The sequence below is a fragment of the Equus quagga genome, chromosome 1, assembly GCF_021613505.1.
Source record: "Equus quagga isolate Etosha38 chromosome 1, UCLA_HA_Equagga_1.0, whole genome shotgun sequence".
NCBI classification, from domain to species: domain Eukaryota; kingdom Metazoa; phylum Chordata; class Mammalia; order Perissodactyla; family Equidae; genus Equus; species Equus quagga.
Window position 1 is genome coordinate 59560053 of NC_060267.1, and position 72089 is coordinate 59632141.

A 72089-nucleotide genomic window follows, 5' to 3' on the forward strand; every position below is an offset into this window, starting at 1 on the left:
TTGCATGAGGACAAGAGCACAGGAGAGAGCAGAGCGAAAAGAGGGAAGTGGGCCCCGGGTCGTCCTGTAGAGCAGCGCAGCCCGCGTGCCTTGGGCTGTCTCTTCTGGCCTCAGACGCCAGTGTAACAGGACCATCCAACTAAAACCTTTTCTCTGATGCTGAAGATTTTAGCAAGATGCATAAAGCTTTTAAAATATCAAGCTTCCTCCTATGGGCTGGAAATCCCAACGTGAAGGAAGACAAACAAGCAAAACAACTCGGACACCGAACAACCTGCTCAGCCTCGGTTTCCAATGTAACCAACCCGCAAAAGGAGAAGTTTTCCTTTAAATTGTCTGTTTAAAATTTGGTTGGAAAGTAAAGTGGCCTTTCACTACGTATCTGAAATCCTGGTGGTCAATTTTTCTTTTTTTTTTTTTTTTAATGATTTTTATTTTTTCCCTTTTTCTCCCCAAAGCCCCCCGGTACATAGTTGTACATTCTTTGTTGTGGGTCCTTCTAGTTGTGGCATGCGGGACGCTGCCCCAGCGTGGCCCGATGAGCAGTGCCATGTCCGCGCCCAGGATTCGAACCAACGAAACACTGGGCCGCCTGCAGCGGAGCGCGCGAACCTAACCACTCGGCCACGGGGCCAGCCCCTCAATTTCTCTTTTTTTATAAACAATTTAGAGCATGAACTCTTCTCAGTTAAACTAAAAATATCCCATAAAACTATAAAGCCACTGCCTTAAAATGACTTAAACAAGGATAATTATGGCTATTAAAAACATCGTAAATTCCATTTGGTTGAGAGTAGCTAATAAAACAAAACCCACAAGCAAGGTGTGACAACAGCTTTGATAAAAATCAGCAGCAAGGATAAACACGCCGATGAAGTCTCACGGTCATCCAGGCCAGATGCACGTAGGCCAAGCTGTTCCCTTGTACCTACAGTTGTGATACAGCGTCTGCCTGTCCCACGAGTCAGACCCCAAGGTGTAGCCAACCACACAGGGGCTCTGGAGGTCTCAGCACTTTCCAAGTCCGTGTTACTCGGATGTTGAAGCCTGCAGTGAACCTGCAGGGACAGAAGCTGGCCCCCAGTATCCCTGTTACAGTCCAGGAAGGTGAAGTCACCTGACTCTTCCTGTGGGAACTCTGTCCCCTTAGAGGTGAGCAGTGGCGAGAGACCAATGAGGAACGTTAGAGTTATGGCCTACTCAAACTGAATCTGGACTGTAAATATGCGTGGAGGAGGAGCCTTTAGCAAGCCCTATGGGCCATGACCACAGACATTTAACACCTGTGGGACGAGTCAGACTGTTATTAAGCCTCAGTATTTTCAAACGGATGGTGAACCAGCTTTGAACTTGGTGGTTCCTGCAGCCCCCGTGCATGTCCTCGAGTTTGGTGAAAGGGATTAATTAAAGCATCAGCCCCAGTTGCCTTGTGAAACTTGGGATTTTCCACCAGAAGATTCGGTAATGCACTTTGAGGCCTATTTGCAAGAGCTGGTGAAGTGGAGGAATGCAAATGTTTCACTAGTGGGGGCGTCAATTCCGCTCCAAAGTGGGTTTCATGCCATCACCAGGAACGTTATTAGAGAGCCCGAGAATAACTTAGGGACATTTGGTTGCAGCCCATTTCATCAGAAATGAACGTGAGTGAGAATTAAAGGTGAAGAATGAGTTGATCATTTTATCAAAAAATTCGTAATGCCACAATATCTAAATTTAACATTTATTGCCCATAGTTCAAAGTCCTATGATAGCTCTTTCATTGAGCTAGCAGTTGTTTGAGAAGATTGTCCTGGTTGTCATGAGACAGGCTGGGCAACAGACACATACGGAGATAAAAATTTCAAGAAACTATTTTGTTGACTCTTTTATTTTCTCCTAATGTAGCTGAGTAAATTTCTACAGGCAATGGAGCTCTCTAGGAGTAAGTGGCAGTTCTTATATTAAAAACAATACAATGCATGGGCTGGCCCCATGGTGTGGTAATTAAGGTTGGTGCGCTCCACTTTGGTGGCCCGGGTTCATAGGTTCAGATCCCGGGTGTGGACCTACACCACTCATCAGTCATGCTGTGGTGGCAACCCACATATAAATTACAGGAAGACTGGCAACAGATGTTAGCTCAGGGCTAATCCCCCAGCAAAGAAAAAAAACCCCAACGCCCCCCCAGCCCTGCCACAATACAGTGCAGAGTTAGAATTATGGAGGACTTTGTGGTAGAAACTGTTAATTGCTCCCCAATATCTGGTTGCCCTTTCTTCCACAATCAAAGAATCCCCAGTTTTTAACTAGGTCACATGGTTGCCCAGAATTAAGGCTGTATTTCTCAGCACCTCCTGCAATTAACTATGGCCACATGACTAAGTTATAGCTAATGGGCTGCAGCAGAATTGTAGCATGACAGCTTCTAGAAACCTTTCTTAAAGGACACCTGACATATGCCCTTTGCTCCCTGTATTAGTTAGAATTCTCCAGAGAAACAGAACCAACAGGATACATAGACATCAAAGGCGATTTATTATGAGGAATTGGCTCCCACGATTATGGAGGCGAGGAAGCCCCACAATCTGCTGTCTGCAGATCCTGGAGACGCAGGAAAGCCGGTGATATAATTCAGTCTGAGTCCAAAGGCCTGAGGACCAGGGGAGCCAATAGCATCAGTCCTAGTCTGAGGCAGAAGATGAGAGGAGATGTCCCAGCGAACTCCTCCTTCCTCCATCTTTTGTTCTATTCAGGCCCTCAGCAGAATGGATGATGCCCACCCACTTTGGGGAGGTCAATTTACTTTACTGAGTTCACAGATTCAAATGTCAATCTCATTCAGAAATACCCTTACAGACACACCTAGAAATAATGTTTAATCTGGGCAGCCCACGGCCAGTCAAGTCGACACATAATCTCAACCATCATGCTCCCCTTCGTCTCTGTCACTCTTTCCATCCCACTGCTTGTAATGTGGTGAGAGAGCTGGAGCTCTAGCTGCCTTCTTGGACTATGAGGATAAGGACCACACCAGTGGGATGGTAAAGCAGCAAGCCAGAAGGAGTTTGAGTTCCTGGAGACTTAGAGGAATAGAGATTCTACAACATCCCTGGATTACTTACCTTCCAGACCTTTACACAAGACAGAGAAATATACCACTGTCTTAAGTCAGCAGTGTTACCATGGAGGTCTGCCTTTTAGTTAAACCTAATCCTTAGTGATACACACCCTTTTCCTTATGTTTACTTGAGCCTTTGTGGTCCTTAGTCAATGGGTCTGTAGTCATTTCATCTTAGTGGTAAAAGGCCAAAGCTTGGTCCCTAGGATCACAAACTCAACACGTTGAGAACGGTGTCTTTCTGTCTACAGCAAGGAATGGAGACGGTCCAATGAATGCCAACGACTTCAATTCTCCAGCTGCTTCAGTTGGTTCCCAAGATAGTAGCCATGAGCTCCATGAGGCAATGCGACTTCATCTGTACTCCGCAGAGAGCATCGCTAATCCAAAAAATGCACCTATCCTTCCCTTAAAGATGTCAGCTCTCTCCTGAAAACCTTGCTGCTAAGGGAAAAAAAATTAGGTGAAAAAATTTTCCACTGATTTTAATGGGAAAAATTATGATGCATTTCCTCCCGATCCAAGATACCCTAAACAGTACTCATAGGTAGAAAAATATATTAACTGAACAATGAAAAGAAGTTTATGCAACAAACAGCAATTAGAAAGTAAATAAGTTGAGTCTGTAGGTAAAATGTAAAGAAGTTTACAGCACTTACCGAAGGAGGAAGGAAGGAGGAAGAAAGACTTGGTAGTGGGGGGGCTGGCGGAGAAGGGGTTCTTTGGAAGGCATGGCCTTCTTTCCGCACCGTTCAACCATTTCTCAACATTTAGGGGGTTCACGGTGATCTTGCATCCAAACTTCACTACAAATAAAGTTATATCACAGAAAATACGTTGAGGGCACAATAAAAGTAAATACGTGAGTCGTTCAAAAGGTGTAAAACCAGTGCGTGCGCACAGCCCACTGACGAGTCACGGGACATGCTTCCTCCTCCTTCCTCCACTGCGCAGTGTGCTTTGGGTTCATCCCCACGCGGCAGCCACTCCTCTTCCTTCCATGTGATGTTCTCCGACTAGAAACTGCTGTGCCGAGTAATAAGCTGGTGACTGTGTCTTTGCCTGAAACCATAAAGTCAAAATATTACTTCTTGCAGCATATGGCATTGGGTGAAAACATGGTCATACTGAAAAAAAAAGAAGCCACTGTCTGAAAAGCGTGGAACCGTTCAAAGCCTTAACGGCAGCAGGTCATTACCGAACGTCTGTGTGCGGGCTGCGGGTGTAGCTGAGGGGCGGGGGCAGGAAGAGGCAGCACCCAGGCCTCCTTACAGGGTCTCACTGGGTAACAGTGAGCGGAGTCCTTCCGGCCGCGGGGGAGCCCGGACTGCAGACAAGCCTCCGCACACCCCGCCTCCTGGGCAGGGCCCAGGGCCCAAACTCCCTCCTGTGTTCTCCTTCAGCCGGATTTGAGGGACTCGGGTGTGTCTGGGCTGAAAGTGTTAGAGCTTCCACCAAGCTGCTGCGGATGTCCCCAGTGGGCGTTCGCTTGTGACTCTTAAAGAAACAGGCCTGAGGCCCGCTCTGACGGCCAGAGTCAGCTGAAGGGCTGACTCCGTTCAGGGAGGAATCGAGTCGCGTTGGGCAGTGAACACCCCCTGGGAGAAAGAACAGGGCGCTTCACCTGTGCCCGCTGCTGTGTCCCCGGTTCTTCTGAAATCTCCTGCACGCCGCGTCTGTTCTTATTCCCCTGGGCCCGCTGGAAGCCCAGCTAGGGGCAGCCAGGGCCAAAGGGCACGGGCTTCGGGGCTGGCCAGAAGGGCACTCGGCTCCCCCACTTCCTCCCCTGACCACATTCAAGTCTTCCCTCCCCTCCCGCCACCTCCCGCAACCTTCCTCCGCCCTCGCGTCCTCCTCGGATGGCATCACGCACGTTCTCTCTTAGCTGACGTCACCAGGCGCGAGCGTTCATCCGCATCTCATCGGGAAGACTTTCCAGGGCTGGACTTGAACCCTGGAGCGCTCCCGGCACGTGTCTGTCCCTCCAGCGGTTCGGGGACTCTAGGAGACTCTTTCTCTGGCTCTCGCGCTGGCTCCCTGCCGCTGGCGCTCTCCCGGCCGTCGTCACCGTCCCGTCGTCACCGTCCCGGGAGGAGGGCCGGCCCGCAGTCGGCCTGTGGACTGCGGCGTGAGCGCCCGCGAGCTACGAGTCCTCCAACGGGCCCCGTGCTGCCAAGGCTAGTGAAGCCTGAGCGTCCGCTGCTCAGGGACAGAGAGGAGTCAGCTCGACCCGGAGGCCAGAGAGACCCCGGCTCCTCCGGGCCGTGACCTGGGGCCCCCGCCCTGCCCTGCGGCCCGCGGACTGCCCAACCTGACCGTAGGTACCACGCTGGCCGCTCTGCTGCCCCAGGACTCTGATGCTGGTCGCCGGGATCTCCTCCGGCACAGGGAGGAACTCCCACCCCAGCTCCATCCTCGGGCCGGTGACTGAGCCGGGGCGCTGCCCGCGCCCGTGGAGCCTCAGCGGCGGCTTGTTTTAGGAGAAGAGCAGCGGGACTGGGGCTGGGTCGGGAAGCGCCACGGCTTCTGCACAATAAACTGCCATTTTTTCGGAATCCTCCTCACCCCTTCCTCTCATCTGCAACCTGTCAGATTTTTTTATATGCTAATCTTTGATTCCTCTAGAATTTCTCTCGGTGTTTGGCGAGGGCCTTAGGGAGCCCAGACCCAGAACGCGAGCCTGGTTGAGAACGTGGAGAGACGCAGGTCGCTGGAACTCGCTGTCGTGGGAAACAGCGGCCACTCGCCGCCGGGGCAGAGGGCTCGCGGGCAGCAGCGGCGGCCGCAGGAGGCAGCCCGGAGGAGCCGGCGCCCGTTCTCCTCCCGCTCGGCTCTCCCCCAGCGCCCCCGCGGGCACCACCGGCGGGCAGCCGGCCGGCCGAGAGAGACGCGCTCGGCGTCCCAGCCCAGCATCGCCGAGCGAGCGCAGGACGGCTCCGAAGCTGAGACAGTAGCCTAGGGATCCGCACGTGGACCCTCACATATTAAATGACGTATGTATTTGAGCCTGTTTCTAGACTCTGTTCCAATGACCTATTTCTCCACCAACACTAACTTCATTTTATTACTGTACTTTTGTACATTTTGGCATCTGGTAGGACTAGTTCCTCCTTGGTTTTCCCCCCAAAATTCCTGGCTATTCTGACACGTGTTTCTATATTATTATATTATATGTAATATATAGCTATATTTCTATGTGAATTAGAATTAACTTCTCAGTGACTGGAATCTCATTGAATTTCTATGTTAATTTAGGGGACTTGAGAAGTTTACACTAATGAGATTTCTTATCCAACTTTTATCTTTCAATTTATCCAAATATGTCTTTGAGTTCTCTCAATAGAGTATTATGCTTTTATTCACGTAAGTATTGTGGATTCTTAACTTTATTCTTAGGTATTTCCCCTCCAATTCATTGCTAATATATAAATTCTATTTTCCCTCATTATATTTTCTCCTGGTTACTATTTGTATGAAAAACTTGATTTTTGCATGTTAATTTCATAACCAGCTTCTTTGTTGAATTCTACTTTTTTTTTTTTTTTGAGGAAGATTAGCCCTGAGCTAACTCTGCCAATCCTCCTCTTTTTGCTGAGGAAGACTGGCCCTGAGCTAACATCCATGCCCATCTTCCTCTACTTTATATGTGGGACGCCTACCACAGCACGGCTTTTGCCAAGCGGTGCCATGTCCACACCCGAGATCCAAACCGCGAACTCTGGGCCTCCGAGAAGTGGAAACTGCGCACTTAACCGCTGCACCACCGGGCCGGCCCCCAAGTTCTATTTTTTCTTTAATTGCTTTTCAATTGATTTTCCTGTTTTGTCCAGGTATAAAATTAACGGTATATGTTATCAGTAATAATAAATTATTCCCTCCTGTCTTCTATTTTCACTATTTTCTTTCTGTTCTCTGATTCAATGGCTGCTATTGTAATGGGTTGATCTCACTCTTCATTCGCCCGGTGCAGACGTTTTTGTTAGAGACATAGATTTAATTTTCTTAAAGAATAACACACGCTTTCCTATTTTATTAGAAGTTTTGTAAAGTCCATAAATTGATTTTTAACTTTTCAAATAACTTTGAGGAATCTATTGAAATGATCACGTTTTTCCTCCCTTGACCTATGAATATGGTGAATTATTCCAGTAAATATTCTTAAATTGTTTCACTTTTACATTTTTGAAATAAATCCACCTGGGTATGGTTTATTATTCTTTTAATGTGTTGCTGAATTCTATTATGTACATATATACACAGACACACACACACATTCACACGAGCAAGGTGGGGCTCTGGTTTTCTCCATTGTACCTTCTCTGTCCTGTTTCTCATGTTTCGCCATCAGTGTTATGCTGGATTGGTTGACGAAATTTGGAATATATCTTTCTCACTGTATGCTCTGAAATAACTTAAACAGTGTTAAAGGCTTTCATTCCCCAAATATTTAATAACATTCATCTCTCTGGGCCTGGAACATCTTAAGATGGTAACTGGAAATTTCTCAATTTCTTCTTAGGTAATCGGTGTTTTTAGGAGGTCTATCTCTTTAATGGTTAATTGGGTAATTTATTTTTTCTTAGAAAATAATTTTTTCCCTAAATTCTCAATTTTTTTCTGAGAGTGGCGAAAACTATTCTTATAGAATTTCTCATTTTCTTGGCAACAGCGGTATGCACCATTTTTGAGTTGGGTGGTGCCTCTGGATTGGGGCAGTCCTGGGGGATGGAGAGGAAGGGCGGGCTGAGCAGGTGGAGCCCTCCCCGCTCCAATCTCTCCCACCTCCATTCCGCCCTGGCCGCTGCCCCGCTTCCACGGAAGCAGACCCACTTTACATTTGGAGTTTCAGCTTAAAGATTTCATTGGGAATTCGGTCACTAGAATAAAAGCCTGAAAAATCACTGACCAAGAACTGTGAAGTTGAAATAATACATTTGTTTGAATACGTATAATAACATGAGAGTATGCCTGGCCCCCGAAGGAGTTTATCCATTCTGATCATTTTCATTTGGGGGATTTTAGGAATGGGTTCCTATATGGTATAGCGCCATAGCAATAATTGTTCAGAAAGACTGATGACCTAGGTCAATGAGAAAGTTCCCATCTTGTCTCTTCTTGCTGTTAATGCATCTTGTTCTTTTTGAAAGCATGGGCCAGGAGAAGGGTGACTGACTTTGAAAGGCAAGGAATGTGAAGTTGGAGGGTGGGAGCAGAGGTAGCCACTGTTCCTAGAGAAAACAAATCATGCAATTTCTCACTTAACAATTACCTCAGGATCATGTAATTTGTAATAGAAAAGGACATGGCCATCATTACTCAGGGGGAAAGGAAGTGAGTAGAGGACAGCCAACACGAAGGGGCCCTTTTTCAACTGTTTCTCTGCACCAGACTGATGTCAGGCACCCTGGGGAAATACAATTAGCTTAGCAGTGTCATCATTATTCCCAAGGTATTTTCAGAAATATCACATTCTTTCATTGCTGGAATAGACTAGATGATGCTCTCGACATAGTTTAGTACCTGCCAGCTGGGTAGTGCTGGGCGCTCTGGGCACAGGACGAAGGACTGGGGCTGTCTAGGCTGGAGGGAAACAGACTCAGGGACCAGAAGAACTATCGTCACACGTCAGAAGGAGACAGATTAGACGCATTTCATGTAAAGGCATGAAGCTGGATCAGGACTGGGAGCAGCTCCTGGAGAGGATATTTTAGCACAAGGCAAGGAAGAATTCGCTAGTAGGGCTGAATGCGACAGCTCGAATCTAGAAGTACTGAGTTCTTTGTCACTGGAGGTGTCCAAGCAGATGCTGGCGACTGGGGCCAGGGGCCGTGGAGAGGAACTCCATGTACCATGTAGGTAGGATTGAACGAGCAGACCTCTGAAGCCATCGTCAGAAACGATGCTCCTGCATGGCTGGGCAAGTGTCTGAAGTTCGCTTGAGTGGCCGCTAGATGTCACTCCTGTGTATTTGCAATAGCAAGATTCTTTACCAGTGCAAAGTGGAACTGGGGAACACGACTAAGAAAAGACAGTGGAATTTTATTAACTAAATGTGCATCCTTATCTTATGCAATTCATTTTTAATAAGTATAAGAAAACTTAAATATCACTTGAAGCAAAAATTTCCAAGATCTATTCTCAAAATTGGATTCACTTTCTAAATTCTCTTTTTAAATGTCTTCCAATGTTCTCAAAATTTAATATGTTGCCATAAAACTGCTTCTATCCATCCACTTCCATCTCTGAATCGTTCACCTGTCTTCTGTGTCTGTTGTTCTAGAGAGGAACTATGTCTTGCTCTTTTCTAGATGGCACATAGCACCGTGCAGCCTTCATAATACTACTGCTAATAATTACCGTTTACAAAGCACTCATTTCTAGTATCTTATCTAATCCAAGTAAAATCGAGTGGTTAGGTTTTAAAATATGAAGAAACAGCTGAGAGGAGCTGAGCAACCTGCCAAGGCCGTAGGTAAGAACTGCTTCCCAGTTCTCATTGTGCTGAACTATGGGGGTTCAGGAAACGCTGCAGACTTTCCATCTCCGGGGCGTTCACAGTGTGCTCTACCATAGAGCAGGCTCTGAGAGTTCTGGAGCAGAGAAACCTGTCATGCCGCAGCCCCAAAGTCTTCAAATGTGTTTAACCCTTTCTTCCTCCCTTCCTCCCTACTTCCTCTCTCCTTCCTCCCTCCCTCCCACCCTCTTTCCTCCCTCCTTCCTTCCTCCCTCCTTCCTTCCTTCCATCCTCCTTCCTTCTTCCTTCCTTCCTCCCTCCCTCCTTCCTTCCTCCCCAGTCCCTTCCTTTTTTCCCTTCCTTGCCTTCCTTTCTTTCTTACCGTCTATGTATCTACCTACCTATCATCTATTTTTTTTCAGAATGTGAGTTATTATCTCTCAGAATACTAGTATTTTTATTGTGAATTGCTATAAGTGAAAAATATCAAATTCAAGCTCTGTACACCTTCTTGAATTTAATTTAATTTACCGGGAGCATTTCATAATCTGCAGTGCAAGAGGAAAAAATCCCCTCAATTTTCTCACAGCTAGAAAGAAATTCAGTTTATCAAAATAGATTATTCCCACCCAAAAGCTCTCTATGTGGAGAACTCATCTTTGTCTCTTCTTAGCACTTCAGGCAAACTGAATCTAGTAGACGAAAGCCCCAAGTGAAAGTTCCACTTCCTCCTTGTACCTCTGACTCTCCTGGTGAATGCAGGAGGGGCGGCAACGTGGCTGGGAGAGCCATCCCCTCCCCTGCAGTAACTCCGCAGCTTAGACACTAAGGGCCATCTGGCTTGCTCTAATGTGCCTGTCTCCTTGGTTTAGCATGTGTTCAGGACGCCTTCATACGTTCAGTTAGAGTATTTACTGCCTGGCATCTGTTAAAGCTGTTACACATATAGTCAAAACTTAGGAGATACACTCTGAAAAGTTAAATATTCCCCGAAAAGGGACTTATGGGCGAGAGACCATTCCAGTTATCTTGACTTGGCTTTTGAATGGCAGCCATGACTGGAAGTCCTATGTTACATGTCAATGAGAACCACAGACGACCCCCTACATCACTGGCTGAAGTATTTCTGAGCCACCAGGTTCCTCACAGCGGCCTTCACATACTTGTCCTCAGGGTATAGATGATGGGGTTGAGCATGGGGGCCAGCACTCCATAGACGAGGGGGATGAGCTCATCGGAGAGGTCCTCTTTGTCTGCCCTCACAAGGCCCTTAGACTTGGGCTTCCTGTACATGAAGAGCTTGGTCACACAGAAGATGACCATGACTGTGAGGTGGGAAGAGCAGGTGGAGAAGGCCTTTTGCCTCCCCTCAGCTGAGGAGATCTGCAGGATGGTAGCAATGATGAACACATAAGAGACAAAAATGAACAGAACTGGGACCCCCAGGAAGATCACATTTATTACCCCCATGCTGATCACGTTGATGGAGTTGTCATCACAGGCCAACTTCAGGATAGCCAGGATCTCACAAGTGAAGTGGTCGATGACATTGTTCCCACAGAAGGCCAGCTGAATTGTCAAGGATGTGTGTACCACAGAAGCAGCACCACCAATGTCCCAGGAGCTGACAGCCGTGGGCACGTACGCAGCGATCAAATGCCATCAAGCCCAGCAGCACACACTCTGTGGCTCCCCTGGCAAGGGAGAGAAACATCTGCATGGCACAGCCTAAGAGGGAGATGGTTGCCTAGGGGAGTCAGGAGGCCAACCAGGACCAGACGGGTGCAAGAGGTGGTGTAGCAGATGCCCAGGAAGGAGAGGCTCCCCAGGAAGAAGTACATGGGCGTGTGCAGGTGGGAGTCAGGGGTGGTCACCAGCATGAGGACCCCGTTGCCCAGCAGGACCACCAGGTACATCAGCAGGATGAGCACAATGAACATTTTCTCCAGCGTTGGGTGGGCTGAGAGGCCCAGGAGAATGAACCCCACCACCGGGGAGGTCCAGCTGGCTTCTTCCATGTGATACCCCTTCTGTCATCAGCAAAGTACAAAAGCAGCACGTCAGGTTTTCCTGAGAGGAGTCCCAGGCATCCGGTATGTGGTCAAGTCCGTGCTGCATAACAGCAAAGCATATGTGCGTAAGAGAAAAATAACCGAGGGAGGCAACAGGGGAGTCCTCAGCTCCTAGATGGGAGGAGGTCAGAGCTGGAACAGAGCTTACAAGGGAGCGGCACTGGGTGAGGACCTCAAATATTCCAGCCATGTGCGAGGAATTCTCCAACGCTGCTGCATCCTCTCGTGGCCCATAAAAGCAACTGAGGCCTAGGGAGGGGAAGTGGCCCATCTGAGCCTTCTGAGCCAGCCGGTGCCAGAGACAGGACTTGAACCCAGCAGAGCTAATCTCCGGTCAGGAAGGGCTTTCCCTCTGCATTATGATGAATGGCTGGACGATGCTGTGAACTATTTCTCTTTAATGTAAATGGATAGAAATTTCATTTAATCTTTCTTAGATTCTCAGGCAAACCCCCAAACTTAGAACTATCAAATTTTCAAGCCTCTTTAAACTTTGATTACATTTGGAAGGGGCTTGTATAAAAGTGTTAATCCACATCCAGACAGACACGCCTGGGCGAAGGCTCAGCCATCAGGAGGATTACTGCTTCAGACTGTCCACCATCCGCGACACAGACCTGACTGTCGTCTGCCTTGGGATTTGCTTATTTTAGATACAGATTGATGGCAATACATGGGGTGGTTCCCACAAGGGGAAGAACTTTATGAAGTCAACACTTCATGAGGTGACTGAGCCCACATGATGGCATGACAACTGGGCAGCTCACTGACCAGTCAGCTCAGTTATTAATAACCACACTGCCTACACTTGTCAGATACTAGGGTTTAGGACAGTGACTTCTAATCCCATTCCGTTAGCATACTGGTGAAATTCTTAGCCAGGGGTGACCAAGGAATGTTCTTCCTCTGTCCTTTTAAGTTATTATTATATTCTCGTGTAATATTCTGGCTCTCTGATGCCATTCTTGTGTTCCACACAGGCAGCTAGCTTATAGGAAGGCCTGTATGCCCTTGTGTGGCGGATTTCTGGTCTCCCAGCTGCAATTGCCCAGACTCTAAACTCAGAAACCTCATTGATGGTATTTCTATAGCTCCTTCTTAACTGCAATGGTGTGTGTGTGTAGAAGTGGGTGGACGATGGGAGATGAGTGGTTAGTATTAATGAGCATCTACTCTGTGCCACAGTCTTTGGAACACACTATGGAGAAGATATTGTCACTCAAGTTTTATAGATGAAGCAACCAAAGCTCAGAGACGCTCAAGATTTTGCTACGTGGGGTTGAATGCAGAGCTGGGGTTGGGTGGCAGGCCCCAGCTCAGAGTTCCTTCCACCAGGCAGCTGTCTCACTCTCTTGGTGCAGAGTTTTGAAAGAGTCCGTCTCTCCAAACCCACTCTCCATATCCTCTGATGTCTCGTTGTCCAGCATGCTCCCTTCTCAGTCAGAGGGTTTATGTCAGACGTGTCGTCAGGCAGTGCAGCTCCCGCCTGAGTTGAACCCAGGGTTTCTCAACCTCGGCACCACTGACATTTTGGTCTGGAGAATCCTTTGTTGGAGTGGGCTGTCCTGTGCACTGCAGGATGTTTAACAGCATCCCTGGCCTCTGCCCACCAGTTGCCAGTATCGTCTGCTCCCCGAGTTGTGACAACTAAAAAGCTCTCCTGACATTGCCAAATGTTTCCGGAGGAGAGGGAAGTGCAGGACTGTGGCCAGCAGAGAACTAATCCCGGAGAGGTCTCCTTGTCTGCAGTCAGAGGCCTCACCGTACTTCCTGCGAAGCCTCCAGCCCTTCTCCCAGCCCGCAGCCCATGGGGGACGTTTGCTCAGTGCAGGCCCCGCTGGGTGCCCAACTTGCCTCACCTTCCTCCCACTGGCTCTCCCAGCCCCTCCAGAAACTCAAAAGTAAACACCACAGTCAGTGTCACAAACAAGATTCAACAGTGACAAGGACAGGCTGTGGCCGCAGAGGCCGAGGAAAGTGGCTTCTGTTAGAGCAGCCATCCTGTCCACTCCTGTCAGACAAATCCTTGCCCACAGAAGCTCCTGCCCACAAACAATGCGTGTGGGCCTGAGTGATGCCCAGGACTTGACCTGTGTGAGAGCTGCATCCACGCAGGTCTTCGGGCCTGTCGTGCAAAAGTTGCCGAATGAAAGCTGGTTCAATTGGAATGAAGTGAACAGCTAGGAAGACCTTGCACACTGAGACCAGAGCTGTGGGGCGTGCCCCGCCCGTGACATGGATATTCTGTGTAGCTTGAGCAAGTCCCTTCTCCTCCCAAGGCCTCAGCTTCCCCACATGCGTCATGAGAAGGCTGAATCAGGGGCTTCCCAGGGCCTCCCAGTTCTGTCGTGGACTGCCCGGTGCTGTGCTCGGCAGGCAGGGAGCGGTCCTTGGTGAAGGCGACTGCCCACTCCTTTGTGGGGGCGGGTGTGTGTTAAGGGGAGATCTGAGTGCTTGGTTTCCCATCAAGAAATGGTCAGCAGGAAACAGAGCTGTGTCAGGCTCTGGAGGGACTGGGGATGGAGGCAAACAAAGAGCTCTGACACCCACAACCCGATGAGAGGAGGGCGGGGAGGCCGGCAGGGAGAGCGAGGAGGAAGGAAGCTTTGACCTCTGCGGCTGCATCCTGCAGGTGTGGTCCCTCCACATGTCCCAGGGACCTGGTATTGCTGTGGTCTCGTCCCTACATCCCTACCTGTCCCGGGAGCCAGCAGGAAAGTGAGAAATGGGAGGCAGTGCAGTGTGGCCAAAAGAGCTGCATAGCCTCTCATACAGCCTTTCTGGAGAGCCTTGGCCTAGAAAAAGGAGAAACCTGAAAAACCTGCATACCTGTCGCCTCAGCAAACCCCCCTCCGGGAAATAAGCCCGGAGAACCAATGAGAGCGGAGGGCCAACATCTCTCAACAAAGGCGTCCGTCACAGCAAAATTTGTGAGTCAAGGTAGGGAACAAAATAACCGTCCACCAACAGACGCCTAAGGAAATTATGCCACTTCATGTAAGGGAATATTAGGCAGACGTTAAAGTCAAGTTTCTATTTTTACACTGTAATATTATTACATTACAATGATAAATTAATAGAGAATGCAAAATTGTATATACTGTTATGATCTCAATCAGGTAAATGACATGTGTGGATAAAAGTGACTGGAAAAACTATAGCAAGATCAATAGGGGGAGGGCTCCTCTTTGAACCTCTTCAGCATCACCAAATTTTCCATTCATACAGTGGGCGCAAGTTACTCTGCATTCAGGGGAAGAATCTCAGCATTATAAAAGGAAAGTGAGGAAAAAGGAAAGAAGTAGCCACAGACTGGGAGTCAGTTGAACAGGGTGCAGGTCTCTGCTCGCCTGTCCGCTCACCCTCTGACTCCGAGGAAGGCCCTTTCCTCTGAGGGTCTCTGCAGGTTGGGGTGGGAATCCTGCCCACCTCCCTCCCAGCTCCGGCTACATAAGAAGATGGAGTGGCAAGGGCAGGGCAGGGGCTGGACAGTGGCGAGCCCGGAGAGCGCGAAGGACTGCCTGGCCTTCCTCTCGGCAGCTCCTCCCTGCTCCAGAGCTGGCTGCGGGAAGGATTCCTGGAGCAATTTAAAGTCTGGAACGTCAAGTGTGCCCAGGGTGCAGGCCCTCAGCATATCTAGGGGGTCCAGGGACCACACCTCCCTGTCCCAGTCAGAGGCCCTGACTGGGTCACGGCCAACTGGACGTGGAAAGGAGGGCGAAGCAGAGGCTGGCTTCCTCCTGAGCTTTTCCCAGGTCTCAGAGAAGCCAGCACTCGCATCAGGGACAGAGCAAACGTCCCCAAGTTGAAGTCCTAGACATTCGGAATGGCGGGGGGGCGGAGGTTGCTAGGACAGATGCTTAACAAAAAACCAGCAGCAGAATTAGCTACATTCATTGAGCTGCCCCCACGTGCTGGCCACTGTGACAAACACTTTACACACATTATATAAATTCCATAAAATCCAGTGATACGTGTGTAGTGAGTATCTACTTCTAGTTTTCCCTGGAGATTGTATTATTATCCCCATTTTTTTATCTGAAGGAACAGACCTTAAAAGTTAAGCAATTCACCAAAGACCACATGTCTTGTGAATGGCAGAGCTGGGATTTCAATGTCAATACAGCTGAGTCTCTTTATCATCATTGATAGCAGCAGCATCATCATCACCATGATTAGTGAGTATCACTTGTACTTGAAACAGAATTTAAAAGATATAGAAGAATATATAACAAAAATTAAGTCTTTGTCTCGAGTCACCCAGTAATTCTCCCTCAAGGCAATTTCTTGTATTTTTTTTAGAGGTATTCTAGGCATATACTAATAAGTATTTTGAAGACAAATTTAGCACAAGCACACTGTTTTAATATCTTGATTTGTCACTTAACAGTATACATTGGAGAGAGAAGATCCAAGATGGCGCCGTGAGTAGTCCTCTTTGTCTCTCCCCCTTCGAGTCTACAATTATTTGGACACTTATCGCTTGACAAAGGATATCCAGACAGCATCTCAGGACGTCTGAGAGACCCACGCGACTATACATCGGAAGGCGGATGGACTTTCCTCCGGGAGGATGTGGAAATAGGTGAAAACTCTCCGACCCCGACGAGCAGCCTAGTACCCGCAAGCGGCTTTCTTCCAACAGACGCCCCCAGAGGATCTACACACATCTAGGGCAGGAGCGAGCACACAACAGAGGAGCGACGGTGGAAACAGGTGACCAGAACCCTACCTAAACCCCCCGCAATTACTCCTAAACGCAGAGGGAAACTTTGGAGTTGCACACCTGAGCCCGCGGGGAGAGTCTCTCCCCGCCATTGGCAGGGAGTCCCCGCCGGGTGTTCGCGGCACCCGGAGGGTCCCAGAGAGAGTCGCTGAGGGTATGGAGGTCTCCCAGCTGCCATTGCCCGCCCCGTGGGACTAGGGATTGCCGGAGATCTCGGAGAGGACCGGGGTTGGGGGAAGTTTCAAAGGCCGGCTCTGCGACCCGGATGGGAAGCGCTGGAGTTCCGCCCGGGCAGCAGACAAAACTCTCTGTCTGCCATTAGCAGAGGGGCCACGCCGAGCATTCACGGCTCTGGGAGAGGCCCAGAGAGAATCCCAGAGGGCGGGGTGACCCCCAGCTGCCGTTGCCCGCCCCGTGGGTCTCGGGATAGCCGGAGATCTCGGAGAGGACTGGGGCTGGGGGGAGTTCCAGAGACCCAGCTTCGTAGCCTAGGGGGAAACCCTACAGGCTCGCAGCAGCCTTAGGGAAAGCCTCTGCACAGCACCAGTAGAAGGCACCCAGCCATCAGCCACAAAGCTGGAAGACCCCAGGGCAAAAGCAGCATAGCTAGGTGAACTAACCACAGACTGTAGAAGATGCCAATAGCTCTCCTATGACCCATAGAGGACAAGTGAGATTTTGTGGGCGCCGACAGCAACAGAGCGACAAATATAAGTGATCCCACCCCTGGCCGCTGGAAAAGCCCATAACACCGTTGCAGACCCCAAGGAGAGAGCACATCTAGGTGGGCTGCAACAGTAGGCACCAGCAGCCTGAAGCCCCCCTGTGACGGCCCCCACAGCAGAGGAGGGAATCCAAAGGGCCACTGTGGCTACGAGGAGGGGCCCAGGCCCAGTTAGCAACTGCGGACAGGGTTCCTGGTTGGTGCAGTATAAACAGCTGCTCCCCCACCGCAGCAGCTGAAACAAGTGAAAGGAGCAACTAAACTCTATCTCCATGCGGAGGCACAAATCAACAACATCAAGCAATAGGAAAAAATACATTAAATCTCCAGAACAGAAAGAAAGTAACAAATACACAGAAAACAATCCCAAAGAAAATGAGATATATAACCTAAATGATGATGACTTCAAAACAGCCATCATTAAAATTCTCAATGAGTTAAGAGAGAGTTCTGACCGTCAACTCAACGAGTTCAGGAGCTATGTCACAAAAGAGTTTGATACGATAAAGAAGAACCAAACAGAAATATTGGAAATGAAGAACACAATAGAGAAGATTAAGAAAAATCTAGATGCTCTGAACAGTAGGGCCGATAATATGGAGGAAAGAATTAGCAATTTGGAAGATGGCAATATAGAATTGCTGCAGGCAGAGGAGGAGAGAGAAGCAAGACTAAAAAGAAATGAAGAAACTCTCCGAGAATTATCAGACACAATTAGGAGATGCAACGTAAGGATTGTAGGTATACCAGAGGGAGAAGAGAAGGAGAAAGGGGCAGAAAGCCTATTCAAAGAAATAATGGCTGAGAACTTCCCAAATCTGGTGAGGGAGATGGATCTTCAGGTGACAGAAGCCAATAGATCTCCAAACTTTATCAATGCAAGAAGACCAACTCCACGCCATATAGTAGTGAAGCTAGCAAAAGTCAACGACAAGGAGAAAATACTAAGGACAGCCAGGCAAAAGAAACTAACCTACAAAGGAACCCCCATCAGGCTATTAGCAGATTTCTCAGCAGAAACTTTACAGGCTAGAAGAGAGTGGAATGATATATTCAAAAATCTGAAGGACAAAAATCTACAGCCGAGAATTCTCTACCCAGCGAAAATATCCTTCAAATACGATGGAGAAATAAAAACTTTCGCAGATAGACAAAATTTAAGGGAGTTCATTGCCACAAAACCTCCTCTTCAGGAAATCCTCAGGAAAACCCTCATTCCTGAAAAATCCAAAAAAGGAAAGGGGCTACAAAACCAAGAGCAGAGGAGATAAGTAGAAGGACAACAACAGAGAGTAGCAGCTCTACATCAGAACAGATTAAACCATGGGACGAGAAACAAAGGAAACTGAAGAAAAGCGGAAAACAAGACACAAAATGGTAGTGGTAGGCCCCCACATCTCAATAATCACTCTAAATGTAAATGAATTGAACTCCCCAATCAAAAGACACAGAGTGGCAGAATGGAGCAAAGAACAAGATCCAACAATATGCTGCCTCCAGGAAACACACCTCAGCCCCAAAGACAAACACAGACTCAGAGTGAAGGGATGGAGAACAATACTTCAAGCTAATAATGAACAAAAGAAAGCAGGTGTCGCTATACTAATATCAGACAAGGTAGATTTCAAAGCAAAACAGATAAAGAAAGATAAAGAGGGACAGTATATAATGATAAAAGGGACTCTCCACCAAGAAGACATAACACTTATAAATATATACGCACCCAACACAGGAGCACCAAAATTTGTAAAGCAACTCTTAATAGAACTGAAAGAAGACATCAACAACAATACAATAATAGTAGGGGACCTCAACACACCATTAACACCAATGGACAGAACATCCAGACAGAAAATCAACAAGGAAATAATAGAATTAAATGAAAAATTAGACCAGATGGACTTAATAGATATATATAGAACACTCCATCCAAAAACAGCAGGTTACACATTCTTCTCAAGTGTGCGTGGAACATTCTCAAGGATTGACCATATTTTGGGAACCAAAGCAAACATCAATAAATACAAGAGAGTTGAAATAATATCAAGCATCTTTTCTGATCATAATGCTATTAAACTAGAAATCAACTACAAGAAAAAAGCAGAGAAAGGTGCAAAAATGTGGAGACTAAACAACACGCTTCTCAACAAACAATGGATCATTGAAGAAATTAAAGAAGAAATCAAATTTTATCTGGAGACTAATGAAAATGAGAACATGACATACCAAAACATTTGGGATGCAGCAAAAGCAGTCCTAAGAGGGAAATTCATCGCAATACAGGCCCACCTCACTAAACAAGAAAAAGCTCACATAAGCAACCTCAAACGACACCTAACAGAACTAGAAAAAGAAGAACAAACAAAGCCCAGAGTCAGTAGAAGGAGGGAAATAATAAAAATAAGAGCAGAAGTAAACGATATTGAAACAAAAAAGACAATAGAAAGGATCAATGAAACAAAGAGTTGGTTCTTCGAAAGAATTAACAAAATTGACAAACCCCTAGCCAGACTCACCAAGAAAAGAAGAGAGAAATCGCAAATTAATAAAATTAGGAATGACAGAGGAGAAATCACAACAGATACCAATGAAATACAAGAGATCATAAGAGAATACTATGAAAAACTATATGCCAACAAATTGAACAACCTGGAAGAAATGGACAAATTCCTAGACTCCTACAATCTCCCCAAACTGAATCAGGAAGAAATGGAGAATCTGAACAGGCCAATCACAAGTAAGGAAATAGAAACGGTAATCAAAAACCTCCCCAAAAATAAGAGTCCAGGACCAGACGGCTTCTCTGGAGAATTCTACCAAACATTCAAAGAAGACTTAATACCTATTCTCCTCAAACTGTTCCAGAAAATTGAGAAAGATGGAGAACTCCCTAACACATTCTATGAAGCCAGCATCACTCTGATCCCCAAACCTGACAAGGACAACACAAAGAAGGAGAACTACAGGCCGATATCACTGATGAACATAGATGCAAAAATCCTCAACAAAATTTTGGCAAACCGATTACAGCAATACATCAAAAAGATTATACACCATGATCAAGTGGGATTTATACCAGGGACACAGGGATGGTTCAACATCCACAAGTCAATCAACGTGAAACACTACATCAACAAAATGAAAAACAAAAACCACATGATCATCTCAATAGATGCAGAGAAAGCATTCGACAAGATCCAACACCCATTTATGATAAAAACCCTCAGAAAAAACAGTATACATTGGAGAGTTTTCCTGGAAAAAAAAAAACATACATAGGGCTGCCTCATTCTTTTAATTGGCTGCATTTATTCATTGTAAGGATGTACCACGATTTAATTAGCCAGTTGCATGTTGATGGACATTTAGATTTTCCAATCTTATGCTATAGTCAGTGCTAAAATAAATACCCTTGCATATTTATAATTTAGCACATGTGGTCAAATATATCTGTTTTATGTAATTTGTAATTTTGATAGATATTGCCAGGTTTACACATTCCTGTCATCAGTGTGTGAGGATGTCTGCTTCCCACACTCTGCCAACATCGCATCTTGCTCTGGAGACTTTCTGGTCTTTGTCAATCTGACAGGTGAGAAGTGACATCTCATTGTTGTATTTTAAACTTTTGGTTTTTGAAAATAATTTAAAATGTGAAACAGATTCGCATATATAAATGCATATAAAAGTATGTAACACATATTTTAAATTTAAAGAACAATAAAGGAATCATCACCTAATTTAAGAAATACAGCATTGCCAGTGTGTTAGAAGCTCCCTGGCTATCCCTTCCCCCTCCTGGTCCTCTCTCCTCCCAGAGATAACCCCACTCCTGATTTAAGTTATAATCATTTCCTTGCTTTTCTTGAATTTTATCACCTATGATGCATCCCTCAGCAGCACAGTTTAGATTTCCCTCTTTGTAAACTCTGTATGAATTGAGCCATTTGGAGCTGTTCTTTGTGACCTGTTTCTTTATTCAATACTGTTTGTGAGATTTGTTCACGTTGATGAGTGTAACTGAGTTCATTAATTCCACTATATGAATGCAGCACAGTTTATTCATACATTCTACTTTGATGAATGATTGGGTTGCTTCCCGACTGCATGCTGTTATAAATATTTTATACATTTCTCCTGATACATATGTGTATTCCCAATTGTCCTGGTTGTGTTTACAACTCATCCTTTCTTCATGATCTGCACTACGATCTCTGTCGTACATCAAATCTCCAGACCTGAATGGGTCTGGTTCTGGGATCTCTATTCTTTTCTATTTGTTTATTTGTCTATTCCTGTGTCAATGCTACACTGCCCTAATCAATATTGCTTTATAGTATGTTTTGATTTCTTATAGGGTAAGTCCCTTTTTCCCCACCCAATACTTCTTCAAATGTGTCGTGGCTGTTCTTGATCCTTTGTTCTTCCACATAAGTTATGGAACCAGCTTCTTAAATTCTACAATAATTATTTTGGGGATTTAACAATTGGGATTACATTGAATTTATAGATCAATTTGAGGAGGACCAACATCTCTACAATACTGAGTTTTTCCACCCATGGATTGGAAATATTTCTCTCTTTATTTTATCATCATTCAAAATATTTTATAATTTATAATTTTATACATAAAGATGTTGGAGCTCTTTTGCCGAATTTACCCCTATATGGTGGTATTTATTTATTTATTTTATTGAGGTCATATTGGCTTATAATATTGTACAAATTTGAGGTGTATATTATTATATTTCAGTTTGTGTATGGACTGCATCATGTTCACCACCAATAGGCTAGTTTTCATCAGTCAGCATACGCGTGTGTCCCTTTATCCCTCTCGCCCTCCCCTAACTCCCTCCTCTTCTGGTGACCGCTAATCTGTTCTCCTTATGTATGTGTTTGCTTACCTTCCATATATGAATGAAATCACACCATATTTATCCTTCTCTGTCTCACTTACTGCACTTAATACCCTCAAGACCCATCCATGTTGTTGCAAATGGCACAATTTTGTCTTTTTTATGACTGAATAGTATTCCATTGTGTGTGTGTATGTGTGTGTGTATCACTCTATTCGTATATATAAATACCACTCTATTCATTCAACCATTGATTAACACCTGGTTACTTCTGCATCTTGGCTATTGTGAATAACGCTGTGATGAACATGGGGATGCATACATCTCTTTGAAGTGGTGATTTCATGTTCTTTGGATAAATATCCAATGGTGAGATAGCTGGACCATATGGTATTTATGTATATATATTTACGTATTTATAAATAAATATAAATACTATTTATATTAGTATTATATTATAAATTATATTTATACTTATATTATAAATAATATAAAATATATTTTATATTTAAGTATATAAACATAGATTTATATTTCTTGGTATCTTTAAAAATATTTCATAATCTGTTGCTGGAATATAGAAATGCAATAGATTTTTTTTGTATATTTATTTAGTGTCTAGCGACCTTGCTAAACTCTCTTTTTAGTACTTATGTTTCAAATTATTTTAGATTATCTACACAGTAAGCAATAATAATATCTGTGAATAATGACAGTTTTTTTCTTCACTCAATAATATTAGACTGGTTGCCTCTTTTCCTTGCCCTACTGCATTGGCTGGGACCTCAAGTTCAATGCTGCAAGTTTTTATCATGAATGGGTGTTGGTTTTGAAATGCTTTTCCTGCTTGACTTGATACAATCATGTGATTTTTTTCTTTTACCCTGTTAATATGGTGGCTTGCATTGACTAATCTTTGAATATTGAACCAGCCTTGCATTCAATCTCCCAGGTTGATGAAGTCATCCAGAATTGTAATTGGAGACACATTGTTGCTTTGTTGTCACTGTTTACCTCTATGTGTTTCCTAGTAATTCCTCCATAAATTAATCAATACAAATTTGGTATCAAGAATTAATTAGAATTTATTGGTCTTATGCACTTCATTGTTCTCCACTGTCTCTTATATACCATATCTATTACAATTTTTCAATTATTTATTTATTTTAAGTTTTTTTTTTTTGGTGAGGAAGATTGGCCCTGAGCTAGCTATCTGTTGCCAATATTCCTCTTTTTTCTTTCTCCTAAAGCCCCAGTACACAGTTGTGCATCCTAGTGGTAGGTCATTCTAGTTCTTCCTCATGGGACATCACCTCAGCATGGCTTGATGAGCGGTGTGTAGGCCCACGTCCAGAATCCGAACTGGCAAACCCCTGGCCGGTGAAGCAGAGCACGTGAACTTAAGCGCTCAGCCATGGGGCTGGCCCCCAATTATTTATTTTTAACTATTTTGTGGAAGAATTTTCTAAAAAAGATTTCCTTTTCAGAAAAAGATTATAGGCATGTGTGCTTTCTGTGTTTGCACATGACAGCGTGTCTTTATTTTTTTTTATTGAGTTAATGATAGGTTACAATCTTGTGAAATTTCAGTTGTACATTATTGTCTGTCAGTCGTGTTGTAGGTGCACCACTTCATCCTTTGTGCCCACCCCCCACCCCACCTTTCCCCTGGTATCCACTAAACTGTTCTTAGTCCACATGTTTAAATTCCTCATATGAGTGGAGTCATACAGAGATTGTCCTTCTCTATCTGGCTTATTTCACTTAACGTAATTCCCTCAAGGTCCATCCATGTTGTTGCAAATGGGACGATTTTGTTCTTTTTTATGGCTGAGTAGTTTTCCATTGTATATGTATACCACATCTTCTTTATCCAATCATCTGTCGATGGGCACTTAGGTTGCTTCCACATCTTGGCTATTGTAAATAATGCTGCAATGAACATTGGGGTGCATGGGACATTTGGAATGGCTGATTTCAGGTTCTTTGGATAGATACCCAGTAGTGGGATAGCTGGGTCATATGGTATTTCTATTTTTTAATTTTTTGAGGAATCTCCATACTGTTTTCCATAGTGGCTGCACCAGTTTGCATTCCCACCAGCAGTGGATGAGGGTTCCTTTTTCTCCACAACCTCTCCAACACTTGTTACTATTTGTTTTGGTTATTTTTGTCATTCTAATGGGTGTAAGGTGATATCTTAGTGTAGTTTTGATTTGCATTTCCCTGATGCACAGCAATGATGAACATCTTTTCATGTGCCTTTTGGCCATCCGTAGATCTTCATTGGAGAAATGTCTGTTCATGTCTCCTGCCCATTTTTTGATCGGGTTGTTTGATTTTTTGTTGTTGAGTTGTGTGAGTTCTTTATATATTATGGATATTAAGCCTTTGTCAGATGTATTACTTGCAAATATTTTTTCCCAGTTAGTGGGTTGTGTTTTTGTTTCAATCCTGTTTTCCTTTGGCTTGAAGAAGCTCTTTAATCTGATGAAGTCCCATTTGTTTATTATTTCTATTGTTTCCCTTGTCTGAGAAGACATGGTGTCTGAAAAGATCCTTTTAATATTGATGTCAAAGAGTGTACTGCCTACATTTTCTTCTAGAAGCCTTATGGTTTCAGGTCTCACCTTTAGGTCTTTGATCCATTTTGAGTTTATTTTTGTGAATGGTGAAAAAGAATGGTCAATTTTCATTCTTTTCCATGTGGCTGTCTAGTTTTCCCAGCACCATTTGTTGAAAAGACTTTCTTTTCTCCATTGTAGGCCCTCAGCTCCTTTGTCGAAGATTAGCTGTCCATAGATGTGTGGTTTTGTTTCTGGGCTTTCAATTCTGTTCCATTGATCTGTGCACCTGTTTTTGTGCCAGAACCATGCTGTTTTGATTACTGTAGCTTTGTAGTATGTTTTGAAGTCAGGGATTGCGATGCCTCCAGCTGTGTTCTTTTTTCTCAGGATTGCTTTAGCAATTCGGGGTCTTTTGTTGCCCCATATGAATTTTAGGATTCTTTGTTTATTTCTGTAAAGAATGTCATTGGGATTCTCATTGGGATGGTAGTGAATCTGTAGATTGCTTTAGGTAGAATGGACATTTTAACTATGTTTATTCTTCCAATCCACGTACATGAATGTCTTTCTATCTCTTTATGTCGTCATCCATTTCTTTCAGAAAAACCTTGTAATTTTCGTTGTGTAAGTCTTTCACTTCCTTAGTTAAATTCACCCCAAGGTATTTTATTCTTTTTGTTGTGATTGTGAATGTTATTGTGTTCTTGAGCTCTTTTTCTATTAGTTCCTTATTAGAGTATAGAAATGCTACTGATTTATGTAAATTGATTTTATACCCTGCAACTTTGCTGTGGTTGTTGATCACTTCTAAAAGTTTTCCAGTGGATTCTTTGGGGTTTTCTATATATAAGACCATGTTGTCTGAAAACAGCGAGGCTTTCACTTCTTCCTTCCCTATTTGGATTCCTTTTATTCCTTTTTCTTGCCTAATTTCTCTGGCCAAAACCTCCAGCACTATGTTAAATAAGAGTGATGATAGTGGGCATCCTTGTCTCTTTCCTGTTTTCAGGGGGATGGTGCTCAGTTTTGCCCATTGAGTACGATGTTGGCTGTGGGTTTGTCATATATGGCCTTTATTATGTTGAGGTAGTTCCCTTCTATGCCCATTTTGTTCATAAGTGGCTGTTGGATCTTGTCAAATGCTTTCTCTGCATCTATTGAGATGGTCATGTGGTTTTCATTCCTCAGCTTGTTGATGTGGTGTATCACATTGATTGATTTGCGGATGTTGAACCATCCCTGTTTCCCTGCTATGAATCCCACCTGATCATGATGTATGATCCTTTGGATGAATTGCTGAATTCGAGTTGCCAAAATTTTGTTGAGAATTTTTGCATCTATGTTCATCAGCGATATTGGCCTGTAGTTCTCCTTTTTCATGCTGTCCTTGTCAGGCTTTGGTATCAGCGTGATGTTGGCCTTGTAGAATGTGTTAGGAAGTGTTCTATCCTCCCTATTTTTGGGAATAGCTTGAAAAGGATAAGTATTAAATCCTCTCTGAAAGTTTGGTAGAATTCCCCAGGAAAGCCATCTGGTCCTGGGGTTTTATTCTTTGGGATGCTTTTGATTGCTATTTCAATCTTTTTCCTTGTGATTGGTCTGTTCAAATTGTCTGCTTCTTCTTGACTAAGCTTTGGGAGATTTAGGAGTCAAAGAATTTATCCATTTCCTCTAGGTTATCCATTTTGCTGGTATATGGTTTTTTGTAGCATACTCTTATGATCCATTGTATTTCTGCAGAGTCTCTTGTTATTTCTCCTCTTTCATTTCTGACTTTGTTTATTTGAGCTGTCTCTCTTTTTTTTCTTTGTAAGTCTGGCTAGGGGTTTGTCAATTTTATTTATCTTCTCAAAGAACCAGCTCTTTGTTTCATTGATCCTTTCTACTGCCTTTTTTGTTTCAATAGCATTTATTTCTGCTCTGATTTTTATTATTCCTCTCCTTCTGCTGACTTTAGCCTTTGTTTGTTCTTTTTTCTCTAATTCAGTTAGGTGTAGCTTAAGATTGCTTATTTGGGATTTTTCTTGTTTGTTAAGATGTGCCTGTGTTGTGATGAATTTTCCTCTTAATTCAGCTTTTGCTGTATCCCATATGAGTTGGTATGGCATGTTATCATTTTCATTTGTCTCCAGGTATTTTTTGATTTGTTTTTTAATTTCTTCAATGATCCATTGCTTGTCAATAGCATATTGTTTAGTCTCCACATCCTTGTGCCTTTCTCAGCTTTTTTCTTGTAATTAACTTCTAGCTTTATAGCATTATGATCAGAGAAGATGCTTGTTATTATTTCAATTTTTTTTAAATTTGTAGGGGCTTGTCTTGTTTCCCAACATATGGTCTATCCTTGAGAATGTTCCATGCGTGCTTGAGAAGAACGTGTATTCTGCTGTTTTTGGATGGAGTGTTTTATATATGTCTATTAAGTCCAACTGTTTTAGCTTTTTGTTTAGCTCCACTGGTTCTTTGTTGATTTTCTGTCTGGATGATCCGTCCATTGATGTGAGTCGGGTGTTGAGGTCCCCTCCTATTATTGTTTTATTTTTGATATCTACTTTTAGGTTTGTTAATAGTTGCTTTATGAACTTTGGTGCTCCTGCATTGGTGCATAGATATTTATAAGCGTTATTTCTTCTTGATGAAGTCTCCCTTTAATCATTATATATTGGCCCTCTATGTCTCTCTTTACCTGCCTTATCTTGAAGTCTGTTTTGTCTGATCTAAGTATTGCGACACCTGCTTTCTTTTGTTTGCTATTAGCTTGGAGTATTGTCTTCCACCCCTTCACTCTGAGCCTGTGTTTGTCCTTGGAGCTGAGGTGTGTTTCCTGGAGGCAACAAATTGTTGGATCTTGTTCTTTAATCCATTTTGCCACTCTGTGTCTTTTTATTGGAGAGTTCAATCCGTTTACATTGAGGGTGAGTATTGAAGCATGAGGGCTTAATGCTGTCATTCTGTTGCTCGTTATCTGGTTTTCCTGTGTTTCCTTTGTTTCTCGTCCTGTGTGTTTTGGTCTACCCATTGACTTCTGCAATTTCTTGTGCTGGGTTTCTTAGATTTTTCCTTATTTATGTTTTGTGTCTCTGTTCTGTCTTTTAGTTTAGTGGCTACCCTGAAGTTTGTATTCAGAATCTCATGTATAACAATAGTCCATTTTCTGGTGGCCTCTTACTTCCTTAGCCTAGACTGTTTCAGTCCATTTCCTCTTCCCCTCCTAAATTATTATTTTCATCTCTTATTCCAGCTTGTGTTGTGAGTTTGTGGTTGGAGTGATAAGATTGTCTTTGCTTTGGTGATTTACTTCCCTTTATCTTAATGCTATAGTTGAATATTTGCTATTCTATTCCAATTCTATCTATTTGTCTCCCTAATCTGTGTTTTGTGACCCCTTTCTCCATTTTTTTTTCTTTTTTCAGGTATGAGAGCCTTCTTGAGGACTTCTTGTAGTGGAGGTCTTGTGACTACGAAGTCCCTTAGCTTTTGTTTGTCTGGAAAAGATTTAATTTCTCCCGCGTATCTGAAGGATATTTTTGCTGGATAGAGTATTCTTGGCTGAAGATTTTTATCCTTTAAAGTTTTGAATATGTTACTCCAATCTCTCCTAGCTTGTAAGTTTCTGTAGAGAAATCCACTGAAAGTCTGATAGGGGTTCCTTTGTAGGTTATTTTCTTCTGTCTTGCTGCCCTGAGTATTCTTTCTTTGTCATTCATTTTTGCCATTTTTACTACTATATGCCTTGCAGTAGGTCTTTTTACATTGACAAATCTAGGAGATCTGAAAGCTTCCTCCACACACATTTCTCTCTCAATTCCTAGATTTGGGAAGTTGTCTTCTAAGATTTCGTTGAACACACTTTCTGCTCCATTTTCCTTTTCCACGCCTTCAGGAATTCCAATTATTCTTAAGTTGCATTTTCTAATTGAGTCAGCTATTTCTCTGAGATTTTCTTCAGTTTTTTTAATCCTTAGTTCTCTTCTTCCTCTGTTTGGAGCCATTCAGCCTGTGTATCTTCAATTATGCTAATTTTCTCCTCTATGGTGTCTACACGGGCATTCAGAGAGTCTGTATTCTGTTTTATCTGGTCCATTGTATTTTTCATCTCTAGTATTTCTGATTGATTCTTCTTTATAGTTTCAATCTCTTTTGTGAAGTAACTCCTGAACTCGTTGAGTTGTTTCTCCATATTTCCCTTTACCTCACTGAGTATTTTGATGATAGCTATTTTGAACTCATCTTCACTTAGTTTACTTATTTCCAAGTCCTCAGGACATACTTCTGTATTTTTATTGTTTTCCTTCTGGTCTGGAGCTTTTACAAATTGCTGGACGCAAGGTTTTTGTGCATGATGCTATTATTTGGTTGCAGTTACAGCCTGTCGCCACTAGATGGGGGTCCTGAGCTGCGCGCTCTGAGCCCTCCGCCTTCAGCCACGATTGTGGGCACAGCTGGTTTAGGGGAGGAGGGACACTTTCTCTCCCTCGCAGACCTGGATTCAGATCAGCTCTCGCTCTCTGGTCTCCTGGGGCCCTGGCTTGCTGGGGTTCCCCAACACAAAAGCTTTCCCCTGTTATAGGGTTTCCGCTGCTCAGGAGGTGGGAGTCCTAAACGATCCTCCGACGTGCGGCCCCTCCCCCACTCCTCCCGCACCCATGCAGCGATCCCAGTCTCTAGGGGAGGGAGCGAGGTTCTCTCTTATCCCATTCCAGCTCCTCCAAGGCTGGCTCCAGCCTCTCTGCCCTCTGTTGTTTGGCTGCTGTGGGTCTCTGATGATTTCTGTTATTAGGATTTTTTTTTTGGTTGGAAAGCAGTTGCTCTTTTTGGTTGTAATTTGGAGGGGAGATCATCCTGGGTGAGCTCACGCTGCCATGTTGCTGACATCACTCTCAACAGCGAGTGTCTTTTTAACTCATGTCTGTGCCGTGGTCAGGGGCATGTAGAATTCTGGACTCACAACCCATTTCCCTCAGAACTCTGTAAAGCTTGTTCCACTGACTTCCACATGGAGGCTGCAGAGCAGAGGCCAGTGGCAGTCAGGTTCTCATTCTTTGTGAGGAAATATGCTTTTCTTCTGTGGAAAAGTCCATGGAATTGTTGTGGCATATATGGGAATGAAAAGTTATCCTTGGATCTACATAGTGGTGTCTTTTGCCACAATTCTCACCTGATGATTGATGAATCTTTTACAAATGAAATATCTAAAACTTATGTTCTGTGAAATGGGATTTTTTTCCTTTTTTCATTATTATTCGCCTTTCACCTTCTCTGTTGTCTCTTCACGAATTCCTTGATGGATCCCCTAGTCTATCTTTCATGTCTCAAATAACTTAAACCTCTTTGTCTTTTTTTTTCCTCTGAAGTTTGGGAGAGCAATTTAAGTTATTTTTAATTTAAAAATTCCTTCTTACACGTTGTTCTATCTACTTTTAAATACTTTCTACTGAATTTTATTTGATCAATAATGTGGATTTTTTCCCCTAAGAAAATGTTCTTATCTCCCAGTCTTTTTTCCCCTCGCTTCTTTTTATAGACTGTTATTGTTTTATTGATTTGATAGGCTATTGAATTCCACTGAAAATACTGCTAAGAATGTTCTTTAGCATTTTCACCATGTTCCAGCAATAACTGCTTTTCAGCAAAGGCTGTTTGTTTCCTCTCTATGGAATTAAAAGTTCAGGTCAATATGAGACATTTTCTATTCTGCTCATTCTCTCACCTGGATTTCTAGATTGATTACTACTAGGAGCTGGCCTGACATTCCTCACCAGTGTGATTCTTAGATGTCTCCTGGTGAACATCACCTCCTTCTCCCTCTGACTACTGTGTAGCTTTGAGGATTCTTAGGCAGAGAAGCAAGAGACGGCATCCAGGCTGCATGCCTGGTTCTACCCAGCAGATGAATAACATTTTCAAAAAGGGGAAAAAAAAGTCCTGAGCCTTTGGTGCGTGCATCAGTTTTGCCACATCTTCCTCACTCTCTACTCTGCTCTAAGGGCATGAATGATTTTCTGGTGAGGACCTCAATTAAGCACAAGGGAAAGAGGTTAATTATGGTAACATAGGGAACAATTCAGGAAATAGTTTTAAAAATTAATATGACAATAAAAAAAGAATTAATACAACAATAAGAGAAAGAAACAATGAGGATAAAAATAAAAATATTACTGTTACTTAATATAGAGTAGAAAGAATTGAAAGATAACATAAAAGTAGGGACCCGTTCAAATATGTTCAAAGAGCAACTGAATTACAGACCTACAGACTAGAGCTTTTCATTACTTAAACAATGAAACTTGAAGAGTTACTTTCCCTGACACCAATTTATTCAGTATCCATCACAGAGAATGAGAACTATAGGGCTAAGTGAACAGATCTGCAATTCTTCTGTGGAATTTCTTATAGAACGAGGTGGAAAAAGTCCCATTAAATACTTCCTATTCACACAGAGCCCTTCTGTGTAAGAGGCTTATATATAATTAGATTTACCTGTGTAAACTTTGATGAAGTTGTCCCTTCATCTTATTCTCTGAGACTCTCAGATGAGAGCAACAAGGGAGCATAGAACCATTAGTACCTCTCCACCACCACTGGGTGAAGCATTTCCAAAATACCAGTTTCCTCACAGTGGCCTTCACATGCTTGTTCCTTAGGCTGTACACGATGGGACTGAGCATGGGGGTCACCACCCAGTAGAAGAGGGAAGTCAGCTTTTCTGAAGTATCTTCTTTGTCTGTCCCCAGCGGGTCCTTGGACTTGGGCTTCCCGTACGTGAAAAGGATGGTCCCATAGAAGACGACCACAACTGTGAGGTGGAAAGAGCAGGTGGAGAAGGCCTTTTTCCTTCCCTCAGCTGAGGGGATCCTCAGGATGGTAGCAATGATGAACACAAAAGAGAAAGAGATGAACACAACTAGGACCCCTAGGAAGATCACATTGGCCACCGCCATACTGATCACATTGATGGAGATGTCAGCACAGGCCAACTTCAGGACAGCCAGGATCTCACAGGTGAAGTGGTTGATGACGTTGTTCCCACAGAAGGGCAGCTTCATTGCAAGGGATGTTTGAACCATGGAAGCAGCACTTCCAGCTGCCCAGGAGCTGGCAGCCATGGGCACGTAGGCAGCCTTGTTCATGACCACGGGGTATCTAAGGGTATTGCAGATGGCCACATAGCGATCCAATGCCATCATGCCCACCAGCGCACATTCTGTGGCTCCCATGGCAAAAGAGAGAAACATTTGCATGGCACAGGCTGAGAAGGAGATGGTTTTCCCAGGGGTCAGGAAGCTGTTGAGAATGAGGGGGACCAAGGAGGTTGTGTAGCAGATGTCCAGGAAGGAGAGGTTTCCCAGACAGATGTATATGGACGTGTGCGTGTGGGAGTCCAGGGTGGTCACCGTATGAGGACCCCATTGCCCAGGAGGACCACCAGGTACATCAGCAGGATGAGCACAAGGAATGTTTTCTCCAGCATTGGGTGGTCTGAGAGGCCCAGGAGAATGAACCCCACCATGGAGGAGGTCTGATTGGACCCATCCATGGTGCATCTGCTCTGTCACCTGTGGGAACTCAGACAGCCAACTTCATGATTCTCTGATGCCTTATGTGGCAAGAAAGCCAGTGAGGAAACTCGCTTTGCTGAGCAAGTGGAGAACGGCTCTGGCAATCTGGGGGCTGTCTGTGTTGTTCTGAGTAAAATGCAGAGAATTCAATCAAAATCTACTTTGTCATGTTTGGCTGCCTGTAGAGATGTTTGAAACATCACCTGACTGGATTTGATTTTCCTAATCACGTTCAAGATAGACATCATACATTTACTTCGAGTTATACCACGTGTTGCTGATTCACTTTAATCAATTTTGTGAGCAGTGCTGTACTCCATTTGTATGTTTTCCCCCCTTTGGGGCATAGGACTACCGGAAATAACTAATCTTCTTCACCCTCAATTCCTGGCCATTCCCCTCTCCAAGCACTGTGGGATTCCACCTTCCTCCTCTTTACGATCCTCTCTGACAATCCACAGGCCCCTGGGCTGGTCATTCATTCACTCCTTCACTCACCTGCCAGTCTCCTCCAGAGCACTAAGCAAAGAACTGGCCTTGCTGGTCACTCGGTGCATGGGAATCACTCAATCCCTCTTCCTCTCTGGGCCTCCGTTTCCTAATACTCACTCTGGAATGGATTATTTTTGGAGGTCTTCCATCCTAGGGACTAACTGATCTCATGAATTTCTTGCTCTTGAACTTTGTGTCTCACCACTGAAAGGTCCGTTTCCCTTTCCTCCAAATTCTCCCCAGGCCAGAGTCAGAAGGGATGAAGCTGGAATGTGGCCGGGCCCACAGGAATTTACATATTCCTTTAAAAGTGCTCTCTTACATCTTTCATAAAAAAATCACCTCTCTGTGGTCTGGGAATAGTCCAGAGGCCGAAAGTAGCCAATCTGGTCTGAAAGTGGCGGCCAGCGGAGTTAGCACCTGAAACAGGTGAAAGCTAAGCTTTCTTGTCTTCGTTCTGTGTCTGGGTAAAATCCACAAAGGACTGTCTGTTGTACAGATGAAGCCATTTAAATCCCACCATGCCACTGGGGTTATTCCAGTCCCTGAAGGAATTTAAACTTTAGAAATTGAAGTGACAACATTTAGAAACTTTTTATACATCTGGGATTATGTCCCCAGGATCCAGTTATTCTGAGGTCCTTCCAGAAGCATCCCTCCCTTCCATCTCTTTGTACCATCTGCTGGCTATTGGAAAGCAGCCGAGAGGGAGAGTCGTCCCGGCCCGGCCAGAACTAACGCTAACCCCCGACCGGTGAGAACTCTCAGCAGAACCCACGATAGGCCCGGCCAAACGTGAAACCCACTGCTCAGGACGCGTGCCTGCAGCTCAGTACCCCTGGCCATTTCCAACCAGGACCTCAGGGTTAGAAAAAAGCAGGTGTCCTAGAAGGTCCCCTATTCTGTGTCCCATCAAATAGATTCTGAGCTCCTACCCTAGGCCAGGTCTTTAAAAGGCATTGGGAGAGTCATAAATGAATCTGGTCCTGCCTCCTGCCATGAGAGTTTCACAGGTTTAGCAGCCATGGGCTTGAAAAAGGACTGTTGATCACAGAAGTGATGTCCTGTTGTTTGAAGTCGTTCTTACGTGTGTGTGTTGAGTGCCCTGTATCTGTGCTTCTGTGAGAGCACGGCTGCTTTATCAGTGGGATCTGGTAACCTCTACTTCTGGGATCCAAACTGAGAGCTGTGACCGCCCAGGCAGCAGCCTGGCCGCTGTTTTCTGACACACTATGGTTTCTTAACCACATTCTAGCTTTCTCCTTCTCATTTAGTACTAATACTGGGGATGGTGGTTGGCGCATGTGTAGAGCCCTCATTCCACAGATATCTTTGGTGTACCAGAGGAGCTTGCCCAGTGCCAGGAACAAATACAAGACTCAGGCGATTCCTCCCACTTCCTCCACAAATGAAACATACTTGCCTTGCGCACTGGCTTCTAAAAATATTACGATCAAATATATGCCATATTTATGGTCATAAATCACTATGCCTCGCATTGATTTTTTTCTTTCTGTGAAATATACATACAAAACAGTGTAAAAAGTAAATGTGTAATATTTAAGGAAAAATAATAAAATATGGACAATGTACCCCCACAAGGTTGAGAAATCAGAATACTCCAGTACCTTAGAAGCACTTCATACTTCTCTCCCCAATTATAGTCCCTTTTTCCCTCTCTTCCAGAAATGCACATTATTCTGACTTTCATGGAAATCCTTTTAACCTAAGCAGAATCTTAACAATCCCCACCTCACTCCATGATTCCGGTCCTGTGGTGATTCTGTCAAACACTAACCTAGGTGCTGCTGTGAAGGGATTTTTCAATGTAATCAAAGTCTCCAGTCAGTTGACCTTAAGATTAGAAGATTATCCAGGTGGGCCTGACCCAATCAGGTTAGCCCTTTAAAAGCAGAGTTTTCTCAGGCTGGTAGCAGAAGGAGAAGTCAGATTCTAAGCATGGGAAGGATTCCATGGATGGAGGGTGCCACAAACAAGCATCAGAGAACTACCACAAGAAGCCTAGAACGACCCTTGCCAACAGCCAGCAAGGAAACTGGGACCATAGTCCGTCCTACCACCCCAGGGAACTGAATTCCCCCAACAAGCCGAATGAGCTTGGAAGTGGATTTTTTCTCAGAGCCAAGGCAACCCAGACTTCTCACTTACAGAACTGAAACTGGGTATTGTTTTAAGCCATTAATTTTGGGGTAGTTTGTAACATAGCAATAGAAAACAAAAATACATTCTATTGGTTTCCTTCACAGTTTTACCACCACCTATAAATGTATCAGTGTCCAATGCATTGCTCCATCTTGAAAAACTGAATAACAATTACAAACCTAGCTTTTCAAAGAAAGGGGAAATTTTCCATTATTTGGGGGAAGACATCTGAGAATATAAGCTGATGGTTTTAATAGCCTCTTCTGGGTCGGTCAGGCTGGGCTGTACCAGGTACCAGATATCTGGCAGAAATGCCATCAGAGAGAATGGGTTGCTTTATGTTTTCTGCTTCTAAGCTCTCACTGTGGCCCACTTCCCACTCTTGGGAACAGGCCAAAGCAGAATATTTATGTGGGGTGAAATGAGTGTCCTCAACCAACCCAAGCAGCAAGGCATGGAGAGAGAAGAGGGAATTTTCTCAATGCATGGTCAAGATAAGGCAAGTACAGGAAGGACTGTCAGAGACTCAAACCAATGTTCCAGCTTGAAGGCAGTCAGGCAGGAGTGGTTCTCTCTTCCTCAGCCTTGTTGTTTTCAGGCCTTCAGCTGATTGGAGGAGGCCCACCTGCATTAGGAAGCAATCTGCTTTACGAAGTCTACAGATTCAAATATTAATCTCATCTAGAAAGACTCTCACAGCCACACCCAGAATAATATTTGACTGAACATCTAGGCACATAATGGCCCAGTCAAGTTGACACACAACGTTAACCACCACAGTGGGGTGTGGAATTCTAGGAACTTACTGGAAATCACCTTCCTTCTGAATTTGAAGGTACTGCTGATGTGAAGGCAGCAGCCATTCTGATTCTTGATCCTTTAGTAAAGGGAAACCTCATTTAAAATGGAGTCAGGAGGCCAGAAGGGGGACCTCTCATGCAGTACCACTTGAGGTCGGTTACAGGAAAGATGGTCAATTACAGGAAAGGTTGTCCATTACAGACCCCAACAGTAAAAGATGTACATTGAATGCCCAACAAGAACATGGCCACCCCAGCAACTCAGCCAATGAGAAACCGTCACTACCCTGAACCCTTGTTTTCCACCAATGGATTTTTGTTCCAAACAACCCCTCCCAACTTCTTTGTTTTTCTCTACAAAATGATATTCATCTGCTTTGCTTGCTGGACTTGCCTATGGCTTTGCTGTAGCCTGCTTGTGCTGAATTGCAATTCTTTTCTGTTCCTGAATAAACCCACCTTTCTGGTTAAAAAACTGGCTGTTTTATTTTTTAAGTTAACATAATTTGGTGTCAGAGAAGTGGAATCCAAAGAGGACCCCCAGCAACTCTGAGAATGGTGAGCAAACTGGTATCAGTACCCACACACAGAGCCCATTGAGGGCACTGCTTTCTGGCTGACTCACAGTGTGAAGGTAAGTTTTATCCTGGGTTTGAGCTCCACTCTCCAGGTTTTATTCGGGATCTGTTTTATTAAGGCTTCATCCTTTCTTTATAAAGGCCTTTGTCCTTTCTGCAATACTTGTTTGGCCTTTGGTCCAATTCTTTCTGGAATCAGGCTGTTCCTGTTGGAACTGTGTGCTTTTTGGGATCAGGCTGTTCCTATCATGGGCTGGTATTTGGTCTGCAGGCTGTTAAGGAATTTTTCTTTTGCTTAAGAAACAAAACAAAACAAAACAAAAAACCTCTGAGAAATGGGATCCCAGTCATCTAAATGCTGTAAGGGTGTCCCCTGGCCAGTTTTATGTTTAAAAACTATGGTCCATCTTCTTACACATTTATAATTAAATGGACTGACTTAACCAAAACTAATTTAGATCACCTGCAGCTATTAGAGGGAACTTTTTAACTCCAAAAACTTACCTTTCTTAAAACTGAATTGGACAGCCATGGCTCTAAAATTGTCAAAACTGAATGGGATGCCTATTTTGAGGCTTCCAGTGTTAACAGGAGTCTAAAATTGCCTCTCTGCAAAGTACAATCTCTAAATTAACTGAGGCAAGCAAACAAAGAAAGACACAAAGACTTATGAGGCCTCTCTTCCCCCTCCCCCCCTAATTAAGAGCCCCACTTCTTGCACTGTCACTGGCGACTGCAAATTCTCTTGCCAGTGAATCAAGACTAATTTTCTTTTTGTTGTTGATGAAGACAAATTACCCAAAACTTACTGTGAGGACTTAGATTATGAGAATTTGCTAGACATTTTATAAAACTAAATCTGGATCTCAGCCCACCTCTGTAGTACACTCTTGGTTCCCTGCCTTTTTTTTTCTGTTCTGAGCCCTCCAATTTTATTGTGTACATTTGTTATCTATTTATGTTTGTCCTGTTCTAATATCTGTTTCTGTTTACTGAAGTTTCCTGGTAAATCATCCGTTCTGTTCAAAAAGAGGGAAAACACATGATTCGCACTGTTTTGGAACCGCTGTTGGAAAACAGGGTCCCTCACAGTTAAGGTGTTTTAGGGAGTCCAAAGGCAAGATAGGTTCCACCTGGTTTAGGACCAGGATCTTGTGCCTTTCTGAAAAAAAATAGGTAAACTTTTAAATAATTTGAAATTGTAATGGCCATTCTATGGAATCTTTGACTTAGATAAATTCACCTTAAAGGGCAACTTTAAAAGAGAGAAGCTAGGGATGGTGTCAAGATGGTGGCATAGATGGATTCTGAACTCACCTCTTTCAGTGGACACAATGAATTTACAACTACTCTCAGGACAATTACTCCCGAGAGAGAACCGAAAGCTGGATTAAAAGCACTCCGACGAAAAGGGAGAGTGCTGATTGAGGTGGAAGAGGCAGAAATTCCTTTCTGGAGAGGAAAAAGCCACCTTCTAGTCACAGCACTTGACAGCCAGGGGCAATCTTAAGGTATGAAGCATTCCCTGGAGGAGTGGGAGAGCTTTGCCACAATAAATAGCTTTTGGACTCAGCTCAACTGAGATGAGTGTCATAATATCTGGTTTTGTCAGCTATTAACTACAATGGGGAATATGCCAAGAAAAGCTATCAGACATAAGGGAAAAAAGTACACTCTTAAAGGGCCCGTGTGCAAATTCACATGTTTGGGAAAGCAACCTAAAATCACCAGAAAGAAAGGTACACAGCTCTTTGATGAAAAGAGACTCACTTGATAGGCTCTGGGTGCATCTTGGTGAGAAGTGAGAACTCTCCAGGGACTGAGACATTGGTGCCAGCCATTATTGTGACCAAGTACAGGTATGCTGACCCAGATGCTGGCAGACATCATTGGACTTCTTCCCTTGGCCTGTTAACCCAGGGTCTGCTCCACTCACTAGAGCACCAATTTAATCCAGCTCACTCAGGACAGGCAGCCCACCCTAGGGACAGGCCCCACACAACAGCAAGCCTTCAGGCTACTTGTGGGCCTGCAGAGGCTGGATGCCTAGAACCTCTGCAACTGAGTAAGTGGGTCTACCTTGGGAGGGCAGGGTGTGCACGAGGGGTGAGCCTGCACTGGTGGAGTGTGTGGGGCCTCTGCAGTGGACTGACTGGGTCCACTTAAGTGGGTTGGGGTGTGTACACAGGGCAGGACTGTGTTGACAGAGTGTGTGGCCCTATGGGCAGTGGAGGCTGATGGCTGCAGCAGACTTGTGCTTCTCAAACAGCCACATAGGGGAACAACTCCACCTTCCAAAGCCTGAAACAATTGGATGTCCCCATGCCTGGGGCCAGCCCTACTCATCTGAAATCCTGAGAGAACTGATAACAGCCTTGCAGGCCAGAGGCCTAAAGCAATTGTAAGCCCCTAAGCCTAGCAACCAGCCATGTGGAGGGCCTACTCACTTAACAGAAAAACTGCAACAAGAATGTGCTACTAGACCTTGCAGCCAACTGTCCTGGGGCTCCCCATACCCCATAAAGTGACTGAAGGGACCACAGCAGCTGCATGCAGCTGAGCATTACAACCAGCTGGCCAGGGGGACATCCTAGCTTCCCTGTGCACCTGCAGCAAGTGCAACCCTGCCACAACAGAAGAACACATGTAGCCCAGACAGGGGATGCTCCTGGAACATTTGGAACTGGTGATGAGAGGGAAGCACACGGCTGAGACTCATAAGGACACCTCTCCAAGATCAGGAGATGTAGCTGACCTATGGAATCCATAGACATAAGCACAGAGTAAGAGGCAAAATGAGGAGACAAAGGAATACATTCCAAGTAAGTAGACAAGATAAAACTCCAGCAAAAGAACTAATGAAACAGAAATAAACAATATACATGACAGAGTTCAAACAAATAGTCGTAAGGATGCTCACTGATCTTGAGAGAAGAATGGATGAACTCAGTGAGAACTTCAACAAAGAATTGGAAAATACAAAAAGGAACCAATCAGAAATGAAGAATACAATATTGGAAATGAAAAATTCACTAGAGGGAAGCCATAGCAGAGTGGACACAGAAGAATGGATCTGTGAGCTAGACAAAAGACTAGAGGAAATCACCCAGCAGAGCAGATAAAATAAAAAAGAATCAAAAAGAATGAGGACACTCTAAGGGACCTCTGGGACAACATCAAGCACACTAACATCTGTGTTATAGGTGTCCCAGAAAGGAGAAGAGAGAGATAAAAGGGCAGAGCATCTATTTGAAGAAATAATCGCTGAAAGCTTGACTAACCTAAGGAAGGAAACAGACATGCAAGTACAGGAAACACAGAGAACACCAAACAAGATGAACCCAAAGAGGCCCACACCAAGACACATTATAATTAAAATGTCAACAGCTAAAGATAGAGAGAATCCTAAAAGAGACAAGAGAAAGGCAACAAGTTACACACAAAGGAAATCCCATAAGGTTATCAGCTGACTTCTCAGCAGAAACTTTATAGGACAGAAGAAAGTGGCATGTTATATTTAAAGTGCTGAAAGGAAAAAATCTACAGCCAAGAATATTCTACCTGGCAAGTTTATCTTTCAGAATGGAAGGAGAGATAAAGGGCTTCCCAGACAAGCAAAAACTAAACTAGTTTGTCACCAAGAAACCAGATTACAAGAAATGCTAAAGGGACTTATTTAAGTGTAAAAGAGAAGGCTGCAAATAGGAATAAGAAAATCATTTTAAAAAGTACAATAAAATCACTGGTAAAGGCAAATATAAAATAAAGGTAGCAGATCAATCACCTATGAAGGTCAAAAGACAAAAGTACTAAAAAAGATCATAGACCACAATCAAATGGGATTCACACCAGGGACACAGGGATGGTTCAACATCTGCAAATCAATGTGGAACATCACATTAACAAAATGAGGAACAAAAACCAGGTGATAATCTCCATGACGCAGAGAAAGCATTTGACAAGATCCAACACTCATTCATGATAAACACTGTCAATAAAATGGGCATAGAAGGAAAGTGTCTCAACATGATAAAGGCCATTTATGACAAACCCACAGCCAACATCATACTCAGTGGGGAAAACCTGAAAGTCATCCCTCTGAGAACAGGAACAAGACAAGTGTGCCCACCTCTCACCACTCTTATTCAACATAGTTATAGAGGTTTTGGGCAGAACTATTAGGCAAGAAAAAGAAATAAAAGGAATACAAATAGGCACTCAAGAAGTTACACTCTCGCTCTTTGAAGATGACATGATTTTATATATAGAATACCCTAAAGAATCCATTGGAAAACTATTAGAAATAATCAAAAACTACAGCAAAGTTTCAGGGTACAAAGTCAACTTACAACAAACACTAGCATTTCTATACTCTGATAATGAAATAACAGAACAAGAAGTCAAAAACACAATCCCATTTACAATCGAAACAAAAAGAATAAAACATCTGGGAATAAATTTAACCAAGGAAGTGAAACACTTATACAAAGAAAACTATAAGACATTTCTGAAAGACATCAATAATGACATAAAGAAGTGGAAAGACATTCCATGCACATGGATTGGAAGAATAAACATAGTTAAGATATCTGTACTCCCTAAAGCAATCTACAGATTCAATGCTATCCCAATCAGAATCCCAATGGTATTCTTCACAGAAATAGAACAAAGAATCTTAAAATTCATATGTGGGAACAAAAGACCCTGAATAGCCAAAGCAATCTTGAGAAACAGAACAAAGCAGGTGGCATTGTAATCCCTGACTTCAAAACATATTACAAAGCTGCAGTAATCAAAACAGCATGGAGTACAAGAACAGACACACAGATCAATGGAACAGAATTGAAAACTCGGAAATAAAACCACACATCTCTGGACAGCTAATCTTTGACAAAGAAGCCAAGAACATACAATGGAGAAAGGAAAGCCTCTTCAATAAGTGATACTGGGAAAACTGGACAGACACATGCAAAAGAATGAAAGTTGACCATTATCTTTCCCCATGCACAAAAATAGACTCAAAATGGACCAAAGACTTGAAGGTCAGACCTGAAACCATAAAATTTCTGGAAGAGAATATAGGCAGTACACTCTTTGACATCAGACTTAAAAGGATCTATTCGAATACCATGTCTATTCAGACGAGGGAAACAAAAGAAAAAATAAACAAGTGGGACTTCATTAGACTAAAGAGCTTCTGGAAGGCAAAGGAAAACAAGATCAAAATGAAAAAAGAACCCAACAACTGGGAGAAAATATTTGCAAGTCATATATCTGATAAGGGGTTAATCTCCATAATATATAAAGAACTCACACAAATTAACTACAGAAAAACAAACAACCCAATAAAAAGTGGGCAGAAGATATAAACAGACATTTTTCCAAAGAAGATATACAGATGGCCAATAGGCACACAAAAAGATGCTAACATCACTAATCGTCAGGGAAATGGAAATCAAAATTACACTTAGATATCATCTTATGCCCATTAGAGTGGTTATAATCACCAAGACAAAAAACAACTAATGTTGGAGAGGCTGTGCAGAAAAGGGAACCCTCATCCATTGCTGGTGGGAATGCAAACTGGTGCAGCCACTGTGGAAAACAGTATGGAGATTTCTAAAAAAATTAAAAATAGAAATACGATATGACTCAGCTATCTCACTACTGGGTATTTACCCAAAGAACTTGAAATAAACAATTCAAAGAGACTTATGCACCTCTATGTTCATTGCAGCATTATTCACAATAGCCAAGACATGGAAACAACACAAGTGCTGATCGACTGATGATTGGATAAAGAAGATGCGGTATATATGTACAATGGAATACTACTCAGCCATAAAAAGATGAAATTATCCCATTCACAACCACATGGGTGGACCTTGAGGGGATCATGTTAAGCAAAATGAGCTAGACAGAGAAAGACAAACACCATATGATTTCACTCATATGTGGAATATAAACAAACTTATGGACAAAGAGAACAAATTAGTGATTACTGGGGGAAAGAAGGTGGAGGGTGGACACAAGGGGTGAAGGGGCATGCTTATATGGTGTATGATAAATAATATACAACTAAAATCTCACTATGTTATAATCTATTATGACCACAATTTTTAAAAAAGACAAAAGTACTGAAATAATCTATTTCCATGATAAGATGGTAACAGATACACATGGACAAAAAAAGAGGTTAGATATGATATCAAAACCATAAAAAGAGGGAGAAGGGAAGTAAAAGAGTAAAGCTTTTAGCAAGAGATTAAACTAAAGGTAAAGATCAACTTAGTATAGACTGCTATATACGTAGGTTATTACATATGAACCTCATGGTAATCATAAACCAGAAACCTATAATAAATACACAAAAAATTAAAAGAAAGAAACCCAAACACAATACCAGAGAAAACCATCAAACCACAAGGGAAAAGAGCAAGAGAAGAAGAAAGGAACACAGAAGAACCACTAAAACACCCAGGGAAAAAAGTAACAAAATGGCAATAAGTACATTCATATCAATAGCTACTTTAAATGTCAACAGACAATCAAAAAGCATAGGGTGGCCGACTGGATAAAAAAAAAAAAGACCCGTATGTATGCTGCATACAAGAGGCACACTTCAGCCCTAAAGACACTCACAAATGGAAAGTGAAGGGATGGAAAAAGAAAAGAAAGCCAGGGTAACAATACTTATATCAGACAAAATGGACTTTAAAACAAACACTATAACAAGAGACAAAGATGGGCACTACACAATGATAAAGGGAACAATCCAACAAGAGATACAACACTTGCAAATATCTATGCACGCAACATAGGAGCACCTAAATATATAAAGCAATTATTAACAGACATAAAAGGAGAAATAGACAGTAACACAATAATAGTAGGGGACTTTAACATTCCACTTACACACATTTACATCATCCAAATAGAAAATCAATAAGGAAACATTGGCCTTAAATGACACATTAGACTAGTTGGACTTAGTAGGTATGTATAGAACATTCCATCCCCAACCAAGAGGGAAGTTTATAGTAATACAGGCCTACCTCAACAAACAAGAAAAATCCCAAATAAACAATCTAATAGTGCACTAAAGGAACTAGAAAAGGCACAAAATCAGTAGAAGGAAGGAAATAATAAAAGTCAGAGCAGAAGTAAATGAAATAGAGACTAAAAAAAGAATAGAAATAATCAATGAAACTAAGAGCTATTCTTTAAAAAGATAAACAAAAATACAAGCCTTTAGCTAGACTCATCAAGAAAAAAAGAGAGAAGTCTCAAATAAATGAAATCAGAAATGAAAGAGGAGAAATTACAATGGACACCTCAGAAATACAAAAGATTAAAAAGAATACTGTGAAAAGCTATATGCCAAAAAATTGGATAATATAGAAAAAATGGTTAACTTCTTAGAGTTATACAACCTTCCAAAACTGAGTCAAGAAGAAGCAGAAAATTTGAGTAGATTAATCACCAGTGAGGAGATTGAAACAGTCAGTAATCAAAACCTCCCCAAAAATAAAAGTCCAGGATCAGACAGTTTCCCTCGTGAATTCTACTAAACATTCAAAGAAGAATTAATACCTATCCTTCTCAAACTCTTCCAAAAAATTGAAGAGGAGGGCCAGCTTCCTAACTCCTTCTAGAAGGTCAACATTACCCTGATTCCAAAACCAGACAAGGACAACACAGAAAAAGAAAATTACAGGCCAATATCACTGATGAACATTGATGCAGATGTCCTTAACAAAATCGAATACAACAATACATTAAAAAGATTATACACCATGATCAAGTGGGATTTATTCCAGGGATGCAGGGATGGTTCAACATCCACAAATCCATCAATGTGATACACCACATTAACACAATGAGGAATAAAAATCACATGATCATCTCAACAGATGCAGAGAAAGCATTTGACAAGATACAGCATCAATTTATGATAAAAACCCTGAATATAATGGTTATAGAAGGAAAGTACTTCAAAATAATAAAGGCCATATGTGACAAACCCACAGCTAATATCATTCTCAATGGAGAAAAACTGAAAGCTATCCCTCTAAGAACAGGAACCAGACAAGGATGCCCACTGTCACCACTCTTATTTAACACAGTATTGGAAGTCCTAGCTAGAGCAATCAGGAAAGAAAAAGATATAAAAGGGATCCAAATTGGAAAGGAAGAAGTGAAACTGTCACTATTTGCAGATGACATAATTTTATAAATAGAAAACCCTAAACAATCCATAGGAAAACTTTTAGAAATAGTAAATGAATACGGCCGAGTTGCAGGATACAAAATCAACATATAAAAATCAGTTGCATTTCTATACACTAACAACAAAGTAGCAGAAAGAGAAATTAAGAACAGAATCCCATTAACAATTGCAACAAAAAGAATAAAATACCTCAAAATAAACTTAAACAAAGAGGTGAAAGACCTGTACACTGAAAACTATAGAACAGTATTGAAAGATGAAGACACAAAGAAATGGAAAGATATACCATGCTCTTGGAATGGAAGAATTAATGTAGTTAAAATGTCCATATTCCCGAAAGCAATCTAAAGATTCAATGCAATCCCTATCAAAGTTCCAACGACATTTTTTCACAGAAAAAGAACAAGGAATCCCAAAATTTATATGGAACAACAAAAGACCCCAAATAGCCAAAGGAATCCTGAGAAAAAAGAACAAAGCTGGAGGTATCAAGCTCCCTGACTTGAAAATATACTGCAAACCTATAGTAATCAAAACAGCATGGTACTGGCACAAAAACAGACACACAGACCAATGGAACAGAATCAAGAGCCCAGAAATAAACCCACACATCTATGGACAATTAATTTTCAACAAGGGAGCCAAGAACATACAATGGAGAAACGAAAGTCTCTTCAATAAATGGTGTTGGGAAAACTGGACAGCCACATGCAAAAGAATGAAAGTAGACCATTATCTTACACCATGCACAAAAATTAACTCAAAATGGATTAAAGACTTGAATGTAAAACCTGAAACCATGAAACTTCTAGAAGAAAACGTAGACAGTACACTGTTTGACATAAGTCTTAGCAGCACATTTTCAAGTACTATGTCTGACTGGGCAAGGGAAACAAAAGAAAAAATAAACAAATAGGGCTACATCAAACTAAAATCCTTCTGCACAGCAAAGGAAATCATCAACAAAACAAAAAGACAACCTACCAACTGAGAGAAGACATTTGCAAGCTCTATCTCTGATAAGGGGTTAATATCCAAAATATGTAAAGAACTCATATGTCTCAACGACAAGAGACTAACAATCCAATTAAAAAATGGGCATAAGCAGCGAGAGAAAGATAATCTGTGTATGACTCCACTCATATGAGGAATTTAAAATTATGGACTAAGAACAGTTTAGTGGATACCAGGGAAAAGGTGGGGTGGGGGGGTGGGCACAAAGGGTGAAGTGGTGCACCTACAACATGACTGACAAACATTAATGTACAATTGAAATTTCACGAGATTGTAACCTATCAGTAACTCAATAAAAAAAATGGGCATAAGATCTGAAGAGACATTTTTCCAATGAAGATATACAGATGGCCAACAGGCACATAAAAAAATGTTCAACATCACTAATTATCAGGGAAATACAAATCCAAACTACAATGAGATATCACCTCATGCCCATCAGAATGGTTATAATTAACAAGACAAGAAATAATAAGTGTTAGAGAGGATATGGAGAAAAGGGCACTCTCATACACTGCTGGTGTGAAGGCAAACTTGTGCAGCCACTATGGAAAACAGTATGGAGATTCCTCAAAAAATTAAGAATAGAACTATCATATGATCCAACTACGTAACTGCTGGGTATTTATCCAAAGAATATGAAAATATGAATGCATAAAGATACATGCACCCCTATGTTCATTGCAGCATTATTCACAATAGCCAAGACTTGGAAGCAACCTAGGTGCCCATCAAGGGATAAATGGATAAAGAAGATGTGGTAAATATACACAATGGAATACTACTCAGCGATAAACAAGGATGAAATCTGGCTACCTGTGATGATGTGGATGGACCTTGAGGGTATTATGGTAAGCAAGATAAGTCAGAGATAGAAAGTCAAATACCATATGCTCTCACTCATAAACAGAAGATAAAAACAACAACAAACTGGGGGCTAGCCCTGTTGTGTAGTGGTTAAGTTCACACTCTCCACTTTGGTGGCCCAGGGTTCACTAGTTTGGATCCTGGGCATGGACCTACACACCATGCTGCGGCAGCACCCCACATAGAAGAACTAGAAGGACTTACAACTAGGATATACAACTATGTGCTGGAAGAAAAAAAAAAGAGGAAGATTGGCAACAGATGTTAGCTCAGGGCCAATCTTCCACACCAAAAAGCATACCATATAAAAAAACTACAGCAAACACACACATAGAGACAGATAGTCGATAGCTGGTCACCAGAGGGGAAGGGGACAGGGAGGAGGGTGGAAGGGGTGATTAAGCACACGTGTGTGGTGGTGGGTGGTAATTAGTCTTTGGGTGGTGAACATGATGTAATCTACACAGAAACTGAAATATAATGATGCACACCAGAAATTTATATAATATTGTAAACCAATGTTACCACAATAAAAAAAAAAAAGTAAAAGAGAGAAACTCAAACCTCTCAGAGACCTTAGAATGCATTCTTTGGTTGGTATACAGAGGTTTCCAAAAGACAAAATGACTCCAAAAAGACAGCTAAGAGGATCCTTACAGAAAAAAAAAAAAAACAAAAAACGTGGACCATTTGAGCAGATAATCTTAACTTAGTCAATCTGCCAGAAATATAGTTTAGATCCAACTATTCTTTTGGAATTTTGTACAAGGCTATAAGATCTCTGTGTCTATCTGTATGTTATGTGTGTCCATGTATGTATGTGATAGTTTTCTACCTCTGGACAGTATTTTCAAAATTAATATAAAAAGAGCACTGCACTATTTAATTGTCAAAAAAAGCTAAGTGCTTATATAAATGAAACTTTCAGAAATATAATAGAAACTCACTCAAATGTTTTTCAGATTCACGGGATCTGGGAAAATATTTGGAAGTAAAGTCAGTTTAACTTTGTTGGTTTAACTAATACAGATATGTCTTTTGAATTATCAACATTAAGTGTAATAATACTTTTATGCTACCTGAGTTTGCTGAAAATCAGATAAGCTCATGTTATCTCTGTAAAAAAAATTGTGAGCAAAAAATGACTTGATACGGTTAAATTTTCATAAGAAATCTAAACATAATTGTTGAAAATAAGTAAATTAAGTGGATGTAAATGGGATAAAAGTTTATAAGTGAACCTTTTAAATAGCTTCCCCAAATCTTTTTAGGCAACCTAAAACCTTAAAGCTTTGCTAAGTTAAATTAAATAACGGGAAATCATTGAATGTCTAAATCATTTCCAAATAAGTTTATCCACTTTGGCTTCCTTTACAAAGCAACTAAAGATATTTGGATCTATTGACAAATATGCTTTGTGTCACATTGGAAAATTTACTATGAAGGAAATATATTTTTAGGAATTGTAAGGGAAACATCTCTGTATGCAAGGTAAATAAGATATGTGTTTTTGGTTAGAAAAATATATGAGGCATGGAGATACATTTTTGTGGAAGACAAAAAAGAAAATTGTAGAATATTTGTGAAACAGGAATCTTTGATAAGAAATTTTATATGTGATCAAGCTGAATAAGATTAAATAAAATTGCTGTAAGGGTTTTAAGATAAGCCTTAATATCAATACTGTGCTTATGTAAATCTGGAACTTAATTTTCTTTCATCTGCTAAGAATACAAAGCTTACTTAGACTATTGGTCTGATCCTGATAAGAGATTGTGAAAGGTTTTTTCTTACCTTTTTGTGTTTTAGCAAAATTTTTTCCTATGATTTATGTAGAAAGCTGAGTCTTTTCTATTAAGAAGAGCTAAGGTTTTGGCAGCTATATAACCTTCTATATTTGTCTTTGAAATCTTTTTATCACTTTGGTTAAATAATTAAGCATTGTTTCATAATTTTCTGTGATCCTATTTCATCAAATGTCTAAAACTTTTTCATATTTTTGACAAGCTTCCCCCAAATCAAATTCTAAATAAAATCTTTTGACCTGAAAGAAACTTTGGGAATTTCCAGAGGGCCCTTGGGACTTTGCAAAGGATTTTGTTCTCTGTTATAAAAAGGAAGATGTTAAACTAATGTTTATTTGATATGTCAAATTATATGGGAAGCATTGTCAAGTAAATGACAATAAACCTTCTTAGATCATATTGCATGGGTGAATATTATTAAAATAAATGTCCTAGAGATTGTATGAAAATTCCTAAAACTCTGATATGTTCTGGCATCTTGTTACCAGTCATAATTTTAAAATATATGTCACAGAAATGACCAAATTTACTTGTCAATTATGTTATAATGAACCTTCATCAGGTCTTTAACCATTGCTATTTTTAAATTTTTTGTTATTTACACACAGTTATTGTTTTACTCTGGTGCTTTTGCAAATAGGTTTTATCTTCAAAGAAATTCATGGAAAAAATCCTAACAAATACTTTAAAATGCAGGTGTATGATAACTTTAAGACCATCACACTGAACTGGATTTAAAGGACCACCTTTTCTCCTCTCCTTTGAGAAAATGTATCTTTACAACAAGGGTTGAAACATTTATCTTTTTCTCCCTCCTTGGTCCCTCCAGAATTTGGAAACTCTTAAGTATTCCTTTCAAGATGATATACGTATTTGCATAAATTCAGTGTGAATCTGTTCTCCTTACAATAGGAAACAATTGGAAATGTTTGCTATATTAACAAGACTTTGGCTGGAATGTCATACTCAAGAGAGAGATACATAGACTCGGATATTTACTATGATTATCTGTGACAAAAATGGGATAATCGGGCTGGCCCCATGGCAGAATGGTTAAAGCTCTGCTTGCTCTACTTCAGAAGCCTTGGTTCATGGGTTTGGATCCTGGGCTGCAGACCTACTCCACTCATTGGCCATGCTGTGGAGGCATCCTACACACAAAGTAGGGCAAGAGTGGCACAGATTTTAGCTCAGGGCTAATCTTCCTCAGGCAAAAAAAAAAAAGAGGAAGATTGGCAATGGATGTTAGCTCAGGGCAAATCTTCTTTACCAAAAAAAAAAAGGGGGGGGGCGATAATCATGGAGGGAAAAAGTGTTTGTACCTTTTTAGATATTAAATTTTAGTCCTATTGATTATCCTTAAGGTTTTGTTATACACCTGTAAGCTAGACTGGATCCTAAGTTCGTCTAGCTTCCTTAAATGTCTGGCTATGTCTCTTCAAACTAATGTTTCCAATTTTCTTATTGCCCTTGAATCTCTTAGAAAGGGACTATACCAGGTCCTCCTCACTACCCAGATGGCAGCCAATCTTCAGGGATTTGAAGCTTGGGTGCACATATCAGCACTAAAGAAGGCTCCACCTGACATCTGGTTCTGAACAAATGCTGGAGACTTCCAGGCCAAGCTGACTGGGAGGAGAGGCAGCCGACATCTGAGGTGGACAGCTTTCCCAGGGTGACTGAACCAGGCCTCTGTGCCTTTTTCTAGCTGTTGCTTCTTCTCTCTTTCTTGCGTAGGGGCAATGCCCTTGTCCACATTCCCCAGGCCCCTGCAAAGGGGAAACCCTCTTCTTTTGATTATGGCCTTTCAGAAACAGCCTCATCATGATCCCATGACAAATTAATCTTTTCATTTTTTTTTCTGGAGGGTTAGAAGATTCCAAATTCACAGAAATTTTTCTTTCATCTGGACTATTAACTCACTCTAGATTCTTATCAAAATTCATGGTCTCTGGACTTACAACCTTACAGACTATATTATTGGATGAGGTTTACTTCCAACAATACTTCTGAGATAACGATACTGTTTAAATATGTTTTTAAAGTTTTACTATTTTTTCAGAGAGTTCATCAGCTATTGCTTCACGTTTATTCCTGCACTGTCTTCATGCTCTCAGTTTGAGTGTACTTTACTTTTAATTCTGTCTTGTATAATTATTTTTAAGTCACCTGCCAAACCTTTGATGCTAACTTACCTCTTTGAGATGATCTCCAACACTTATGATCTTGATAAAATATGGACTTTAGATGAGAAGTTCCTGAGAATCCCTCATACGTCTCCTTGTTACATGAAAGTGACCTCCGCAGGTCTCCAACCTGTGCACTTTCCTCTGACGTGGGACACAACATCCAGGAAAGGTCCTTCCTGGCATTGAGGGACAAAATGCCACTGAATCCCGAAAAACCTGACTCTTGATCATTGATGCTTTTGAAGAGAGCATGTGAAAATGAGTAAAGGGAAACCTCATTTAAAACGGAGTCAGTAGGCCAGAAGGGGAAGTGCTCATGCAGTACCACGTGAGGTCAATTACAGGAAAGATTGCCAATTACAGACTCCAAAAGAAGTTCTCAACAGGAAGGATGTCAGTTACAGACCCCAACAGGAAAAGATGTACACTGAACCCCCAACAAGAACCCAACTACCCTATCAAATCCGCTAATGAGAAACTGTCAGCACCCTGAACTCTCACTTTCCATCACTGGACTTTTGTTCCAGACAACCCCTCCACAGGTCTTCCTTTTTCTCTGTAAAATAACGTTCCTCTCCTTGGTTTGTTGGACTTGCCTATGGCTTTTGCTATACCCTGCTTGTCCTAAATTGCAATTCTTTGCTGTTCCTGAATAAACTCATTTTACTGGTAAAAAAACTGCCTAGCTGGTTTTTGTTTTTTTAGATTAACAATAGTTTTTTTTCTCCCTCGAAGGATACAGTACCCATGCTCCCAACTGTGCTCATTGTCCTTCAGTTCAGAGAGCTTTGATTTATCCCTTCTGGAGGATAAACTTTTGTTTTTTGGGGCTTCTTATTCTCCCCAAAGCGCCCCGGTACATAGTTGTATATTCTAGTTGCAGGTCCTTCTGTTTGTGGCATGTGGGACACTGCCTCAGCATGGCCTGAAGAGTGGTGCCATGTCCACACCCAGGAACCAAACTGGTGAAACCCTGGGCCACTGAAGTGGAGTGCGCAAACTTAATCACTTGGCCACGGGGCCAGCCCTAGAATAAACTTTTTGTTGAGGTAGGTAACAGAAAGTTGACCAATGTCATGGAATGAGGGAGGGGGTGTAGGGTCCCTATTTCTTATACATTTTTTACCTAATCCTAATCCTTCTTACTTTGGCAGTGCCTCCTTCACCCCTGGTCCTGGTATAGTGAGTTCCTATGTGCTGGAGATATGGTTGTTGTTCAGCTCTCTTAGTCTCTGGCTTAGGATTTGGCTCTGTCTGACCTGCTATGGAAATTGCCACTAGTCCATCCAACTTGCAGCCTTAAAAATATCATCATTCTGATGTCTCCCTTCTTCTCCTTAATTTAAAAAACATTAAATAAAACAAAAAAGCTTTACTGTAGATTTCATGAGTTTCAGGAGGCAGCAAAATTAGATGCATATGTTCAGTCCTCATTTATGCCTCAGTCCTGATTTCGTGCAGTTTCTAATATCCATATTATTTTCTTATTTATTTTAGTCATTGTTTCTTGTCTGTTTCCCTCCTGCTATAATGTCAGTTTCACAGAGGCAGGAGTTTTTCACCCGTTGTTCACAGATGGGTCCTAAGTACAAAAACTGGACCTGGCTCACAGAGGCCACTCAATAAATAGTTGCTGAATTAATGAACAAATGAATTTGTGACCTACCTTTGTTTTCTTCTTTGCCCCATGTTGGCTCTTCCTTTTTGTATTTTATTTTATCTTCATCCCATCTTTTTTATTTCTATTTTTGTAAACATTTTATAATGTGCATAACATATTGGTACAGTAGAACGTCTATATACTTCCTAAATAAATAAACATGTAGTGTAAATTGTAAAGAAATGTGATTTTAAATCCTGGGAGACCACTGACCCCCAGATACCTAGCTTCTGGCTATGATTCCAGCCTTCCAAATACTCAACAAATCTCCCTTTTCTAAGTGGCTCAAACACTGAAACCATCTATCTTGCAGGGTTGCAGAATTCAGGACTTCTGGCCCCGTTCAGAGGAGATCTGTCAGCTTCCTTTTTGTCTGTATCATATGTCCTTTTTTGCCAGAAGCCACCCATGGCAAACAGGGGCTGGGGACTGCCCTCATTGAGGTTTTAGAAAGTCACTCCTGGGCTGCAAGATGCCTTGAGATTCCAGATTGGAGTCTCTCTCTCCCCAGTTGGGTTTCTCCTGCAACTCTTCCCTGGCCTGTCACCCCCCAGTACTCCACTTGTGGGCTTGGATCTCCTGTGGAAAGCTCAGAAACAAGCAGAAGAGGAGGAGGGCCCCTACCATTGCCTCAGACGTTATGACTGGCCCCAATATTTCCAGGCACATGAGAGTCAGGACACGCATCACCAGGACTGACTCACTTCTACTCTTTACAGGAACTATGCCCACAGTAGCTCTTGACATCTTGTTATGTTGGTGTAACTTTAAGCCCTCTCCAAACTTTTCTGGAATGAGGAGATAGTACATGAAAGAAGGAGATGCAGGTATGAAATCAATAAGGTTGAGTAAAAATTCTGTAGATCTTACTCTGATTTGTACATATGGATGTATACATCATCCATCCATCCATACAACTGAAATATAGGAAACATATATATTTCCTAGCTCTTTTGACTGAAAAGGCCTTGAAACTATAATAAACTCAGTAGCACCCCTAGCACCCAAATTGTGGTTTCTAAATAACTATTCTCCACTACAGGAAACAAAAGCTTCTTAGAAAAAATGGTTGTTTCCAGGTCTGGAGAGGAACTGTTGAGCCTGAAACATCTGGACATACCAGGAAGCAAGGAAGCCATCAAAGATACTAGGGTCATGTCAAAAAACCTCAGGAGCCATGTACGCTAAAGCAAAAACTTTCAAGTTTCATCACCAATTTACAGGCAAGACAGGGACAGACGTCACAGGACTGTAGTCAGTAAAATGCAGACTGTGGCAAACTCCACAGTTCCCCACAGTGGGAAACTGTTCCTTACCAAAAAAGTCAATTAAGAGAGATAGGGGTGGACAGAACTATAGGTTAAAAGAGACTAATCATAGTGTATAGTCATTTGGATTTTGGTTCAAATAAACACACTGAAATAGTTAAAGCATTTATAAGACATTTGGGGAAATACAAATGCTGGATAATTGATGATATTAAGGAATTACTATTGAGTTTTAGGTATGATAATGGTAACTTATTTGTATATTACCAAAGTAGTAATCATTTTTAGAGATAACTACTGAAGTGATTAAGGATGAAATGTTATGATCATCTGGGATTTGTTTCAAAATAATCCAGGAGAGGGAGAAATAATCCATGGGGGTATCAATGAACAAGATTGGCCACGAGTAGATCATCATTGGATCTGGGAGATGAATGTCTAAGAATCTATTTTATTATTTTCTCTACTTTTCCACAGGTTTAAATTTTCCCATTAAATAAAGTGAAAAGGATTGCTCCAAGTCTTAGCTCACGTATTGCACCCTGTATTTCTGTTTTCACGAGTATAGTTCTCTTTGTGCATTTGATTGTCATCTCTCTCTGTAGACCAGCTTTCTCTCTCTTCCAAGATACATGGTCACATCAACCCTGGCTTTATGTGGTCTCTCAGTTCAAGAGCCCTATGCCAACTAACAAGGGTCTCTATATCCAAATTCCAAATTCCTTGGAGAGAAAATATGATCAGCCCAGTTTGGGTCAAGTGTCCAATTATCTGTGGCCAGGAGAAGGGGCCTGACTCTCCTCTAATCAGGTGCTAAAGGAGGAGACATTCTGCCTCTGGCAGGGTTTTCTAACCAACATGCCACAGACTCCAGACATGCCAAGCTCGGAATCCCCCTGGGGCCACTAAGCAGGACATGTATGACCTAAGCTCCCAGGTGAAGTGCCTTCAGCCATGAGTAGACTCATCCACTTACCACAGGCTGCCAAACAAATCCCATTATTTTCTCTGAGTTCCCTGGCAAGAAAAAGATTGGGAAACACTGAACTAGGGAGGTGGCAGGCCAATTTCATAGAAATTATCTACAATAGAAAGCAAAGTTCAAGGTTATAACCATGGTAAGTACAGGAGCTGGAATCCAACCACGATCTGGTTCCAAAGCTTCTGTTGCTAACACTGCACTATGCTGCCTCACCCGACGATCTCCATGATTCTTGCTAAGTATTGCCAGCGCCCATAGAACTCTCTGAAAAGAGAACACACGTGCTACTTGAGCATTGGAGTTTGCATGGTGTTACAGTTTGGGTTTGCTGGGAAGCGGAGTCTGAGATGGGGGCGCAGGAGGTTTATTAGGACGTGCTCTTGGGATCAACACTGATGGAGGGGAGGATAAGGAAGTAGGATTGGGCAGAGGGGGAAATTGGGCTGTGATGCAGTCTCAACAAAGGCCTGTCAGCCCCATGGGGAACTCTGGCCCTGGGACGGCCCTTCAGAGCTGTCCTGAGTTGTGGCAAGACATTTATGTCCCTCCATCAATCAGTCATTGGATCTGGGGTGTCCCAAAGAAGTGGGCATGACCTTGGGTGAGTCAGCTGTCTTCAGCTCAGAACCCTCTTTAGCTAACTCCCGAAGACGTCTGACAGCTGGACGCCGTCTGCCAGTAGCACCTTCAGCAGCTGGAGGAACACGTCCTTCAGTCCTACGGAAGGATCTGGGAGGGGAACCAGGCACAGTCCTCTAAGTCAAAACTAGTAAAATGAAGTATGTGTAAGAGAAATTTTGTTCTGCAAGTATGTTTCATTTTTAAGTCAATTCTTAACTTACAAATGGTTGGAATTTATCCCAAGTTGATGCCGTCCTCTCTATAGTGAGATAAGAGGGTGTAGATGGGCTCTGTGCTCAACAGGAAAAGGTGAATTCACACCAGCGTGGGACAGATAATACCGGGTTTGGAAAAGTGAAACAGGAACACGTCCCTGGGCTCCTACAGCCCGAGAGACTGTTGAAGGGGCCACACAGGCAGTGAGCGGTGTGCACGTTTCTGCCCAGTATGGGCAGGAGAGCACCTGCAGGGCTGAAGAGAGTGGCAGGCCACGTCCCAGACAGGAGGAGCCCGGGATACCTGAGCAAGGAGTGTTTGTCTCCATCAGAAAGTTTTGATTCTCAGGAAAAAATGGACATCTAATTGCCTCAAGGAAAAAGAGACATTCAAAGTTCTCTCCCTCGCAATATCTTTGCCCCCTTTTGTGTTTCTACTGCCTGAGAACCTCACACATTTTACTTCTGGGCCTCTTGTCAGGTGCACAGTGAACTGGCTCCGCCTTTCACTTTTATCATCCAGGTCTCCTCAGTCAGCCACCTTGCTCCAACTTCCGCTGGTCACGTCTCACCATCCTGACTCCAGCCTCCCTCGGCTTGCTGTGGTAGCCCCGCTCTGCTCTCCCCCTACAGGTCCATCCTTTAACTCCCCAGACTGTAGGGCCAGACTGTGAACTTAAACAAGACTTACTGAGGGAAGAAAAATGAAACTCTGAGTGCTCCCAGGCTGAGATCCCCCACACACGTGTTGCAGGATCTGACCCACTTGCCCTCAAAGGAAATGCCTTACGTGAAATCTACCTGGTCCCAACTCCTCTGAGTCTCAGGGAAAGGAAAAATGCCAGCTGCATTCTCATCTCCAATCTCAGCCCTGCCTCCAAGAAAAATAAAATTTGAAGATGTGCGATTTCATCTACAATAAAGACAATTTTTTATACTGTTGTGTCATGACGTTTTGCCCCACATTGTCTTCAGTGCTTCCTTTCCAGAGCAGGATCTTGGACCTTTACATAACACAAAGTTACGCAAAGCTATTTTTCCCAAAACAAAGGAACAACTTTCTCACAAAGGTGAATTCAAATTTGCACACTAGAGAATCAGAAAAATCACTACTTGTTTTTTAACCAGCATTACACTTCTCTCAAGTCACACTCCCGTCAGGTTTTAGGTTTCATCATTTTTAACACTTGGGTCCAGTAACAGCCAAAGTTCTCCATTACATGTGTAAGCTGATTTTCTGGTAATCATTCTTCAGGTGTATCTTCTTTGCGGGACACATTCTTCTGAGATTTGTGGGTGAGAGCAGCCAAGAGGCACAGAACTACGGGGACATCTGTCCTCCAAACATCACTGGGTGAAGCGTTTCTGACTTACCAGGTTCCTCACAGCAGCCTTCACGTCCTTGTTCCTCAGGCTGTAGATGATGGGGTTGAGCATGGGGGTCACCACCCCATAGAAGAGGGAAATGAGCTTGTCTGAAAGGTCCTGTTCGTCTGCCCCCAGCGGGTCTTTGGACTTGGGCTTCCCGTACATGAAGAGGATGGTCCCATAGAAGACGACCACGATCGTGAGGTGGGCAGAGCAGGTGGAGAAGGCCTTTTTCCTCCCCTCAGCTGAGGGGATCTGCAGGATGGTAGCAATGATGAACACGTAAGAGACAAAAATGAACAGGACTGGGATTGCAAGGAAGATCACATTTGTCACTCCCATACTGATCACATTGATGGAGATGTCAGCACAGGCCAACTTCAGGACAGCCAGGATCTCACAGGTGAAGTGGTTGATGACATTGTTTCCACAGAAGGGCAGCTTCATTGCAAGGGATGTTTGAGCCATGGAAGCAGCACTTCCAGCTGCCCAGGAGCTGGCAGCCATAGGCACATAGGCAGCCTTGCTCATGACCACGGGGTATCTAAGGGGGTTGCAGATGGCCACATAGCGATCCAATGCCATCATGCCCAGGAGCACACACTCTGTGGCTCCCATGGCAAAGGAGAGGAACATCTGCATGGCACAGGCTGAGAAGGAGATGGTCTTCCCAGGGGTCAGGAAGCTGTTGAGAATGAGGGGGACTGAGGAGGTCGTGTAGCAGATGTCCAGGAAGGAGAGATTCCCCAGGAAGAAGTACATGGGTGTGTGCAAGTGAGAGACAGACACAGTTACCAGGATGAGGACCCCATTGCCCAGCAGGATCACCAGGTACATTGACAGGATGAGCACAAAGAACGTTTTCTCCAGCTTTGGGTGGGCCGAGAGGCCCAGGAGAATAAACTCTGTCACGGAGGCAGTCTGGTTGGCACTTTCCATGTTGTGTCTCCTCTTTCAACTGAAGAAAATACTCAGAGATCCAAACTCAACATTCTTTGACTCACGTAGGTCTAGGGCATCTGGTCTGGAGTTCCAGTCAGGCTGAGGGGTTTGCAAACAGTTCTGAAAGTCCACAGTCTCTATTTCTTTCCAGGAAAAAGGAGCAATCAAATCAGAAATTACTTTAGGGCCATAGGACTTCAAATTTACAATGTTTAAAATGGTGATTCTGACAATTTAATGCATTTGATCACAGACAAGACACAAAACACATCCATTTTAGTGGTTCTGTGTCCCATAGGGCAGTTCATCTCATTAAACTTTGATCAGAAAAGTGACTTGCAGTTTGCTCCATGTCCTCCCTCTTTGGGCCAGGTACTAGTGAAATGATTAGTTGTGAATACTCACTTTATTTCTTCTCTCCAGACCATTGTCACAGCAAGAATACTCTTGTTGCTTCTAAGATCTCCTTTCTCATGGGCAACACCAACTCCAGGGCTTTCCATCCATCTGTCTGTCCATCCGTCCATCTGTCCATCTATCCATCCATTATCCATTCATCCATCCATCCATCCATGTCTGAACATCTATCCACCAAACACTCGTTGATCACCCAGTACGTGGGCGTGACAATTCCTCTCAGGAACAGGGGTGACTCACAGCCCAGGCTTAAGTGGGTTCACAACCTGGCAGAGAGGGGAAATAGAAGGTTCAGGAGAGGCCAGAGCATCCAAAACAGGACTCAGGGTATTGGTGGGAACAGGGGTCAAGGGAGGTTCCTTTGGTGATACAGAATCCAGCTGTGCATTTATGGACAAAAGGAGACTGGACATGGAGAGAGGCAAGGGAAAGCAGGGAGGTCTCCAAGATAACTTCATGCTCTGGAAATGCTCATCTGTCCCAATAGTTTGAATCTGATGTTCCGTGAAGATAGAGGACTGGCTCCAAAAACCCGCAGCGGATCACAGCTTCTGGAAATCTAATTATCTTAGGTAACTAATGCAGTGATTTTTTTCTTATCATACTACTGGGTCACCTTTCCTCCGGGTGAGTGTCCACACAGGAATCAGTGGACATTAACAGTCTTTGAGCCTTTTGGCTGAGCTGCTGGATATGTCACCTAGACTAACATCCTGTCACTGATTATGCTCCCCAAGTAATTTAGTCCAACCCTCTCTCCCATAATAGATCTTTTTCTACACCACACTAATGCATGGCTTTTCAGTTTCAGCTTGATCTCTTCTAAAGATGAAGAGCTCACTACATTCCCAAACAGTGTACTCCATATTTAAAGAGCTCTGGAGTATTATAAAACTCTTCTACACATTGAACCAAGCAGGCAGCTTTCTGAGTTTTTCTTGTTCAAGTGGTAGTCATTCGGCTTCCCTCTGGTATTGCATTGAATTTGTGGAAAGTCATCAGGTCAGTAAGCCCAGAGACTTGGGCTGTATTCTATTTAACCTTCTAATTTGCTGTGTAGAATTCAGTAGTTTCTTCCCTCAATTAGACCCTCAGTTTACCCTATTCTGTGCTGGGACTGGTAGAGATCAATGATGTTCAAACTCTAAGAGATAAAACTTTTGTTTTCTTAAATTCAGAACCGTCAAATGTAAAGCAGAGCTGCTCTTATTGAAGTGGGCAAGGAGGGCTCAGAAAGTCTGGGCTGCTCGGCCCAGGGAGCCCCTCTGACACCAGCCCACAGTGATGCACACAGCTCCATGAAACTTTGTCTACATTGTTGGCAATGTAATGGCATCCTCTGGAACATAACTCCAGGACAACTCCTGACATTTTCATGGCTACAATGTGAATGAAGCTCCCTAGAGTTGTACAAGAAGAGGCTCTGAACCCCTGAGACCATCTCATTTCTGGGACTGTCTCTGAAATTAAGTGAATCCATTAAATGAGACTGAAAATTTTCATAGGCTTCTTGCCATCTAGGTTTTTCTGACCCAGGAAGAAAGGCATCTGCATGGCCCTCAATCTTTGTTATACCACTGAAATTGCTTGAATTTTTCCCTTTTCAAGCGCCAGTCCCCTTGAAAAATCCTCAGAAGCTGGAAATCTTACTGTGCTAATAAAAGGTTGACGTTTACTCTTATAAGAATTCTCACTTACCTTATTCAGGAACCTAGTGAGAATGGGTCCCTATGACTTGGAAATAGTACAGGGGCCAGGAATAGCAATACTAGTTTGAAAGGCCCAGGCTAAGAGCCACGTCTGATTTGAAGAAGGGATGAAAGCCAGTTCTTCCCACTCTGCCTTGATTCTGTGTTTTAGGCAAAATCTCCAAGGGAGCCACCAGTGCATGTAGAAGGCAACTTGAAACCAGCACTGTAACTGGGATTATTGTGTCCCCTGAAGTGATTAAAAGCTTGGAAATGGAACCATCAGGAAACTTTTTATACCTCTGGGACAATGTCCCCAAGATCCAATTATGCTGAAAGCACTCCAGGAAGACTTCTTTTTCTCCTTCTTTTGTTCCTGCTGGAATTTTCCACCCTTAGGCCACTGAAGGACATCAGGCAAAGCATTTCCATCTCATGCTTGAACTTCTACAAACTTCAAAATGCTTAAAATTCTTGAAAAGAGCAGCTGACGTGATAAGAATTATTTAGGAATACCTTATGTTCACGGCATTACAGAACCAGCAGCTGTGGGCACAATGCTTCTAAACCAAGTGTTCAAGGGCATAGCTGTGGGCACAATGCTTCTAAACCAAGTGTTCAAGGGCATGGCTGTGGACACTTGGGGGAACTTCTACCCAGAACCCTGGGGAGATCTCAAGGAGGAGGCAGTTTTTGGCCAGGCTTTGAACAATGGAGGAAAAGTTACACATGAAGAGACAGGCAAGGGATGGGAGAAAGGGGAATATCATCTTGGGGACAGAGCTTGGCACAGATCTTGGGTTGAGTATTTATTCGATATTTTCAACAAGCCATTTGTTTGAAAAGCATCATGGAATAAGAGGTACAGTATAGCACAAAGTCCAGGGAAGACATTCTATGTTGGTGGAATCTGGAATGTGGTAGCAGCCTCTAAGATGGTCCCCAATGATTCTTGCCTAGTGGTATTCATGGCCTTATTGTAACCCCTTCTGCTTTAGTAACTTGTTTCTAACCAAAAGAATACACTCTCTTGCTAGGTTTGATGAAGCAAATTGCCAGATTGGAGAGGCTCGTTTGGCAAGGAACTGAAGGAAGTCACTGGCCAACAGACGGTGAAGAACTAATGTCCTCAGACCAATAAATCTCAAGGCACTGAATCCTGCCAAAAGCTGTGTAAGTGAGCTTAGAAGTAAACCCTTTCCCCGTCGAACCTTCAGATGAGATCCCAGCCAGAGGCAACGTCTTCATTGCAGTGTTGTGAAAGACCCTGGAAAAATGTGGTCCAGCGAACGGGAGCCCTCTACTTCCCCAAAAAGTTCCTATTGCCAGAGGAAATTAGTGATGGGAAGATTTTTCCTCATTCTAGACCAAAGTCTGACTATCTCGCTGCAGCTCCACCCTGGGTCCTCACTTAGCTCTTGGGGGCCACACAAGACATTGTTGCTTCCCCTTTTGTGTATCAGCCCTTCAAAGACAAGAAGACAATAAATCGTTATAGATATGCTCAGGTACACTAAACATGTGAGCCTGAACTAAGCACAACATTCCTCCTACAGTAACCCAACAAATAACTAACAGTAACTAAACAGTAACTGAATAAATAGACGGTGAAATCATGACCAAAAGCTGTCAGTCTCTGCCGTCAGCCCCAGAGGCACAAGGAATCTTGGGCCCTCAGATGACCTGCTTGTGAAAGGAGCTTTTCACTATTATTTAGAGCAAAGAAACAATAACAAATACAAGAACAAGCCCTCAATAGAGTACACCTTCCTTTTGTATTGAAGCTGATAGAAAGCTCACGGGACAAATTTGTGGTGTGCCAATAGCAGTCATTACAACAAGTCCATACCTTTAGACAGACACACAGATAGATAGATAGCTGTCCACTTTTTTGGGTGAAATTTACTCAGCGAAATGCATAAATCTTAAGTGTATCATCCAATGAGTTTTGACAGATGTGCACACCTGTGTAACCCAGTCCTATCAAGTTATAGAGTGTTTCCAGCACCACAAAGAGGTTTCTCACGTCCCTTACCAGTCAATCCCCAATACCACCCTGCCCAGAGCAATCCCCATTGTTCTAATATTTTTCACCTTTTTTGTCTTACCTTTTCAGAAACATCATATTCATAAAATCATACAGTAAGTATACTTTTGTGCAAGTCTTTATTCGAATAATGTTTTTGAGATTCACCTGTGTTGTTACATGATTTAGTAGTTTGTCCCTTTTTATTACTGAGTAGTGTTCCATTATATGAACACCCCAGTTGGTTTATTCATTCTCCTTGGTTTTGTTTTGAGGAAGATTAGCCTTGAGCTAACTACTGCCAATCCTCCTCTTTTTGCTGAGGAAGACTGGCCCTGAGCTAACATCCATGCCCATCTTCCTCTACTTTACACGTGGGACGCCTACCACAGCATGGCTTCTGCCAAGTGGTGCCATGTCCGCACCCAGGATCCAAACCAGCGAATCCCCGGCCGCGGAGAATCAGAACGTGCGAACTTAACTGCTGCGCCAGCTGGCTGGCCCCTATTCTCCTTGTTGATGAACACCTGGGCTGTTTCCAGTTTTGAATAGTTTATTCAATTATGAATAAAGCCATTATTAACATTCTCATTCAAGTCTTTTTGTAGACACATATTTCAACTTCTCTTAGCTAAATACCTGATAATGGGATTGCTGAGTCACAGCATAGGTATACACTTAGTTTTATAAGAAATAAACAGATTTTTTTGCCAAAGTGTTTGTACATTTTACACTCCTATCAATAATGCACGAGAGTTCTCATTGTATTACATTCTCATCAACATTTGGTGTTGTCAGTCTTTAAAATTTTAGCCACCCTGGTTGATACGTCTTGGTATCTCATTGTGGTTTTCATTGGCATTTTCCTGATAACTAGTGATACTGAGCACTTTTTCATGTGCTCATTGGTCATTCAGATATCTTTCTTTGTGAATTATCTGTTCAAATATTTTTTCCATTAATATACTTTTTTTGTTGTTTAAAAAAATATTAGTTTGTAGGAGGTCCTTATGCATTTTAGATACAAATCCTTTGTCAAGTATGGGTATTGTGAACATTCTCCCGGTCTGTGGCTCACGTAGTCATTTCCTTAATAGTGTCTTCTGCTGAGCAGACATTTTAAATTTTAATGAACTCTATCTTTTTTTCTTTTTGGTTATTACTTTCTATACCCTTTCTACAAAAATTTTGCCTACCCTAGTCACAAATATTTTTTAATGTTTTATTATAGAAGCTTCATAGTTTTAGGTTTTATATCTATGACCCATAGTAAATTAATTTTTATTGAAGTATAATTGACATACAATATCATATTAGCTTCAGATGTACACCATAGTGGCTCAATATTTATATACATTATGAAATGAACACCACAATGAATCTAGTTGCCATCTGTCATCATACAAAGTTGTTACAACATTATTGACTATAACCCCTTTGCTGTACATGACATCCCCATGATTTATTTATTTTATAGCTGGAAATTTGTGCCTCTTAATCCCCTTCACCTATTTCACCTACCCCCTAACCCTAGTAACCGTCAGTTTGTTCCCTGTTATCTATAATTCTGTTTCTGTTTTGTTTTGTTTGTTCATTTGTTTTGTTTTTTAGATTCCACATATGAGTGACATCATGTGGTATTTGTGTTTCTCTGTCTGACTTATTACACTTAGTATAACACCCTCTAGGTCCATCCATGCTGTTGAAAATGGCAAGATTTCATTCTTTTCTATGACTGAATAATAGTTCATTGTATATAAATATATACCACATCTTCTTTATCCATTCATCCATCGATGGACACTTAGACTACTTCCATATCTTGCTATTGTAAATAATGCTGCAATAAGCATAGGGGTGCACATATGTCTTTGAATTATTGCTTTTGTTTTATTAAAATAAATACTTAGAAGTGGAATTGCTGGATCACATGGTAGTTCTGTTTTTAATATTTTGAGGAACCTCCACATTGTCTTCCTTAGTGGCTGCACCAATTTACATTCCCACCAACAGTGTATGAGGGTTTCCTTTTCTCCACATCCTCCCTAGCATTTGATATTTTTTGCCTTTTTGATAATAGACATTCTGACAAGGTGTGAGTTGATATCTCACTGTGGTTTTGATTTGCGCTTCTCTGATGATTAGTGATGTTAAGCATCTTTTATGTGCCTGTTGGCCATCTCGATGTCCTTTTTGGAAAAATGTCTAGTCAAGTCCTCTACCCAGGGCTGGCCCGGTGGCGCAGTGGTTAAGTTCGCACATTCTGCTTCTCGGTGGCCTGGGGTTCGCCGCTTTGGATCCTGGGTGCGGACATGGCACCGCTGGGCAAAACCCATGCTGTGGTAGGCGTCCCACGTATAAAGTAGAGGAAGATGGGCACGGATGTTAGCTCAGGGCCAGGCTTCCTCAGCAAAAAAGAGGAGGACTGGCAGTAGTTAGCTCAGGGCTAATCTTCCTCAGAAAAAAAAAAAAGTCCTCTGCCCATTTTTTAATCAAATTGTTTGTTTTTTGATATTAAATTAAGTAAGTTCTTTATATATTTTGGATATTAACTCTTTGTCAGATACATCATTTGCAAACATCTTCTCCCATTCAGTAGGCTACCTTTTCGTTTTGTTGATGGTTTCCTTCACTGTGCAAAAGCTTTTTAGTTTGATGTAATCCCATTTGTTTATTTTTGTTGTTGTTATCCTTGCCTGAGGAGACCGGTCCCAAAAAATATTGCTAAGACCAATGTCAAAGAGCTGGCTGTCTATGTTTCTTCTAGGAGTTTTATAGTTTCAAATCTTACTTTCAAGTCTTTAATCCATTTTGAGCTGATTTTTGTATTTGGTGTAAGATAGTTGTCCAGTTTCATTCTTTTGCATGTAGCTATCCAGTTTTCCCAATACCATTTGTTGAAGAGACTCTTTTCCCCATTGTGTATTCTTGCCTCCGTTGTCATAGGTTAATTGACCACATATGCGTGGGTTTACCTCTGGGCTCTCTATTCTGTTCCATTGATGTATGTGTTTGTCTTTACGCCAGTACCAAACAGTTTTGATACAATAGCTTTGTAATATACTTTGAAATCAGGGAGCATGATACCTCCAGCTTTTTCTTCTTTATCAAAATTGCTTTGGCTATTCAGGGTCTTTCATAATTTCATACAAATTTTAGAATTCTTTGTTCTAGTTCTGTGAGAAATGCCATTGATATTTTGATGGGGATTGCATTGAATCTGTAGATTGCTTTGGGTAGTAGGGACATTTAAACAATATTAATTCTTCTAATACATGAGCATGGTATATCTTTTCATTTATTTGTATTATCTTCAATTTCTTTCATCAATGTCTTATAGTTTTCAGAGTATAGGTCTTTCACCTCCTTGGTTAAATTTATTCCTAGGTATTTTATTCTTTTTGATGCAATTGTAAATGGGATTGTTTTCTTAATTTCTCTTTCCGATAGCTTGTTATTAGTATGTAGAAATGCAGCTGATTTCTGTATACTAATTTTGTATTCTGCAACTTTACTGAATTCATTTATTAGGTGTAATAGTTTTTTGGGTTGAGTCCTTAGGGTTTTCTATATATAGTATCATGTCATCTACAAATCATGGCAGTTTCACTTCTTCCTTTCAAATTTGGATGTCGTTTATTTCTTTTTCTTGCCTAATTACTGTGGCTAGGATTTCCAATACTAAGTGGAATAAAAGTGGTGAGAGTGGGCATCCTTGTCTTGTTCCTGAATAGTGAATTAATTTTTGATTTTTTTGGCCTAGTTCTTGTATCATTCACTAAAAAAAGGATATGAAAATTTCCAGTTCTGACTGTAACTCTCTCTCTCCCTTTACTTGTGTCCATTTTTGCTTCATATTATTTTGAGACTTGGTTACTAGGTGAATGCACACTTGTGATTTTTATGTCTTTCTCATTAATTAACACCTTATCATTATGCTATGATCCTCTTTATCTCTGGTGATACTCTTTGTCTTCAAGTCTACTTTATCTGATATTAATATAACCCTCCAGCTAACAGTTTGCTTGATATATTTTTCCATCGTTTTACTTTCAACTACATGTGTCTTTATATTTAAAATGCTTCTTTTAGACAGAATAGAGTTGAGTTTTGCTTTTTTCCCCAGACTCGCTGTTTTAATTAGTATATTTAATCCATTTCTATTTAGTGTAATCATTAAATAGTTGGGTTTAGATTTACTATTTTGTTTTTTTTTTTCTATTTATCTCATCTACTTTTTGTTTCTTTGTTCCTTCTTTCCTGCAGTCTCTTGGGTTAATTGAATGGCTCTTAGAATGAATTCCTTTTTAATTTATCTGTTGGCTTTTTAATTTATCTGTTGGCTCTCTCTCTTTGTTTTATTTTTCTAGTGGTTGCTCTAGGGATTACTGTACACATCTGAATCTTTTAGCTGTCTCAAAAATTCTTCTTCAAACAAGGATATATAAAACAATTGGGCAAACAGATGAATGAATGAACCCCTGTGCCAAACTACTTCTACTAGAATATCCTAGGTACTTGCTACTCAAAGTGTGGTCTAAGACCAGTAGTGGCATCACTTGAGATCTTGTTAGAATTGCATAATCTTCAGTTCCACTCCAGATTTATTGAACCATAATCTGCATTTTAGCAAAATTCCCAGGTGATTCATATGGCCATTAAAATTTGGGAAGCATTGTCCTCAGTAATTAATTGATATTCCAGAGTAACACAGAGCAAGTGTTAGATGTGTCAGAATCCCTATTTGGTGATGTCCATCATTTCTTGGAATCCACCACACCATGATCTTCTTGGGTTAATTTGGGTAGTTTTGTTTGCTTCTTAGTTGTGAGTACTGCTCCCAGACTGGCCACAATCCCACAACCAGCCTTTTGTTGTACTATGAGTTAGTTGCTTGTCTCTCTGCATTATTCTGAAAACTGATACTCACACTTAGCCGCCTCAAAATGGAAGATGCACAATGCCTTTGTTCCATGCAATGCCACATTCATTTTTCTTGTGAAATGCTGTCTTCTTTCTACCTCCACAGCTGTGTTATGCTTGCAATGGAATAACTTCTGGACAGAAACGTGGCTCACTTGAAAGCCAGAAAACTTGATTCTGAATCTCTGTGATATGGTCCTACTGTTGGAAATATAGTGGTCATAGGTTGGGTTTCCCAGGTAATAGACTCTGAGGGATTCAACATACGAATTTTGGTGGGACACCAACCTTCTATCCATAGCATCCTTCCTTGTGGAAAAGCAGCCCTATCTCCTCCTGATGACTAGGATCAGTTATATACCACTAGGATAGTAACTCCTTTCCTTGCCTGCTGGTCTCTTGTCATAAGAAGTTCAACATGACTGGGGGATAGCCAAAGCTTGAGGTTTGTTAGAACAGAAATTAGTCTTTACATTTGTGATCAATTGACTTTTAACAAAGATGCCAAGGCAATCCAATGGGAGAAAAGATAGTCTTTTCAACAAATGGTGCTGAAACAATTGGTTAGTCATATGTCAAAAATGAATAAGACCCTTACCTCACACCATACAAAAAAATCAACTCAAAATAGATCAGAGACCTAAACGTAAAACAGAAAACCATACAACTTCTAGAAGAAAACATAGGAGAAAATCTTTGTGAACCTGGGCTAAGTAAAGATTTCTTAGGGGGCTGGTCCCGTGGCCGAGTGGTTAAGTTCGCGCGCTCCGCTGCAGGCGGCCCAGTGTTTCATTGGTTCGAATCCTGGGTGCGGATGTGGTACTGCTCATCAAACCACGCTGAGGCAGCATCCCACATACCACAACTAGAAGGACCCGCAATGAAGAATATACAACTATGTACCGGGGGGCTTTGGGGAGAAAAAGGAAAAGATAAATATCTTTTAAAAAAAAAGATTTCTTAAACAAGACACCAAAATCCATTTTTAAAAATTGATAAATTGCACTACAAAATTGAAAACTTTTGTTTTTCAAATGACACCATAAAAAGTGAAAAGACAAAGAGGAAATACAAATTAAAAAGACTGAAAATATTTTCAAATTGTATATACAATCACGTATTGCTTAATGATAGACGTACATCCTGAAAAATGTGTCATTATACAATTGTGTTGTTGTGTGAACATTGTAAAGTGTACTTACACAAACTGAAATAGTATAGCCTAGTGCACACCTAGGCTATATGGTACCAATCTTATGGGACCATCGCCACATGTGCCTTCCATCATTGACTGAAACATTGTTATGTGGCACATGACTGTATGATAAAAGACTTGTATCCAGGTTACACAAAGAATTTTTACATGTGACTCAACAATAAAAATAAAATATCTTCACCAAAAAGGTATGTGAATGGCTAATAAGCACATGAAAAGATGCTCAACATTAGTAGCTATCAGGGAAATGCAAATTAAAACTACAGTGAGATACCACTACACATCCACTAAAAGAGCCATGTCGAAAAGACTGATAACATCAAGTGTTGGCGAGGATGTGGAGCAACTGGAACTGTCATGCATTGCTTGTGGGAATTTAAAACGATACAGCCACTTTGGAAAACAGTTTAGCAGTTTCTTAGAGTGAAATACATTTGTACCATGCAACCCACCAATTCCTCACAAAGTTGTGTACATAAATGCTCATAGCAGCATTATTCAAAATAGCCTCCAACTGGGAACAATCCACATGTCCATCAATGGGTGAACAGATAACCCCAATGTGGTACATCCTTATAACGGGATACTATTCCACAATAAAAAGGAGCAAACTACTGATACATGTTACAACTGGATGACCCTCAAAAACATGCTAAGTGAAAGATGCCAGACACAGAAGACTACATATTGTATGGTTCCATTTATCTGAACTTTCTAGAAAAGGCAAATCTTTCTAGAAATAAATAGATTAGTAGTTACTTGGGGTTGGAGTTGGGGACTGACTGCAAATGGGTATGAGAGAACTTTTTGAAACGTTGTAAATATTTTAAAATTGGTTTGTAGTGATAATTGCATGACTGTATAGATTTATCAAAAATCATTGAATTGTATCCTACAACGGGTGAATTTTATGGTATGTAAGTTATACCTCGATAAAGTGCTAAAAATGTTTAATGGGACACTTTCTCTGTCCCCTGGTGGAAGCAACTCTCCTCTGGGATCCAGGACCCTTAGACCTGCAAAGCCTAGAGTTGCAGTGATGGAAAACACAAATTCCCCAATAGGTCACTGGAAGTGATGGTAACCAGGGCTACTCTTGCTACCTCCCTTGAGTCCTGGACCATGTATTTTGCCTACTGGGTATACAGTACCATAAAACAGTCACTGATTCAGGGTACATATTGCATTCTGGAGGATGGTGCCCCATTTTTGCATAGTATTATCTCCAAGCTGGTACCTTAGTTGAGCTTTCAAAAGGCCGTACCTCATTCTCTTGGGCCAGCTACATGCGGAAGGATCAGTGGGTCCCATGGTCATGATCCCACAGCTACATCCACTTTTGCTAAATAAGTTTCTTGGTATGATGAGATATTGTGCAGGATTTCATGTCATTAAATCGAACTCTTCATGAACTTGCAGGTGATGACATTGGCTAATGCCCTGCAGAAAGGAAAGGCAACCCATACTCAAAAGAGGTGTTGATTTTAGTCAAGGTGAATCACTGTTCCCTTCAGAATGGAAATAGTCTAATGCAATAACTTGCCAACAAGTGACTGATAAGTTTCTTCAAATGAGGGTTGGTCTCTGTTGCTGGCAGTTTGAACAACCAGCTGCTGAGGTAGCTCTATCCGCCTTTGTGGGTGAGAGCCCCTGCTGTTTAGTCCATAGATAGCCTCCTGCAGTCATGACTACTCTGTTCATTGTACTAATGATAGAGGTTGGATGACATCCATGAGTCATTCTATTTGGTTGTTGAACCTAGTGGGGAAGATGGAGGCTCTGAAGATGTTCCTAGCACATGCACAGCTAAGGAGGTGAGAGAAACCTAACTCACCTTCAAATACTGAAATACTGCTATAAGACATAGCATTGCTCTGTTCTCTTCAAGGAACTCTCCCACTAGAGAAAGGAAGCACAGATCCAGGGAAATTCACAGGTGGAGGTCACCTGAGCTATTTAGTACTCCCCCTTCACTGTGTGGGTGAATATACCTGAGATTCTTCAAGAGCAGAGGACACACTCATGGTCACCCAGCTCTTTGTGGGAGGGCAGGGATTTGAACCTAGACCTCCTGTATCACATCAACTCCTGGACATGTTCCAAATTTGCAGGTGATAGAACCCACAGAAGGCAAAGCCACTGTAGCAGGAAGGGAGGAATTGATTACAAGAAGCACTACATATCGAGTTCAGAACAAATGTTTCAAAACTGATTTCTCTAAGACGTCTGCCATGCACGATAGCCAGGCACTCTGTTTGCGCACGGCACATGCAAGAGAATATCTATTTTGTACAAGTTGGTAATCATATTAGATGCGATTCTTATTGACCCCTCAAAGAAAGTAACTTAATCTAGATTAGCGAAAAATAGAGTCTAGTATAAGAATGTGAGGGTGTCCTTTAGAAGTAAAACAGACCTGGCAGGAATGTGGCCAGGTCTAGGGAAAAATGGAAACCAAGAACTGGGAACGTATGAGGAGGTCCTCATCATCTCTCATCTTCGCTCTTTGGGTCTTTTTTTCTTTCCTCTCTGCGCACTCGGTTTCTCATTACCTCCCCAGTTCGTATGGTCAAACACAATTACCTCATAGCTCCCAAGTTTGTACGTTATGGAGCAGTGACTCCCTCCTTGGGTGTAAATGACAATCCCCAAATCTGGCAGGAAGAATGTGATTGGTCTAGGTAGGGTCAGTGTCACACAGCACAAACATAAGTCCTTCATCTCTGAGGATAAAGAAGAGAAATGACTGGGGAAAAGGCCCAGAGAAATGGGATTGCTGGCTCATAAGCTGGAAAGCCAACCAGAAAGGCACTACAATAAAAAGTTGGAATTGATTCAGTTACGTGTGGTACTGAACTCTGTCTTCAAGTGTCATAAGGCTTCCTCAGAGGAGTTAACATACTTCATTAATAATAAAAATGTTCATTTATTAATTGGGAGGTTGTTCTTTGCTAGCCACTATGCATTTTTTATATATATGCATAATTTGCACATACAAAGGGCAGCTAGTCTGCACGTGGACAAAGAAAAAGGTACATACTTTTTTACAAAGTTTTAATTTTTATTGTTTATTTTTTCAGATTCAAACTAACTTTTAATAGTCGGTTATCCCTGCTTCCAGGTGATTTAGCACAATCCCCTCTTCATTCTAAAGACTTTTTCCATTGTCAAACATTCAGGAAGGCCCATCCTGAAGTGCACGGTTTGGGCAGTTTTGTGATGAAACTAATCTGTGGGACCATCGAGCAAGTCTGTGCTCACCAAGTAGTCATTTCCTAGGGGACCCCCTGTGTGCACAGAACCACAAGATACACTGCTTCCTCCCACGATCACTGGGAGAAGCGTTTCTGACTTACCAGGTTCTTCACAGCGGCCTTCACATCCTTGTTTCTGAGGCTGTAGATGATGGGGTTGAGCATGGAGGTCAGCACTCCACAGATGAGGGGGATGAGCTTGTCTGGAACATCCTGCTTGTCTGCCCCCAGAGAGTCCTTTGATTTGGGCTTCCCATCCATGAATAGGATGGTTCTGTAGAAGACGACCACCACATCAAGGTGGGCAGAGCAGGTGGAAAAGGCCTTTCGCCGGCCCTCAGCTGAGAGGATCCTCAGGTTGGTGGTGAGGATGAAGATGTGGGAGACAAAGATGAACAGAACTGCGACTCCCAGGAAGATCGCATTGGCCACCCCCATACTGATCACACTGATAGAGATGTCAGCACAGGCCAACTTCAGAACTGCCAGGATCTCACATATGAAGCGGTTGATGATGTTGTCCCCACAGAAGGGCAATCATACTGCAAGAGAGATCTGCACCAAGGAGTTCGCTCCACCAACCACCCAGAAACTGGCAGCCATGGGCACACAGGCAGCCTTGCTCACGACCATGGGGTATCTAAGGGCGTTGCAGATGGCCACATAGCAATCAAATGCCGTCATACCCAGAGTCACACACTCTGTGGCTCCCACGGAAAAGGAGAGAAACGTTTGCACAGCACAGCCTGAGAAGGAGATGGTTTTCCTGACACACGAAGCTTTGTCTTGGCCAATTAAAACCCAACTACCCCCAGGATGGTCTGCCTGAGGCTTCTCCAGACAGTGAGGAGAAATCAGGAGAAACATTTTCAGCAAATCTCAACTCTCCATGCCCCGAGCCCCCCACACTGTGTTAGTGAGAAGTCAGCCCAGTGCTCTCACATGTGACTGACAGATGAGCAGCGTCGGCATCCCCCGGGGACTAGTTAGTGATGCAGATTCCCAGGCCCCTCCCTGGACCTGCCGACTCAGAATCTTGGGAGGTGGAGCCCAGCCTTCCGTGCGTGCTGTCTGTGTCCGTGTGTTTAATCAGAGTTTTAACAAGTCCTCCAGATGACTCTGATGTGCTAATGTCTGAGAAGCATTGGTCTACTTAGACCCTTTCTACGACTAGGATCCCAGTTATTTCTTTCAAGGAATCTAAGAAGAGGGAGGGTATATTTTAATGGTTGATCTGAGCAGCTGCCTATAATTCCTCTACTCTGGAGTCGGCGCCTCTTTCAGTCCCTGCTCGCCCCTATCCTCTGATCTTTGAC

General features: G+C 42.2%; 2 protein-coding genes, 2 long non-coding RNA genes and 2 pseudogenes across 7 annotated transcripts; 1 reads left to right on the plus strand and 5 right to left on the minus strand.

Moving 5' to 3' along the window:
- Positions 1-2491: 2491 nt before the first annotated feature.
- LOC124238722 (uncharacterized) lies at positions 2492-6636 on the minus strand. Of its 4 annotated transcripts, none has more exons than XR_006888397.1 (3): positions 4971-6636; positions 3757-4159; positions 2492-3538 (listed from the first exon to the last, which is right to left on the minus strand). It is a non-coding gene; the product is annotated as an uncharacterized LOC124238722 (long non-coding RNA). The 4 variants fall into 4 exon arrangements; XR_006888354.1 differs by having other exon boundaries at positions 2492-3541; XR_006888411.1 differs by lacking the exon at positions 4971-6636 and adding an exon at positions 4722-4787 and having other exon boundaries at positions 2492-3541.
- LOC124238858 (uncharacterized) lies at positions 5953-7320 on the plus strand. Its single transcript, XR_006888437.1, has 2 exons — positions 5953-6090; positions 6762-7320. It is a non-coding gene; the product is annotated as an uncharacterized LOC124238858 (long non-coding RNA).
- A 3339-nt stretch (positions 7321-10659) lies between these two features.
- Positions 10660-11593, minus strand: LOC124238631 (olfactory receptor 2S2-like; annotated as a pseudogene).
- Positions 11594-30972: 19379 nt separating this feature from the next.
- On the minus strand, positions 30973-32033 carry LOC124244619 (olfactory receptor 13C7-like). Its single transcript, XM_046671256.1, is given in 2 exon segments — positions 30973-31892; positions 31895-32033. Coding segments are annotated over 2 exon segments (1059 nt in total).
- A 24253-nt stretch (positions 32034-56286) lies between these two features.
- LOC124250480 (olfactory receptor 13C7) lies at positions 56287-57246 on the minus strand. The gene has a single exon (XM_046682384.1). It carries the CDS (start codon positions 57244-57246, stop codon positions 56287-56289), a length of 960 nt encoding a protein of 319 aa, XP_046538340.1.
- Positions 57247-70848: 13602 nt separating this feature from the next.
- LOC124244672 (olfactory receptor 13C7-like) lies at positions 70849-71640 on the minus strand (annotated as a pseudogene).
- Between the last annotated feature and the right edge of the window lie 449 nt (positions 71641-72089).

Coding starts and splice junctions, on each gene's coding strand:
- LOC124250480 (XM_046682384.1), bottom strand. CDS start 57,246: ATGGAAAGTGCCAACCAGACTGCCTCCGTGACAGAGTTTATTCTCCTG.